Raw genomic sequence first — 72,089 nt, 5'->3', positions numbered from 1 at the left:
AGTCAATTGATTTTAGAACACTCATCTCATTGTCCTTCAAACATGCCATGCTCATGTGTCAGTTTATGTCTGACTCTTGCACACTAGCCCTCATACATCTTTTTATCATCATAAGAAACTCATGCACTGATTGTTATCATCCCAAATTTATAGATGAAGAGCGAAGTTTAGATATAAGTATCGCCAAGGTTGCACAGCAAGGTGGCACCATGGAGTCCAGCATTCAGCATCCAATCTGGAGTCTCTGTTAACTGCAAATTCCATAGGCTTTTTACTATAGCTCACCATCATTCATTGGAGAGAGAGAAGGGAGAACAGCAGAGGAAAAATGAGAGTGAAAGACTGTCTAATACAAGGAACGAGCAATTGCCAGCAAAGTTAATGGCTGCCGAAAAGAGCACCCAACTGGGCAGTGATGCAGGGTGCCATTTCTGTTACTCAAAGATGTAGCAACTGAAGCCAAATGGTAAGGTGAGTCTGGAAGGTGCCAGTGTCGACCTGGGTGAGGTCCCAAACCAGGAAGGATCTGGCCAAAGCCTAGGTATGAAACCCAAAAGGTGGTGCCACTGGGACAATGGCAATAGAAGAAATGGAAAGACTCTTGAGGAGAAGATTGGGAAGGCAAGGTACTGGATGAAAAAGAAAGGTACCTACAAAAAGGGACACAATGTGACAGAGACACCTTGGTAGTAGTTGTTTGGTTTTTGTTTTTGGTTTTTTTTTGTTGTTTTTTTTGACAGAGAGAAATCACAAGTACACTGAGAGGCAGGCAGAGAGAGAGAGAGAGGGAAGCAGGCTCCCTGCTGAGCAGAGAGCCCGATGCGGGACTCGATCCCAGGACCCTGAGACCATGACCCGAGCCGAAGGCAGCGGCTTAACCCACTGAGCCACCCAGGCGCCCCTGGTAGTAGTTTTTGAATAGAACTCTGAAGGAAAGGCAGAACCTCTGTGAGAGTCTTGGACCAATTGCCAGCTTCGTGTAAGGAATAGAATGATATGAATAACAATAGGTCATCAGTTGGTGGAAAATCCATGTGAAGGTGAATTTTTCCCTTTGTTCATATTGGGATTCAGATTATCTCCTCCACAGACCCATGGGAAGGTCCTGAGGTGTCTAGCATCTGAGATCTAAGATATCTGAGATACTATTCTGTAGGGTGCTTGACCACACTTTAGGTCATTTTTAAATTCATCCACTGCCAAAATTACAGGACCCTTACAAAGAGCTTGATTGAAGGGTGCCTGGGTGGCTCAGTGGGTTAAAGCTTCTGCCGCTGGCTCGGGTCATGATCTCAGGGTCCTGGGATCGAGCCCCAGGGAGCCTGCTTCTTCCTCTCTCTCTGCCTGCCTCTCTGCCTACTTGTGATCTCTGTCTGTCAAATAAGTAAATAAACTCTTAAAAAAAAAAAAGACTTTGATTGATTAAGCATCTTTTCCCAGTGCCAATATTATACCAAAAAGGATTCTGGAATTTTAGATGAAATCTTATAATATTTTAGATGAAAACTTATAATATTTTAGATGAAAACTTAGAATATTTTTATTTGAGTCATTTTCTTGAACATTGGATTTCATGACGTTAGAACATAAATAAATTTCTTTAACTTCTACATTTTTTCATGGAGGATTTTGAGGATATATGAGGAGCAGTGTGCCTGATTCTTGTAAATGCATATTTCTTGGTTTGAAACCTCAATATTATCTGGATTATATCTCCTTCAGTCCCAAAGATTAAAATTTTTCAGTTATCTACCTTATTTTCCCATAATCAAACTCATGCAAGATTTTGAAGTCTGAATAATGCTGTTCAGCAAAAACTTCATAGTAAGTACAGATTATATTCATTATCAGTACAGTTTACATCTCAGACTCTCCCTGTCCTTTGCCAACACCTCACTGCTGCCATTATTCCTTGTGATCATGTGGCAACCCTGTGGACTAGGCAGGGCAGATGAGCAAATGTGAGGCAAAGTGAGTCTGGTGAAAGTCAATCATTTTTCCTCCATCAAAATTGTGTAAGTACTCATCTCTGATCTCTGATTCAAACAGCAATATAATATGGGCTGAGGTTAGGAATAGCCCCCCTCCTCTAGTCAGGCAGATAAACTTCTCAAAGGAGAAAATTAAATAAAAAGTGAACGTACATTGAAATTTCAGTTTCTGGAAACAAGAGGACAAAGCATGGCTTGATGGATTGGTAGCATATTTGTCTTTAATGACTCTTAGCCTACATTCCTATCTTATTACATGCAGCTGCAGAAGAACCAGCCATCGTGATTGTACCTTAAAGGGCACAGGAGGGTTAAATAATGCATCAAGGATTTCCTGACAGTTTTGTCAGCCTTAAATTCTGGAACAGGCGAAACATGGTTCAGAGTCCCCAGAGTGATAGGTCTGATGAGTGATATGACTGACATTCCGGACTTAATTTTTTTAAAAAAAGAAAAATCTATTTCAGGCTTGAAAACTTTTATTTTCATTTTGCCATATTTTACAGTCTAGAGTTGCTCTGTCCAAAATGAAAGCCACTCAGTGGCTACTGAGCATTTGAAATGTTGCTAGTACAAATTGAGATGTACTATAAGTATTAAAAACACCCCAGATTTTAAAGTCTTTGTACTAAAGAAAGAATGAAAATAGCTTATTAATAATTTTTTATTGATTACATGTTGAGATGATAATATTTCAGATTTATTGAGTTAAATAAAACATATTATTAAAATTCATTTTACCTACTTCTATCTTTTTAATGTGGCTTCTGTAAAATTGAAAATGATGTATGTGGCTCACATGAGTAACTTACACTGCATTTCTATTGTATAGCAGCAATCTAGAGAGTACCTTACTCTCAAGAGCTATGAAGAATTTGAGATATTACTCCACTTGCAACCTAAGAAGTCACTTGGTCCCAGTTTCACGGACCCTGGTAGAAGATACGAAACTCCCGGGTCAAAGACAAAAGATAGTTTATTAATCATAGTGACAGCAGTAGTCAGAGTATCAGCATTCCGACATAAGCCCTAGTTACCACTTTCTTTTTTTCCAAATGTCTTTTAATTATTCTAATACCATAAAAGTAATTTAAGGAAAAAATAGTTTAATGTGAGAGATTTTTACAATTTACTAGTAATAGGAAATTTATTTTGCCCAGTGTGTTTTCTATAGGAAGAGGAGGGTGTGAGTGTAGCTTTTCTCACCCAACTCATTATTAGTAATAAGTACTGGTCCTCGAGGGTTAGGGCAAAACTGGCCTATTTATTTACTAATCAAGGTATGTGAGCACTCGGAAGGAAGATACTAGGAGACCCAAACCCCAGTTACCATGAGTGATGTGAAAAGAATTAGATATACTGCCTTGCCCCACAGGAAAGAACGTGGAATTTAGAGAACTTCGATCTTTGATAAAATACAGTCGGCAAACCTGTCTTTGCTCTGGAAGAAAACACTATTTCTGTCTTCCAAGGCTGTTAATTCCGAAAACATCTGTGAAAAGATACTCCAGACAGAAGGATAGTTGGTGCATTGTTTGCAAGATGAGCAGAAGTGTGAAAGATCCAGGGAGATCTACCAACATTCTCATTTCCATTTGTTTTCTTTTCCTAAACTATACATTTCTGCTTGTGGATGTTATATTTTTATAGATTCATTTAATATTGTTAAAAAGCCAACATCAGCCCCTAACTCAGGGTAATTTTCTAAAGGGCTTACAATTTCCTTATTGAATTATACACTGTGATGTCTTAGGCCTCACTTCCCTTCTCCAAAAAGAACTCATTTTCCTGAAATCATAATATTCAAAATGTTCTCACTGGACCATTGGCAGGGTTTGCAGAAAACTCAACTGAAAGAAGCTAATTCTCTGGGCACACACATTTAAGAAATATCTAGAAGCACCGGCACTTTAAAAACATTTGTGTACCTAAATGGTGATTGGAAGTCTCCTCAAAGCCTTGACTCCAGTGTCCGTTCCCATGACAGCACACAGGTCCCAACAGGCTCTGCCTTGAACCATGGAATGCTGCACCTTCAAAGCATTTCACCAACATCGAGTAGTTGGTTTTTACCATGCAGAGGTGAGGTTGATCATTAAGTACTATTATCCAGATTTGACTGGCTTAATCCTCTTGCCTCAGGCACCAGCAAAGTCAAAAACAAAAGGTGAATCCAGAATATTTGGCTTCTATGCTCTATTACCATCCTGGACCACATCTGTTTTTTGCCCATAAAACCACTCTTTCCTATTTTTTTCAATATAGTCAGTAAGGAGCAGCTCATGCTGTAATACTATTATTTTTCCATACCGTTGCTTATAGACTATTTTATTTCTTTTAAAATTATCACTACTTCACGTTTAATTTTTTTTCCATTCATTTAAATAGGTAACAGATGCACACATGAAAACAAAAAGAAAAGGTAGGAGGGGTGGAATATAATGAAAAGTGCTCTTCATGTCTCCTTTTTCAGCCAGCCACCTAGTTCTTCTGTCTTGGGAGGCAAACCTCCTTGTGAATTTCTCATGAATAGCTCCAGAGATGGACCACACTTTTACAAATATGTCCCTTATCTTAATGTAATTGATACGCATGTTATCCATACTTTTCTGCATCTTGCTTTTCTCAGTAATCAATCTCGGAGATTATTCCCTATGGATGCACTCAGTGGCTCATTCTTTTAACTGCACCGTATTTATTTAATCCATTTCCTCCTGGGGCATGTAGATTGTTGCCCATCTTTGCTATTATGAGCAGCACTTATTTACTTAACGAGCTAATGCTTACCCAGTGCTTGCCTTGTGCTATGCTCTGCAGTCAATATCACTTTCTGCACATGCAAAAATGTGAGAAGCACAGCGGTTTTGCTGCTTTTTAGCTGTCTTTGAGCAAACTGCCGAAGCTCGGTTTCTTTTCTTTTTTTTTTAAGATTTTTATTTATTTATATGACAGAGATCACAAGTAGGCAGAGAGGCAGGCAGAGAGAAAGGAGAGAAGCAGGCTCCCTGCTGAGCAGACAGCCCAATGGGGAGCTCGATCCAGGACCCTGGGATCGTGACCTGAGCCGAAGGCCAAGGATTAACCCACCGAACCACCCAGGCGCCCCGCCTCAGTTTCTTTATATACAATATGGGAATAATAATAGTACCTAGTTCATAAAATTGTTGAGAGGAGTAAATGAGTTAAATATTTGTAATACATAAACACATGTTTGTATATAATCCATGCAAAGTCTGATGTCTAGCACAAAGTATGTGTATTCGTTGTAGCTGTAATTCCCATTTCTTTGAGTGAATTTGAGCAACTTTCCAATTGTCTGTTTATACCCTTTGCCTGTTTTGTTATTAGGTTATTATTGATGTTTTACTTATTGATTGGTCAAGTGTTTTTTTTTTTTTAAAGATTTTATTTATTTATTTGACAGAGAGAGATCACAAGTAGGCAAAGAGGCAGGCAGAGAGAGTGAGAGGGAAGCAGGCTCCCTGCCGAGCACAGAGCCCGATGCTAGACTCGATCCCAGGACCCTGAGATCATGACCTGAGCCGAAGGCAGAGGCTTTAACCCACTGAGCCACCCAGGCGCCCCTGATTTGTCAAGTGTTTTAAAAGTATAAATTATATATATTGCATATCCTTTGTCTAAGACATAAGTTGAAAATATTTTCCTAGTTTGTAATTTTTTTTTAAGATTTTATTGATTTTATTTGACAGACAGATATTACAAGTAGGCAGAGAGGCAGGCAGAGAGAGAGGAGGAAGTAGGCTCCCTGCTGAGCAGAGAGCCCGATGTGGGGCTTGATCCCAGGACCCGGGGATCATGACCTGAGCCGAAGGCAGAGGCTTTAACCCACTGGCTGCCGAGACGCCCCCCCCTTAGTTTGTAATTTGTCATTTCATTTTGTTCATTATTTTTCTCACCCTGTAGACATTTTTACTATTATAGAATAAAATTTACCCATCTTTTTTTTATGAGTTTTGGATTTTGTACTCTGTTTGGAGAGGTCTTTCTTCCTATTGTGAGATGATAAGAAAAATTATTTCCTTTTTTTCCCCTGGTACTTTGTACTTTATACTTTCTTTTCTTTACAGTTAAATCATTGATCCATCTGTAAATTATTTTGGACTCAGGTGAGGCAAGAATTCCACTTTCTCTCTCCAGATGTCTGTTAATTATTCTAATACCATAGAGGTAATTTAAGGAAAAAATAGTTTAACGTCGGAGAGTTTTATAATTTACTAATAATACAAAATTTATTTTGCCTTGTGAGTCTTCTATAGGAAGAGGAGAGTGTGTGTGGCCTTTCTCAGCCAGCTCATTATTAAAAGTAAGTACTTGTCCTCAGGGTTGGGGGCACAGCTGGCCTATTTATTTACTGATCAATGTATGTGACCACTCCAAAGGAGGCTACTAGGAGACCCACAGTCAGAGGACTCAACTAAGCCATGCCTGGGTTCCTGACCCATAGGAACTGAGAGATCATAAATGACGTTATTTAAGACACTAAGTTTCAGTGTGATTTGTTACCTAGCAATGGACAACACAATGAGCAAAGATGAACATGGCAGAAGTGAGAGCCAATGGTGTACCTTTTCAGATTGTTTCTGTTCTCTCAGTGAAGAAGCAAACAGGGTCATCTGCTGAGAGCAAGGATGCAGCAAGAGGTCATAGAGATTTGAGGTCATAGAGATTTGAGGGGAAGGTATAAGACAGAAGCATGGAAGAATTAATAGACAAGAGAAGTACAGTATGATTGCAAGGCTGAGGTGAGGGGTATGAACGTAAAGTGAGAGCAGCCAGCCCGGCCGTAAAGTTGTCTGCAACCGTGTTCTCCTGGGTGGGTGCATGGACAGAGATATGGCCATGGTCAGAGCTAGGGTTTTGCTAGATGAGCATGACAAAGAAAGGGGAGCCATAGGAACTGAGGGTGTATATGAAGGAATGACTATTACTACAGACCACAGACTAAATATAGGCTGTGTAAAAAGAAATTGAAGGAAGCAATTGTTAGAGGTCCTGGGGATGGCAAATTTTTAAAATCAGGATTTAGTGGAATAATAGGAAGTGATGAACAATTACTTTAGGAAGAAAAAAAAATAGCATCATGTTAAAGTTGAACCCATCGATTCTGCTCCTAGAAAAACTTTAGCAAATATGCAACAGAAGATACACACAAACTACTTATAGTAGCAGAATCAATAATATCAAGAAGCTGGAAATAGCCTTGGGATGAATGAATGAATAAATTTTATTGTATTCACACCACAAAATATAAATAAATAAATATATAAACATATATATATATATATATGTATATATATAAAAGCTGGAAATAGCCTTGGGAGGAATGAATGAATAAATTTTATTGTATTCACACCACAGAATATATATATATATATATATATATATATATACAATAAAACCAAACCATAGCCATTGCACACAACTTGGAGACATTTTGTGTATAAATAGCATATAAAAAGTGCAAAGTCCAAATCACTATTTGCAGTATAACATCATTTCTATAAAGTTCCAAAACAAAAAAAACCAGCTAAACAATATACTGTTTAGGAATACATGCATATGTGATAAAGCCATTTTAAATATCAGGGGAATTAAAAGTGCAAAATTAGGGATAGTGTTTACTCATGAAGACGAAGCAAGGAAATGGAATAGAGAAGGAAGACATAGGTAGAAGCAAATAAAATAGAATAGGAAGTGGTGCCCAGAGAATGGGATGCTTGAAATTCAGATAGTGGAGGGGATAAGATTCTTGGTAAGAACAGGGTCATGGGGTATGTCCATGCAAGCGAATGGCTGAGGTAGGATGGAGTAGGAGATGTTTGGAAGGGAGGAGATGAAGGAGTCAAAAGGCCCATGAACTGGAAGATTTGTCTAAAACGGGTACTGGATCCACCAAGAACATAGTAGACATGATGTCAGAGAAAGTGACAGTGAGCCAGGAACAAAGAGGGAGTGACACTGGAGACAGTAAATGGTCGTCAAAAGGAAGGTGGCAGATGACAAATTCCAATATTAAGAATTTCAGTGCTGCCTGTTTCTATGGAAGAGGGTGGCTTGAAAGCACCAATAGGAAGCAAAGAGGACACCTGTCTTGTTGTAGGCCCACCGATCCGAGATGTGGAAGAGAATCCAGCTACCTTCACAGGGGGCTAAAGCGGGAGCAGTGTGGTTAGGGAAGAGCCAGTTAGGACTAGAAGGTAAAAGGAACGCCCAGAAGAAGAGTTTTCTGTCTATCCATTGAATTTCAGAGGCACAGAGAAAGAATTTTGAGTTCTGGAAAAGGATGAGAGATGGAGCCAGGTAAGGAGCTATTCGGATCTTTCAGAAGTGAGAATCTGGGAGATGGGAAACGAGAAGGCAGTCTTGGGAGTCTCGTGGTAACTGAGTTATACAGAGGAAGATAATGCCACTGAGATGGGTGTTGGTGGGGAGAGGAGAGGGAAGGCCTTGCCAGAAGCACGCAAGAGTGTCTGAAGTCTGGGAACATCTTCACTCCTGTGAGAGAGGCAGGGAGCCCAGGGGAGAGGGACTCTGTGCCATCCTGCTTTAGCCTCCTGCTGAAATATTGATATCCCAAAGAAAGTTAGGATGGATCCATTCAAACGTCACCTTTTTGTGTAACCATATCCCTCCCTCTTCTTTTCCAGAATCACAGCCAAAACCATTCAGAGTCTGCCAGCTGTTGCATAATACTCATCATTCCTTTTATTTGTCGTATCCATCAAATCCATTGAAATTACACCCCCTGGCCAAAGACACTGGGCCTATTTTCAAAACCAAAATCACAAGGATAAAACAAGCAAAAGACCACTCATATTAAAGCTGTTTCTGAGTGTGGGGAGCCCTTCTTATGGGACAAGGAAGGGGGCCAGGAAAAGGATTACTCCACTCAGGCATGAATTCAAGCTGGGGGTACGAGGTGAAGGAGACCACTGTAGGGTCCAGCAGATCCCTTTGTCTGTTCCCAGCATTTCTCATGAAGTGTTTTGCACAAGGCCTTTAGCAGGTCACACAACACTGAAGGGCCCCAAGTAACTGAATCATTCTTCAGTGTGTGCCCACAATGAGCCACAACCTCCTGAATGGCTGATATTTTAGAAAGTAATAATACATAGACAAAGGTTAGAAAATTCAGTCACGTAATTGGAGGCTCAGGATGTATATAAGACACCAACATGACTAGTCCCTATGAGGGACACCCAGCTTATGAAACAGCAGCAAGAAAGGGTCTAGCACTCCCTAATGTCAGAGAAGATGGAAATTGTGTTACCTGTGTCTTTGGCAGCTTTGCTGCCTACCCTGGACCCATCCTGCAGAGTAGCCTTCAAGTCTATGTGCTGCTCCTTCCAAAGGTTCTGTGAAATATTACCCAAGCTCTACCTAAGGTCTCACCAATTATGGGAAAACAGAGCCTGCTACCATTTGCTGCATCCTGTAAGTCTTCTCATAATGAGTTTGGGCAATGAAGGTTCAACTGCTCACAGTTTCTGTGAAAGAATACCCAATATTCTTCGTAAAGTACTTATCTGCTAAAGTAAACTAGCATGGTTTCTGATGTTTGCAGTAAAAACCTTGGTGTGATTTTTCTTTTTCTTTTCTTTTTCTTTCTTTTTTTTTTTTTTTTAAGATTTGTACAGGCAGAGAATTATGTGCAAGGAATTCCAAGATCAGGGAACAGCACAAACACGGGCAGGCAAGTGTGAAAACTCAGAGTGTGTTGTTAGAAATATGTGCTGATTGGTGTGGCTGAGGAAGAAAGGAACTTTGAACTAACGGTTGGATGGCTCGTTCAGCTTCCTGGCAGAAAGGAACACTGTAAACCTGAAGTCATACTTTGAGGAACAGAGGTGTGTGTCAGAACTTGGATACTAGCTATGAGGAGGAAGAGAAACGTGGCATGAGTGGATTATGTGGCTTCACAGTGGGTGGGGTTGTTACACAAATGTAGAGGGTCCGCCTGGTATAGTGGGAAAGGATGGGGCTTCACTCATCACTTCAGATCTTGGTTTGAATTCTGTGACCACTTATTATCTATGTCCTCATTTATATTTTATTTAACCTTCTTGAGCTTCAGTTCCCTTATCTGGAAAAACAGGAATAATGAAACCTACAGCCCTAGCCTAATCAGCTTAAGCGTTTCCAGGACAAACCCACAGGCCAACTGAAGCAAACTTATTGATCCACTGGAAAGAGGGAAACCACACATCAAAGAATTATGAGATATAGCACCAGACAAAGGAAAAGATAGGTTATTTTAGGGTTTGGGGGAAAGATAGAATTAAGTATAATTTAACTGAAGTGGTACAGTGATAAACACAAAGAAGTCAACATCAAGTGTGGGCTGCCAAGTGAAAGCAGGGTCCGGTTTCCTTGGAAACTATAAGGTTAAGATGGATAGGAAATGCTGAGTCCAGAGACCTCTTATCTCAAGCTCTGCCCCTGGGTTGGAAACTAAGACTGTTCCTCTGTGTCAAAGTGACTTAAATCCTCTGGACAAGAGGGAGATGTTTTATTCTAAACCAGTCTCAGTTCAAACAGCAAAGTTTCTCAGTAAATAAGAAAGCAGTGGTCACTCAAAGAAAGGAGTTACTGTGACACTTTGAAGCATGTCCTCGAAGGCAATAATGTTTTCCATTAATTCTGCGACTAGCTTTATCTTGGTTTTTGTATTCTAGTCAGATGAAAAACAGGGCAGATTTTTTACCATCTAAGCTAATTTTTATTTCTCAGTCTTCCCTACTGGCCAAGGAAAGACAAAGTCAGTGAGAATAATTTCACATTATTCTATGAAATCCAGATCTTCACCATTGTCCAGGTCCCACTAATTATGTAGCTGTTAGAGAGGTGGATTTAAGGACATCCTTTATGTTGTTTTCTTTGTTAGATGAGCTGTTGAGTCATTTGATATGGCAATGGCTTCGTAGTAGCACTTAAGACTGTAGATCATATATTCGAGCAGTATAACACAGACAAATATGGAGAGAACTCTTCGATCAAAATTTATAATATACTCAATCTCAAGATCATCTAGGCTAACATCACATAGAATTAGCATAACGATGTCAATCATACAAACAAAATTTGTCATGAGGAATGTTGCTAGTATCTGAATATTTGCTTTCCTTTTTTTTTTTTTAAGATTTTATTTATTTATTTGACAGAGAGAGACACAGAGAATGAGGGAAAACAAGCAGGGGGAGTGGGAGAGGGAGAAGCAGGCTTCCCGCCAAGCAGGGAGCCCAACACAGGGCTCTATTCCAGGACCCCGGGATCATAACCTGAGCCAAAGGCAGATGTTTAATGACTGAGCCACGCAGGTGCCCCTGCATATTCGCTTTCATTTACAGTCAAGTATTCTAGATGAAACTTGGAATACCACTCTCTTCTCATGCTTTGCATATTTAACCACCAACAGCTGAAGTTTAAATGTATATTTATCTTTCCAAGAGCAAAATACAACAATAATTAATGTGATTATGTGAGTATATACAACAACTCACCAAGTTGTGCAATGAAGATTGATACACTTCATGTTTGCTACAACTCAATTAAAAAGTTTTTGTTTAAAGAAAGAGTGTCATTGAGGATAAGTGCCTTGCCCAAGATTATACAGCATTGTATTACAAGAATAAAATTATTTACTTACTGTGAGACCAGTGGGGTAAGTTTACTTGCCTTTGAAAGTGCTTAACTGCTTGTATACAGGGAAGCGATAACACAAGCAGTCAAGCACTTTCAAAGATAAATAAATAAAGAAATGGTTTGGCAGTATATTCAGATTTTAAGAGAGTATAATAGTTGGCTAAGTAGTTGAGTTATAATTTGGACCTATGTTGTCTGATTCCACAGCTTGCATGTTCAGCTTCTAAGTTACATCAAGTGAATACAAAATAAGTAATTAACTCCTAGTTGACCCAGAATATCTTCCACACAGATCGCCTTTTGTAAAAGTTGACTTACCTTTATGATGGGCATTAGATGATAGCCCAAATGTATTAGATAGCTAAAAAAAAAAAAAAAGCTTGACATTTCCCAAGGATTTTCTGATCCCTGAAGGAAGAAATAACTGAGAGGAGGGACGGGTGCCCTTAAATATTTGAAGGTTCCCCAAATGCCAAATCAGGAAATATTTTACCCCAGCGTGCATTTGGTAGATGACAAAACAACACGGCTCCTGTGGGGACACATTCTTGTGGGCAGGAAGAGGCAACAGTTTGATCTTTTGAGTGTCATTTTTTTTTTGCTGAATCTGAAAATGAGGAAGTCCATTTTTCCCTCATGGCATTCTTTACAAACTACTAAAAGTTTAGAGTCTGTCAGGATAAATTAGATAGCTTCAGATTCACCTCCTCACCCTCCCCTACTAGGAGAGGCCGATCAGTGTCCATCACAGGCCAGCCTTCTCCAATGCCCTGCTTCCAGGATTTCAGGATCCTAAAGCTGAACTCTTGGCCAATGAGAAACTCTACACAAGGTCTCACAGTGATGGGAAAAATAGAATACGCTACTGTTTGTTATATCCCACAAGGCTTCTCGTGGTGACCGTTTGGGGAATGAAGGCTCAGCTGCTCAAAGACTGTTCATGGTATCACTCGCCATTCCATCAGGTGGCCCATGGAGCCTTGCTAGGTCTCTTACAAAGAAAGCTACCTAAATTCAGGTCCTGTCTTCTAGACCAGGGGCTGGCACCCTCTTAGAGTGGCATGTTGACCGCCACTAAAGCTACAGTTCCTGCTTTGTGTGTACGAAAATTTTCATAGATACTTGTAACCTTGTACAAACATTTAATTTTAATATTCTTTCAATTGTCATATTACTTAACTACAGATCTGCACTACTTCACATCTCAAAAATATGACCTAAAACCATTTAACCAGTTTTAGTTGTTTGTATCACAATGATAAGGAATTAGATTTCTTTTTTTCAAATACTTCCCTGTTTCAAAGTCTGGTTTGCATAAAATATTACTGGTAGATAAACTGTATGTGACTAAATGACAAATATTATGTCCAAGTTTATGCACAGCCTCCCAGAGGGGCATGCTGACTATCCTTTCAGCCCTCATCAAGAAGGGGCAGTGCGGGCAGAGAGGACAAGTTGAATCCTGAAGTCTCCACCTCCACTAGAGGGTGCTGCAGAGCGAGGTGGTAGCTGGGTCTCAGATCCCAAAGCAACACACCTCCTCAAAGAGTCAACTTTGGAGCAGAAGGAAAGGATATAGTGAGGAAAGTCTCACCACTACTATCATTTGTGGGCCCTGGGCAAGAGAACAAATGGAAGCTGGCACATATTCTTATCATTTTAACCAGTAGTAAGAAATGGCAAGATTTTATCTAACCTATTCGAGTTGTGTTGTTGATGAGAATAATTTTTTTGTTCAATTTAACTGTTTTAATCAGTAATTAGAGAATGGTCCTCCTATTAAAAGTGGCTAAGTTAAAAGAAAGAAACTAACAAACCACCTAGTAATACAAAGAGCACAGTAAGGGGAACTCTCACACACTGCTGGTGGGAGGCAAAATAGACAGCCACTTTGAAAAATACCTTGGCAGTTTCTCACACAATTAAACATACACTTACCATATGACCTAGCAAGACACTCCGAGGTATTTACCCAAGAGAAATGAGTAATTTACCTTCAAATAAATTTGGGTTATCTTCTAATGCCCATCACGCTGGCAAGTCAACTTTTCCAGAAGACAGTCTGTGTATAAGATATTCTCAGTCAACTCGGAGTTAATTACAGATTTTGTACTCACTTAATATAACTTAGAAATTGAACACACAAGCTGTGGAATCAGACAACCTGGGTTCAAGTTGTAACTCAACTAGTTAGCTAACTATAGCCACACAAAGATATGTATAGTAGGCTTATAGCTGCTTTATTTGTAATCCTCCCCAGCTGGAAGGAACCCAGATGCCCATCAACTGGTGAATGGCTAAACAAATTGTAGTTCCACCACCTAATGGAATAATACTCAGCCATAAAAGAGAATGATCTATCAATACTTGCAACAACATGAATGGCTGTCAAAAGGATTATGCTAAGAAGCCAGATACAAAAGATTACATACTGTATGAATTCCATTTACATGACTTTCTGAAAAAGACAAAAGTACAGGGACAGACATCAGATCAAAGGTTGCCAGGAGCTGGGAACTGGGAGAGGTGGGTGAGGGGAGTGACTAGAAAAGGACATGGGGGATCTTTCTGGGTTGATGGAAAACATTGACCCCTTGATTGGGGTCGCAGTTACATAATAGTATATACAATTTGTCAAAACACATAAAACTGAACACCTAAAAAGGGTGACTGTTCCTACATGTAAATTATACCTCAAAAACCTGACTTAAGTTGTAATGTCCTATTTGCAAATTTCGTGTGGGTCATACCTGGTGGAAGCCTGCTCACTTCAATTTTCAACAGTTTCTAAAAATTTAAGCAGGTGGCTTCTTTGAAGATTTACTAACTTTTCCTTTATAGCCTTTTCTCTTCTCTGAACTCCACTTTGTGGAGTTTTATATTTTTAATTTCCATCACAATTACCATTTATACTCATTCTCAATAATCTAAAAGATTAAAAATTTTTTAAATTAAAATTTCAAGTTTAGAAAACTTAAATAGGTTTTCATCAAATTCAGTAATTTATAGTAAATTCAAAATACTTGGAAAAGTAAAAATTACTTTGGGGCACCTAGGTGGCTCAGTTGGTTAAGCATCTGTTTTTGGCTCAGGACATGATCCCAGGGTCCTGGGATGGAGCCCCACATGGAGCTCTCTGCTCAGCAGGGAGTCTGCTTCTCCCTCTCTGCCCCTCCCCCACTCGTGTTCTTTTTGTCTCTCTCAAATAAATAAATAAAATCTTTAAAAGAAAAAGAAAATTTAAAACTATTTTATAAGTTTTCCAAAGAAGTCAGTTTTCTTCCAAGTACTCAGAATTGTCAATTAAAATTAAAGGCAAAATATAAATTACAACTCAAATATCAACATGTGAAATTCAAATTATTCAAGGAAAGCTGAAATCCAAATTTCATTTGTGAGAATTTAAATACATTTTATTAAACATTTTTTATAAAAATAAAGCTTTGCTTTTCCAGAGTTCAGGGTTCATCTAGTAGCCAACAAAAAGGATCACCACCATACTTCATGCATGTTATATCTGTTCTGACATAAATATGACTTTAAGGGTTACATGAATTATTTGCTGAACTACCATTTGCAAGTGTTAAAAGTATCGTGCTAATTCATGGGTACCTCCAGAACCACTCACTGCAGCCTGAAGTCGCAAGAAAATGGATGTTGAGCACTATTGGAAAATGACCCATCTCTTAAATTCATGGTTTGTGAGAGGAGAGATTTGAAAAATCGACTTTGTCATACTTCAGTTCTTTCATTGCTCAAATCCTTCCTCTATACTAAAGTAGCATCTATCTCTGACTTCAATAGTAAAATAACCCACACAGCATTAGACCTAGCCACCGGTACTGCAGGAGCACAGGGTGAAAGATGTGGAAAAGAATTTCCCTCGGGCCTGAAGGTGTCAGTCACGAGAATGGGAGTTTAGAGGTATGGATCACACTGTGCCAATAGTAGGCACAGAAACCCAAGGGACAGACACCAATGTATGACTTAATAAATGTATTTTGTGTGGGTGCTTCTAATATGGGGAACCCTCTAAGAGCACCCAGATCAGGAGTTCCTCTTGCCCCACCTATTCACCCTATGGTTCTTCTCTCTACACCCGAGGTGCCAAGGCTGCCCTAAAGAATTATCTTCAAAATGAAAATGCTTCTGGTCAGGATCACACTTCAACATACTTTATTTGACACGATTATTACCTACGAACGCTTTAACACGGATTTCTGCATGAACTAGGCTCAAGAACGGGTGGGATGGAGATCAGAGGAATACTTGAGGGCTTGGAAGAAAGAAAGGTCATGATGTGGGGGTAGGCCCCCAAAGCAAGCTCCAGGACTGTAGAAGGGAGACTTTGACCTCAAAATCCTCACATATGCCTCAAGCAACTCGTGTTCTCCAAAGCAGAGTGGCGGAGAGTGCCTAGCTGTGAAAACTCATGTAGAAAACACGATGTAGAATAACATCTCACCAAGACCCAGTGGTTCACATAGGATTGGAAGATATTGTATGTTTGGAATAGAGAGAAGGAGAAATATATAATCTGCCTTTTTAGGTAGTTAAAGGCACTCTAAAATGTCCATTGTTCACTTAACAAAAACTTTAGTACATTGAGATATATTCTGCTTTGAGGAAGTTTCCTTGAAATATAAATTTGAGCATATTGCTTTCTCAAGGTCCAATCCATGACCTCAAAAGCCCCGAGTGATTTGTGCGTACCCATTGAATGCCACCCTTCTCCCCATCTCATGACTCTCATGAACAATGGTCCAACCATGTGATCTTCTTTTAATTCTTAGCAAGTTTCTTCCTGTGGCTGAGCCATTAGTCATGCCAGTCCCTCTGCCTTAAAGAAATGTCCTTCTTCCCACCTTGTCATGGCCAGCTCCTTCTGACCTTTATACCTCAACTCAAATGTCCTTACCTCAGAGCATCCTTCTCTCCTGGTTGCCTCATCTTGAATAGGAAACACCCTCACACATACCTTACTGTGCCTCACTTCCTCCTCTCTTCCTTTAAAACCCTTGGCTCAACATTTGATTGTTGGTTCGTTTACCTGTTGTCTTTGCCTAGCTACACCAGAAGACAAACTCCATGATCTTGTCCTGTCTTGTTCCCTGGAAGCTTCACGGTGTCTAACAGGATTCCTGGCATTAAGTAAGGAGCAGGGCTTCATAAGTTCTTCACTGATAAGAAATCAAAAGAGAACTGCAGTCCCACAGAGAATATATTATTAACATCATGGATACTCCACTCACAGATTTCCTTCCTTAAGGAAGTTTGCAGAGTACTGAACAGGACTTAGCAGCAAAATAAAACATATACAAGATGCAGGGAGGGCGCCTGGGTGGCTCAGTGGGTTAAAGCCTCTGTCTTCCGCTTGGGTCATGATCTCAGGGTCCTGGGATCAAGTCCTGCATCGGGCTTTCTGCTCGGCAGGGAGCCTACTTCCTCCCTCTCTCTCTGCCTGCTTCGCTGCCTATTTGTGATCTCTGTCTGTCGAATAAATAAATAATATCTTAAAAAAAACAAAAACAAAAGGATGCAGTGAGATCTATGGGAAATGAGAGTTGGAAAGGTCTGGATCATGGCCACAAAATAGGTAGTGTCTTTCAAAATCACTCTGTTATTTCAAATGAATGAATGTACTGGAGCAGAATTCAAAACTGCCTAGATTTTAAAAATAATCTGGCATGGTGTCCTGGACTTGGTGCATACATGTTATTTTAGTGCCTGGTCTTTTACAAGATATTAAATAAAACTCCATAAATGTTAGTACTTATTTATATTCTCTGGGAGAGGGGTAAGGTATTAATAGCTGTAGAGTGAAAAAAATTTTCCCTAGTTCAATAAATTAATAACTATTAAGCAGGCCTCCCACCCTTTTTTTATATTAAGCAATGTAACTCCCCAGAACCTTAAAGATGCAAATATGTATAGTGAATCAGAACTATGGGGCCCTCATTCTTTTTGAGCACAGTAAGCATTTCCTAGAGCTTGTGTGCCCTGGCACACAGTTTGGGGAATGCTATGGGCTCATCATTCTACCTTTTAAGAAGCTGCAAGACCAAATTACATGCTACTGAAGGAAATACTACAAATCTGGTTGGGGAAATAGTAACATACAGTGGATCAGTGCATTGGGTCAAATTTGCCTTGCATGGTTCAAGTTCTATTTTTCCAAAGAACACCTTCACTGCATTTACTGCCTCTCCACAGGTCTTTGGAACAAAAACAGCATTCCTCAACTTCAAAGCATGCAGAGATTATACAATTATCTTCCAGGTGGTCAAGATCCTGGGGAAAGATACGAAATCCACACAGAATTTTCATTAGGGCTCATTTTCACTAGTGATATCTGGAAAAGTATCCAAAAAGCCAGTTATATCTTTTGTCCAATTGTGAGCCTGAAACTGTCTTCATTCATTTATTAGACAAATAGTCACTGAAGGCCTACTATGTGTCAGGCTGTGCTCTGGGTGTTAGGGATCCATCAGTTAATAAAACAGTCACAAATTCTTTCTCTTGTGGAGCTTAGGTCTTGTAGGGAAAGACAAATCATAATCAAGATTAAGAAGTCACTGACAGTATATTAGAGGCTTATAAGCGATGTCAAAATATAAAGCAGGAAGGTGGGTTAGGGAGAGCTGGGGTTGCAACTATAGCACAATGGCCAAAAAAGACCTCATTGAAAAGCAAAGACTTGAAGGAAGTGAAAAAGTGTGCCACTTGGATGTCTGGGAGAAAAGCATTTCCGGGGGAGTCAATTGCAAAGGTTCAGAGGCAGGACGGAATTGGAGGTTTGGAGAAACATCCAGAAAACCCAGCGGGTTGGGAGACAACAAGCCAGAGAGGCAAGGGTAGAAATTGAAGTCAGGGGTGCCTGGGTGGCTCAGTGGGTTAAAGCCTCTACCTTCGGCTCTGGTCATGATCCCAGGGTCCTGGGATGGAGCCCCACATCGGGCTCTCTGCTCAGCAGGGAGCCTGCTTCTCTCCTTTCTCTCTGCCTGCCTCTCTGCCTACTTGGGATCTCTGTGTGTCAAATAAATAAATAAAATCTTTAAAAAAAAAAAAAAAGAAAAGAAAGAAAGAAAGAAAGAAATTGAAGTCAGAGAGGCAGTGAGGAGCCCAGAGGGCTAAGAGAGAAACGGGACCACTGGAACCTAGGAGAGACACAGTGCATTCAGAAGCTCCTTCTGGCTGCTAGATGGAAAAGAAGTGTGGGCAGCCCAGGGCAGACCCCAGGAAGTCAGATGATAACATGACAGACCAGAAAAAAATAATAGGAAGATATAAAACTTAATTGTAATTCTTTTTTGCTGTTTCCTATTGTTAATGAAGCATTTTTTATATTTATATTTTAATATATGAAGTGTATATATATATACTTTATGTATATATATACTTTATATATGAGGCAATTTTTATATCCCTTATCATATCCGATCTTCATAACAGCACGCTTCATGGCAGTCCACATTATACCGTAGCTGAGAGAATGGAGCCCTAACAAGGTCCAGAGTCTTGCCTGACCATGGGCAACTCCTGAGTGAAAAAAACCCAGATGAAGTTCTGGAGACAGGAATGCTGACCTCGAACTGAGAGCTCTTGGCACTACACTAGAGTTGGTCAATTCCAGAGTCCAAGTAAAGGCTTCGTAAGCACTGAGTGGGGAAATCCTGACGGTAAAGAGTGATGGGTATGTTAGGTTTATCCTAGAGAAAGTAAGACTGAAGCCAAGTTTTTGTCTTTCTTTCTTTCTTTCTTTCTTTCTTTCTTTCTAACATTTTCTTTGACATGTAACACACATATAGAGAAGTATACATGCCCCAGGTAGAGGTTTTTAAAGGGAATTTTGAAGTTTTCAATCTGACCACCAATTTGAAGGGTTTCAAGAGAACATACAACAACAAGAGTAATACATTCTTGGTAAGACGTTCTTTTAGGGGCCCATGGAATCTCTCACTAATTCTGTGCCCGGGCTTTCAGAGGTCGAGGTCACACACTGCTCTGCACACCACAAAAATGACTGCCTTGAGACACTCCTTGCAGTTCAAAAGTTTAACCCAAACCTCGCTATTACTGCTGGGACTGAACAGCCAGCAGACTGGAATGTTCATGGGTGGGGGGAGGCATGTTAAGGAAATCTCAAGTGTTAATTTTCCAAAAAGTTCCTTTTTAGAGATACGCAGCTCAGGACTTTACTGGCGGTTTTTTGTTTGTTTGTTTGTTCGTTTTTTAGTAGTGACTCTGCTCGGAAATGTCCATATTGTGTACAGAGAGGCATGGCGCCCATTTGCAGAAACAAAAAAATTTCTTCTACAGCCAAGAAACTGAGAAGAAGCTGAAATTTCTCCTCTTTCTCCTCCTCTCCCTCCTTTCTTCTCCTCCTCCTTCTTCCCCTGCTTTACCTCCTTCTCCTCCCTTTTTCCCCTCTTGCCTTTCCTCCCAGGAGGAAAGCTCTTGAACAACCTTTATTCTAACTCTGATGCATCACAAAACCACAGAATGGAAGAAAGCCAAGGGCTTGTCAATTCCAATGACAGATGATGGTGTCCCAGTTTTCAGAGCAGATTTTCCTGTCCTCTGGCCAATGTGAAATAAGTCATCCTGTAAAATACACAGACCAGAGAGCAGAGAGAGAATTAAGCTCCTCTCTCCAGCTCCCTCTTTATACAGATAACATCAGGAGAGTTTCATGACTACTCCAGGATTACCCAAGTGCTTAGAAGTGAATCAGGGACTAGAATCCACATCTCAGGGCTCCAAGCCTGGTGCTTTTTTCTGTAAACCACACTGTCCCCCTTAAAAGTTCTGCTCATCTTCACACAGCCCAGGGCTAGTAGTAAGCAGATAAGAATACATATGTGAAGGTTATAATAGTCATAATAAATCGACAATTATATTATAATTGTTATTCTTATGATAGCTAAGAGTTATTGAGTACTTAAAATACATTAGGCACTATTCTGGGAGCTGTACATATATCAACTCATTAAATCTCCACAACAACCCTATTGGTCAGTACCATTATTATCCTCATTTTATAGATGGGAAACCTGAAGCACAGAGGGGTTAAGTGGCCTTCATTGCTCAATGTCACCCACTAGAAAAGAAAACAAATGAAACAAATGATTCTCATCATACTGACTCCTAGGGCAGAGAAATGAGACATCAAAGTTGATCCGCAAAGAGTGAGCCAACTACGGTCCATCCATATAATGGAGTACTAAGCAGCCATGTAAAAGAGTGAAGATGACCTCTGTGTAGCGATATAGAGTGGTGTCCAGGATATACTGTCTTTCAATCAGGCAGAAAATATAAATTTGAGCAGTAAAAAAAAAAACAAAAGAAAGAAAGAAAAGAAAAACTATAATTGGTTATAAAATCTTCAGTAAATAATACCCATAGGTCTATATGTTATAGGTGTATATATAGAACATTCAAATTATGGAGTAAAATAAAAAGAGAAAGAGGGGGGAAAAAATCTCAGTTTTCATCTTTGGAGGCGACTATTACATTAACCCGTTACTCCAAGAGCTGGTTGTTACAGGGAAATAATTGAATATCTTATTCTACCTTTTTATGAAGCAGGAGACATGAGTTTATCCACAGTCAAGGAAGAAAAGCTCTGCTTTATAGAACTGCTCCAGCTAATAAGTGTAGAAAGGATCATAGCTGTAGAATATCACAATTCTACAGCTGCCAATAAGATCGTTTATTCCAACAAGAATCCCTGACAGATGCTAACATTATTAAGGGAGAGGTTATTGGAGACCAGGATGTGCAAGGGCACCGAAGTATCATCCCCACATATTTCTTGTTAATTTGCAAAAGGTAAACTATACTTTTATGATGCAAAGATCTGGTAGGCATCATTTTAACCAAGAGATCAAATTTAACACTATAGTCAAACAACTGACTATTTTTGAAATTATGAGCTGCTTGATGGGATGTGATATTAAGCATGATCTATAAGTATAATCACCCATGAACTTCGCTTGCCAGAAGCTGAGCAAGTCTCTAGATCCAACTTCCAGATGACAAGAGATTCACAGTATAAAGGAACAAATGCAACTCCTGGAGAAAACTCTCAGACAAATCCAGAATTGAGGACATTCTGCAGGATGAGGTATAGGCGTGGGCATGCCCACTCAAACTTACACTATGTTTGCATGTGGTTGTAATTAAAAGCTCAGGAAAACCCACGCGGACCAAGCACGATATAATTTATGAGAACAAATACATACAGACGAAGAAGAAAGGGAGTAGAGAATGAGGCTAGAAGGAGAAAACAAACACCAAATAGACAAAAGGACCATGTACTGATAATGATAAAAGTGTGCAACGTGCTGAACATTATAGTCGACTCAACTCTCCACACCTGAAATTGGAAAGACTTTCATCAAGTCAGCCAAGTGAATCCTTTCTATCATAGCTGGGAGAGGAGAGCCACCTAAAGGAGAGGACTCTGAAGCCAGCAGACCCACAAACATGGGGCACCAGGCTGACTAGCTGGAGCCCCTTGCTTTGCGAGTTGAGCCTGGATGTTTTCAAATCCATTTGGTAATGCAGAGTTATCTCCCTCGTGTCATGAAGGCCTTCTGTTCTTTGATTTATAGCTGCTCTCATGGAAGATTTGTTCGATAATCCTCAGGATTGTAGCAAAACATCCAAGGACATATTTATCTACTCAGCTGTAGTCAGACACCTCCATCTCCCCCAGGTATGAAACTATGATTTCTTTTCTTTATGTAGGGTGCTTCATCAGCTTCCAAGCATTCCAGGAGAACTCTTCTTCTGTGACCTCCCACTGTGAGTCAGGGTAAAGAGCCTGTAAGGAAGCCTCTAGCCTCTTCCCTGGTGAAGAAAGGAAAGGGCCAAAGGGCATTGCCTCCGGTCCTTGGAAAAATAGCCAGGATAAAAAAGGAGAGGCCAAGAAGTGTCCCCACCAGTCCTTGATGATAGAGAAGCAAGAGAATGTCATCTCCCCAGAGATCCTAAGAGAATTCCAGTGGAATGCGAGCTTCCGGAGCGTAGGAGACACATTTGCCCTTATCCTCAGCCTCGTCCATTTCTGATTGGTGCTGCATACCCATTTGTCAACTGAATAAATGAATGCGTGATCTAACAAGGCAAAAGTGATTCAGACTGACGGGTCAAATAGGTAAGAAAACAATGAATGTCCTTAAATGAGACAGGGAATGATTTGAATAGCAAACAAGAAAAATAAAACATTGCAGCAGTTATCTATGTCTACCTATTTGCTTTGGTGGCTTAAAACAATTCTTAAGTCAATATAATAAATGGAAAGAATGTTGCCTATGCAAGTGAGATATCAAAAAAGAAAGAAAAAAGACTAGAAACAAAATTGTTTATGTGTGCTAGAAACCAAAGTATTACCTGACAAAGGTCCAAGGTTGAAGACTCTCAGACCCTCAGAGACCACTCTCAGATATTTCTAGTTGAAGAGTAGCAATTCTCATTTCTGGTTCTATTGGCCACAAGGGTTTCCATTTCACTCCCAGAAGCATCACAAAATTCTTCCCTGATTTCCCAAAATAAACTCTTTTAATTCGCCAGATTATTATAAAAACAAGGTGGTAATAGAGAAGAGAGTGTTGTGAAATCAAAGAAGCAAAGATAAGTCTCCAAAAAACTTTAAAACTCCTCCATAGTCCAGACAGATAGTTGTTTCTAAGAATTCCACCCTCCCCAAAGTTGGACTTATACGAGAGAATTTTTTTTTTTTTAATTCCTCCAGTTATTTTATTCCATTCTTGTAGGGCTCCTCCTGGGATTGAATTTTCCCTTCTCAATAGCACAAAGAGGTGAGTCTTCTGTGCTACAAGAAGGAAGCCAAGCTTGTTGGGTCTGGCACAAAGCAAACATTTTTACATTGCCTGAATTATTTTAAATAATTGAAAACATCATTCTGATGGTCCATGCCACAAGGCACCAGGTAGTCAACTTAGGAAAAATGAAGGGTTGTGGCTTGCATTTCAACCTGGCCTAAGTAGATGTTCAGGGAATTTGAACATTCTAACTCAGAGACAGTTGCTGAATTTTAAAAGTAGAAAATTGGAGAAAGATCCTGAGTTTGTCCCACTCCATTTTACTAGACTCTTGAGGTAAACCCCTTTCAATGCCATCAAAGGGATCCATCTGCCCAGCTCTGTTCCTCATGGGGCCTTTCTTTCAGGCTCCCTCCCAGAATCAGCTGGCTTTGAATCTGACCCTGCTAAGTACAGACCCCAAAGCACCCGGTTCTTTCCTAAACTTCCCCTGAACAGAGCACCCATTCTTGGCCTCTGCTTATAATTGTGTTGGTCTAGTTCAACTCTGATTCAACCCCAGGACTGGGATGGCATCCAACTCTGCGTTAGGTACAGCGCTGGAAACCATCTGCTCTTTTGTCAGTGTTACACATTGGTCCAATGTCATGGTCCTAAGAATCAGATTAGAAGACAGCTTGCTTTGTGATTTTCCTGTTCCTCTTTTTTTTTTTTTTTTAAATGCATTTTATCTTGCTCTGAACATTATTCTTTTCTTCCCGCTCTTTCAGGTTAAAGCCAAGAAGTCCCCAGTATCTGCTAGCTGTCCAAGAACAAAGCAGGCTGAAATCCATTTGGATCCACGTCTCCATTTGCTAGTGTTTTAAATCCAAACCCTCAACCTCAAGTTCCCGTCCTAAGGAAGGAAACTTTGGCTGGACAAAAGGAGTTGAGGCAAAAAAGTAAACCTTACACCGAAGAGTTAATCATATGGAATCCCATGTCACACCCCCCAGGGATGCCAATACAATAGGTCTGTTGTGAGACCAAAATCCCTGCATTTTAATGGGCACTCCAGGTGATTCTAGACAGGTGGACCACATTTTTGGAGAAAGAGAAGGTCCCTGTAGTAAGAGCTGAAAACAGCTGCAGTGAGGGAAGGAAGTCCCAGGAAACTTTAGGGATAAGCAGCCACCCGGCGGCTGGAGGCCCCTGGTGGAGGAGAGGCTTCCAAGCGGGAGAAGGCTGAGGTCTGCAGCTTTAGGCTACTATTCACCCCTTGACCCCAGGCAGAAAGGAAGGACGAAGAAGTAGGTATTGGGCTAAACAGCCAGCAGTAACCTGACTTCTCCCGGACTCTGCCCTCTCACACCCCTCATGCAGAGGGCCATTTCCCACCTCACGTTTAAGCTCGGGCTCACTCTCAGTTTCTAGAATAAGCAACTAGAACAGGGATGGAGACAACCTCTGCTCCTGTCTTGGTCGCTTGGTATCATCACCAGAGTTGCTGGTCAGACTCAAATCTTATATAACAGGATGTAATCCTCAATCTGTTTTGCTTGGCATCCCTCAAAATAAACTTCAAAGCAAGCTCACTCATTTCTAAGTAGACATGTAACATTTTTCATCATGAGTTTAAATCATTGCAAAGTATGTAATTTCTGGCATATTGTATACTTTGACATTTTTAAGTGAAATGTTACATGACTCTTTAAATGTACCAAAGGGAATATAGAAGCTATTATAATTTGGCATTCACCATCATCCATTCATTTATATAAACTGTACATAAACAAGTCTTTTCTTTTGGACTGGTACTTCCATCTGACTTCCTGCATACAATTTTATCCTATTATATTTTTATTCTCATAGTCTTTTATTGACTATTCCAACATACTTACCTTCTCTACTATATATATATATAGATAGATAGATAGAAATATGTTTAGATGTACAGATATACAGATATATGTAAAGTCTAGTATGTAACTTCTCTTCATAATTCCCAATGACCAAAAGGATCTAAGAGTTTAAAGATATCTTATGAATTTAGTTAACACTGTAATTTAGGTAAAACCAATATAAATATATTACAAATCATTAAATATAAAAAGTGAATTTTATCAGAAGTAAAGCTCTAAATGAATAGGAGTTATTCTAATTATTTCTGTTGATAGACAATACTTAACATTAGAATGAGTCAACATTCAGCCCCATTATATTAACATATTCCATTTTCATATGTGAAAGTCCTGATAAATCTTATTTATATAAATAATTATGTAGAAATGGAAGGGGTTTTGTTATGGCAGAGTCATTCAATCCTTTAAACTCCTTCTGAACTAATAATAGTTTATCAGCTAACAACTTGCTACCTTCTTGAATTTTTTTTGAAGCAAAAATCAGAAATTATACAAGTTGCAGAAGATTCCATGTGCAGTTTTGATTTAAATCTCCCTGATGGCTAATGATGATGAACATTTTTTCATGTGTCTGTTAGCCATTTGCATGTCTTCTTTGAAGAAGTGTCTGCTTATGTCTTCTGCCCATTTTTTGACTTGATTATCTGGTTTTTGGGTATTGAGTTTGAAAAGTGCTTTATAGATCTTGGATATCAGCGTTTTGTCTATAGTGTCATTCGTGAATATCTTCTCCCATTCTGTGGGTTGTCTCTGTTTTTCTGTTTCCTTTGCTATCCAAAATTTTTTATCTTGGTGAAGTCCCAATAGTTCATTTTTGCTTTTGTTTCCCTTGCCTTTGGAGAAGTGTCTAGCAAGAAGTTGCTGTGGCCAAGGTCATAAAGGTTGCTGCCTGTGTTCTCCTCTAGGATTTTGATGGATTCCTGCCTCACATTTAGGTCTTTCATCCATTTGAGTCTATTTTTGTGATGGTGTAAGGAAATGATTCAGTTTCATTCTTCTGCATGTGTCTGTTCAGTTTTCCCAATACCATTGGAATCCACATGAATCTTAAGATTACATTATATGGAAGGTGCCAAAGAAATGCAAATAAGCACAAGAGCTATAACTGCCTTTGAGTTCTAAAAGGCTATGGTGAGCCCTAAAATGAGCTAAATGTGTGATGTAATGTTAGTTGATTAGAAATCTGTGTAGACATATGTTATCACTCTTGCCAGTTAGAAGAAGAGTCTGATCCTTATGGCTGTATTTGCATCTAAGCAGAGGTAAATAATGACCAGGCAAAGGGATAGTTTAGATTCAAATGATAGTAAGAAAAAAAATTAATCAAAAAAATTTAGTAAAAAAAATTTACTAGTTGATAGAAAATAGTGTATATATATGTACATACATATATACACACACAGAGTATGTGTATATATATGTATACACACATACACTAATATGTATAATATACATACATACATATAAAAATAGTGTATTTATTTATATATACATACACATATACGTACATAAACATACATATGTGTCTGGATGGGTTAGATTATGCTACAAAAACAACCCTAAAATCTTAACAATATCAACACTAACAGAACAGGAATATTTTTGAAAAGCTCTATTGACGGTCACATGAAAGTATAGGAGACTCGCTTGATTCATGTGTTCGAAACTCTAGAATACAAACATCTAAACAAAAATGTCTGTGCTAAAATTAACAAAACAGGAAACAACATGTGTTGGAGAGGATGTGGAGAAAGGGGAACCCTCTTACACTGTTGGTGAGAATGCAAGTTGGTGCAGCCTCTTTGGAGAACAGTGTGGAGATTCCTCAAGAAATTAAAAATAGAGCTTCCCGGGGCGCCTGGGTGGCTCAGTGGGTTAAGCCACTGCCTTCGGCTCAGGTCATGATCTCAGGGTCCTGGGATCGAGTCCCGCGTCGGGCTCTCTGCTCAGCGGGGAGCCTGCTTCCTCCTCTCTCTCTCTGCCTGCCTCTCTGCCTACTTGTGATCTCTCTCTGTCAAATAAATAAATAAAATCTTTAAAAAAAAAAAAAACAGTTTAAAAAAAAAAAAAAATAGAGCTTCCCTATGACCCTGCAATTGCACTCCTGGGTATTTACCCCAAAGACACAGATGTCGTGAAAAGAAGGGCCATCTGTACCCCAATGTTTATAGCAGCAATGGCCACGGTCGCCAAACTATGGAAAGAACCAAGATGCCCTTCAACGGATGAATGGATAAGGAAGATGTGGTCCATATACACTATGGAGTATTATGCCTCCATCAGAAAGGATGAATACCCAACTTTTGTAGCAACATGGACGGGACTGGAAGAGATTATGCTGAGTGAAATAAGTCAAGCAGAGAGAGTCAATTATCATATGGTTTCACTTATTTGTGGAGCATAACAAATAGCATGGAGGACAAGGGGCGTTAGAGAGGAGTAGGGAATTTGGGTAAATTGGAAGGGGAGGTGAACCATGAGAGACTATGGACTCTGAAAAACAGTCTGATGGGTTTGAAGTGGTGGGGGGGTGGGAGGTTGGGGTACCAGGTGGTGGGTATTATAGAGAGCACGGCTTGCATGGAGCACTGGGTGTGGTGAAAAAATAATGAATAATGTTTTTCTGAAAATAAATAAATTGAAGAAAAAAAAATTAAAAAAAAAAAAAAAAGTCTGTGCTCCCTCTGCCGGGACAGACAGGGAGTAGAGAAGGGAAGTGCCGCCCTTAGTACAGCAGGGTTTCCCAGCAGAGATGGAATGAGGGCTCTGACCCAGAAGCCTCGTCTTCTCTGGGCTAAGCCCAGGCAGCAGCCTAGTATCTGCAGAAGGCAAGGCCTGGTAAGCAGGGCAGCATCATGCCCTCACTTAGACATTGAGAGATAATACAGGCCAACCTCATTAGTAAATTATTCATGGAGTTATTTAGTCAGTCATTCAAAAATATTTTTTGACTACCTCTCATGTGGTAGGCACGGCAATGCTATGGCAGGAAGATAACTAAGAATTACACCAGATGGAATTATCCTGATCCTGGAAGAAGAGGACGAAGGATGCTGATCAGTTATGCCATGATCCAGTGCCTAGACAGTGGCTGACACAAAATACAAGCTTGATATGTATTTGTCATTATCGGTCGATGCTAGGGATTTTTCCTTTAGCTAACTGGCCTGCTTCCTTCTCTTTCATTTCCACTTTGATGGGCAAAAGCTACAATGTCACTCTGCTGTGACACTTTCATGCTCTTGGATTTATTCCTGTCTACAATTGTCTTTTTTAGTATTGTTTTTTTTTTAAGTGTATCTACTTTTGTTTCCATGTTATTATGGGAGCAATGGTCTGTCCCAACTATCTGTGTCCTAACAGGAAGGATCACCTTGTGAAAGTAGATTTTTGTCCTCCTTGGTTGCACTAGCTACATTTCAAGTACTAATCGCCACACGGAGCTATTGCCTACCCACTGGGTAGTCAGATTATAGAACGTAAGTTCTCTTCGACGATTTTGACCAGATGCAGCCAGTCACCTGTAGTCGCAATATCCAGTCGTATGTTCCAGCTGCTTTTAACTGGGATTCCCACCTTCTCCCTTTCTTCCCGTCAGGATTACCAGTCTCTGAGAACCTGCCCATTGAAATGGCATTGGCGGAGTTCTGATAAGGGGCCCATGAAAAGTTGCTGCAACTTTGCAGTTTTTGAAATGGCTGCTCAGCACCCAAGCTTCACCCCAGACTCACTTCTTTGGAACTGCTAAGGGCGTGCAGAGCACAAATATGTCCTGACAGCTTGGGTCATTTTCTGTGGCACTCTACTGCTCAGAGGAGCCTGAACACTTTTCTCAACCATGTCCCGCTGAGCAGTACAAACCACCTTCTATCTAAAAAAAAATAATAAAAAATAAAAAAATTCTGACTTACTGGAATTACTCCAAATCATTTTCTTTCTTGGAATTCACGATTTCTTTTGATGTTTATCAATGCATCACCATCTGGTGAGCTTGCCAAGATCATGTCTCGGTTTTAGTGATGTATCATCTCCCCAGAGTTTATTGCAAGGTCTTCCCACTTCTTCTAGGGATCCAAAAGATCCACGAGCAGCATAAAATGGCAAGATGCCAGGAAACAAGGACTCAGCTCTCAGCTAGATATCTTATTCCTTAGTACAGGGCTGCCTTTGAGAGTCAGGGTACTGGGGAAGGATTCCAGGAAGATGTGTGAATTTAGAATAATTACAGAGGTCAGCTAAGTAAGTTAAATAAGTCTGAAAATCATAATTACACCAACCCTAGACAAGGCGATGAAGTTGAGAAATTTATCTTTGGCTTCCCTCCAAACTTCCCTGAGAACCCTCCTCTTTGATTTTTCTCCTTTGTCCCCTTCCCTCGAGCTTGCCCAGGGCTCTATCTTGGCTTCTCACTCCTTCAGGGAAGCTCTTTTTGGGCTCTTTTCTCCCATGGAAACTTAGTTCCATGCCCATTAGGCTCTGCTCGTTAAGACCAGCCAGCTATTAGGACAAGCTAATTTACTTAAAAAACAGGAGTCCTTCACCTGGTTCCCAGGACAGGCTTCAGAGAGCAGCGAAGACGGTAAGATATAACAGCTTCGCTTGTGCATTTTCTGGAGAAAAGAGCCATAGATTTCAATAGATTCTGAAATACGTCTATGACCCCCACAAAAGGTTGAAACCACTGATGGTGAATATTAATAGCTGATAATTATAGGAAGTTTTCTTTCCAGGTCATGTTTACATTTTAAACACCATGTGAAGGAGAAACCACCATCTGTTAAATATCTTTATTTCATGGGGCACCTGGGGGCTCAGTGGGTTAAAGCCTCTGCCTTCAGCTCAGGTCATGATCCCAGGGTCCTAGGATCAAACCCCACATTGGGCTCTCTGCTCAGCAGGGAGCCTTGCTTTCCTCTCTCTCTCTGCCTGCCTCTCTGCCTACTTGTGATCTCTGTCTGTCAAATAAATAAACAACATTTTTTTAAAAAAATGTTTTAAATATCTTTGCTTCAGAAAATAATAATGGGAGAGTCCTCAGGCCAATGGCAAGAGAGGTAGGAAAGATTCTGGAGCAGGGAATGTCCTGTTACTACCTTTCAGATCATAGCCAACAGCCTCTACATAAGATCAGGGCAGCTTCGCTGGGTTGCACTATTTCTCTTTGAACACAAAAACCTTGCCACTCATATAAAATGTAGGTTTTTAAAAAAAAATTTTCAAAGAAACTGATCAGGCTTAGGTTGCCACCCATTTTTCTTCATTACAGATATATCCTGAGACGAAATGGCAGTATGCTATGCCCCAGGATCAGGAGATTAGTTCCCCTGCTATACCATGAATGCTGAGCAACTTTCTGAGAATGGCTTGGCCTCTCTGGGCCTCCGGATTTTCATTTCTAAAAAATATGGGCAGTCCTCTCCTGCCTTGTGATTCTAAGAAAGCTGCCTAAAGTCCCCCATAAATGAATTTTCTGTACTATTCTTTTATTGATAAGGAGAGGTGGTTTTCATATTTGGGGGGAAGATATCCAACCAAACACTGAGTTGTTTTCCTCCTTTTTACTATGTTAGCATCTTGTCTGAAGCAGCAAAACCTGCTCTTGAAAAGCTTCAGAACAGTTTGTGGTGGATTGCAATTCTTGTCTCAGAAAGATTAATTGGAAACAAGCTCTAAGGAAGAAAATTCAAAGCCCATTTCTATGCTTCCTGCCTTTTAGATCTTCTAACATGTAAATTGACCGTTACAAAGAGGATCAGTGATTAGAATGGCCTGCGCGAAGACCAGCATTCAGCTCCCTGATTATTCCTTGCCAGAGTTCTGGGTGACCAGCATCTCAATTGCCTTCTTTTCAGCTTGCAGGATGATGAACCGCGCACTAGCTCCAGATCCCGCGTTCCCCAACATGAATTCAACCATGGTTTTAGCAAACTGAAGACCCTTCCCCGCCCCCAGATTGTGCTTCCAATTAGAACAAAACCTGGTCGCGAGTATCACTCCAGACATCCACATTCAGGAACTCTAATTATTTCTTCAAGTTTAATAAAGCTGCTTTTATCTCTGGCTATTGGTTGGCCTTTTCCGTACTTATTCCTGCCATATTCCTTATGTGCCTCATCTTTCTATTCTTAAGTATTATTATTATTTTTTTTAATTCTGGCAAAATTCCCTGGATGAGTGTTGTTTTCTGATTGCTTCATTCACCCCCATCCCTGGTCTCCCTGCATATTCTCTCTTCTTCTAATACCGAGACTCCTTGCTTACTTAGCAATCTCAGCTATTCTAACATAACTGAGAACCAGCAAGAAAGCAAGAAGCACTAGCCCATTGCCAACATGGACTCAGCACAAAAGTTGTGATGACTTAACCTTCACTCAAACCAGTTCCCTGTTGCATTACATATAATTCTACCTAGAAATGTAAAAAGTAGAAGTGCCAAACATATATGTGTGTGAAGAAAGGGAAGGACCAGGCAGGCATGGGAGAGGAGAGGCTCTAATGGCTGGACGGGCAGCCAAGGAAAATGCCAATGGACAGTCTAACAATGACATGAAAAATAAAAGGCAGTAAAAACATGACAAAAGGGGAATCCAAGAATTCTTGCAGTTTAGGGTATTTAATGATGAAATAAAGAGACCCATTCACTCCACTGGCAATGAAATGGATTGTGCCATATCTAGAGTCGTTGTGGAATGGGTTCAAAACAAGACAAAGGTAATAAATCAATTGAAAGAACTATTTCACCTAAGCTCCAAATAGCCATTCTTGCTTTTTTTATTTTAGTGTAATAGCTGAGCACATGACTGCTCAAAACAAAGACGACATTTTGCCATCTTCCCATGCAGTTGGGTATGGCCAATAAGGTGTGCATGGAAGTGATACAAACAACTTCTGGGTCATGTCCTTCTTTGAAAGAGAAGTCTGATGCTTTCCATTCTCATCATCTGCTGGCTTGGGTGTGGACACAGTGCCTGGAGCTGGGACAAGCAGCCACATATTTAGGATGACAGATAAATAAAAAGAGTCTGGATCACTGACATAATGAGCCACCATACTACCTTATACTGCTTATGCTTGTTCCGATTCTTGATAAGAATAGCAACTTGCCTTGTTTAAGGCACTGATATTTGGGGTTTTAGCTGCAGAACCTACATCCTAACTAATCAACTAGTGAAACTTTTAACTAGGGAAATAATTTGGGGGGGATCATTGAGGCCCCCAAATTCCACTTCCCCTCTATCCTTTGGCAGTGGCCCTGTGGCAAAATGGAAAAAAGTGGGATCTGGAGTCCAACCTTGGCTCTACTCATTACTAAGTTTTCTTTCTAAAATGAGAATCATAAAGGTCAATAGTTAGTAAATGCGTCTGTGCCATGCTTTCTTATGAGCATGATCTCATTTAATCCTTACAACTGAAGCGCAAGGCACTATTATTATTCTAATCTTAGAGATGCAGTTAGGCATCTTTCCTAAGACATTGCGGCTAGTGAAAGGCAAAGCTGGGATTTGGACCGAGAGCATTTCTCTGGAGCCCGTAGATCTTAACCACTTCCCTCTGGACTTAACTCTCTGCACTGGTGGGAGATGCAAGGCAAATTCAGTGCCTAGAGTACAATCAACGTTCTTCAAACCGGGATCCTTCTGTATGATGCCGACTGCATTCTGACAGTCTGTCTCTTTGAGATGAGCTGCTGTGTTACCTACTGACCACCTGCTCTCGGGTGAAAGTCTCTTGTTGGTGAAGGGTGGTAGTCTCTGATTAAACTAGAGTAAATTCTGCTTAGTGAAGCAGGGAACTTTTCTTTCTCCTCCTGTTATAAATTGATTTTTCAGTCAAAATCTCAAAATCCTAGGTCTCTTCAAAGCCACAGTCCACAATGATAATTCTGCACCACCAAAAACGGTTTACATTCTGTCCAAAATGTTTTGGAAGGCAGGATGTGCACCGCAGAGACAAACCCACACATTGCGAGAGGGCTCCCCCAGATGAGGGGACCAAACAAACCCTGGCCCTCTAGGCTTTCCTTTCTCACACAAGCAGGGAAAAGAAATAAACACTGCTTGGTGCCAAAAAAGGAGGCTCTGGAACTTGAGGCCTGTCACTGCTAACGGAAGGAAAAAAATTAAAAAGAAATGCAAGTGTGAGGGGTGCCTGGGTGGCCCCGTGGATTAAATGCCGGACTCTTGATTTTGGCTCAGGTCATGATCTCGGGGTTCTGGGATGGAGCCCCGCGTCAGGCTCCACGCTCAGCAGGGAGGGTACGTGAGATTCTCTCTCCCTCTGCCTCCGCCCCTCATCCTGCTCATGCTCTCCCTCCCTTTCTCAAAAATTAATTAATTAGTTAATTAATCTTAAAAAAGAAATGCAAGTGCGAGAAGACAGAAAAAGACAGAAGAGGAAAAAAGTGTATAATCTATGAAGATTTTTCTCCTAAAATGGATAAAGGGGAAAAGTAAGGGTGCCTTAGAAGGTAAGTTCTGTTTTTCTAGGAAATGAGTCCGCTGCCTCCTCACACCGTATCAGTGCGGTCAACTGGCTGAGGGCGGGTGAAGTCCAGTGCATGCGGAAGCTGCCTGGAAACTGCCGGGGGCACCAGGGCAGAACCTTCTCTATGTGGCCCAGGCAAGAACAATCTCATGATGCTGGAGAAACGCATTATCCCCGTTTCACAGATGAGGAGCTGGAATCTTGAAGATGACAGACAACTGTATCTCAGATCGCATGGGTAGTCAGTGGTAGAGCTATGACTTGAAACCCAAGACTGCCGGATGCCAAAACAGACTAAAAACACTATTTATTCAACATGTTGCTCTCTAGTTTCCTTAGATTACTTCTTACATCAGCTAGCTATTGTGCAAGTGTCTTTCTTTCCTTTTTTTTTTTCATTCAACATTTATTAATCACAACAATGTGCAGTCACTAAGGTGTAAAAACGTGCTTTCTCCTGACATGAGATTTGCAGACTGATAGAAAAGTCCAGGTCAAACCACATGAAGGTAATAGAGTGTTAAATTGTTACAAGGACTATGGCAGAATACAGTGATAACAAAAATGATTGACAGTGCTAGACATAATGCTGAGATCTTGGCCTATCAGAGAAGGGAGATAAGAGAAGAAGCCATCCGTGTTACCGAGGTGTAAACCTTCCTCCACTTGCCAGATTTAGCACATAAAAATACAGGATCCCCAGTTAAATTTGAATTTTGGCTAAACAAAAAAATGCTCTTTTAGTATAAGTCCCAGGCAGTGTTTGAGACATACTTTTACTAAAACATTATTCATCATTTATCTGAAATTCAAATTTAACTGGACTCCTGTATTCCATCTGGCAATTCTAGATGAGGAGAGAGAGGAAGTAGTGGGATATGATTCATAGTGAAGGTGAGTCCTGAAGATGAGTACTTTTTCTTCAGATTAGGGTTAATGGGAAGGGAAGAAAGAGAGGGAAGCAAGGACTAGTAAACCTTTGACCTCAGATGAGCCACAACCACAAGAAACTATCAACTTTCTAAAGACCAATGGAATTTTTTTCATAGGGATGTATCAAGCCACCTCAAAATACTTCCTTTTTGGAAGTAAATGGGAAATAAATTAAAACATGTTTTGGTCATTTTGTAAAAATAGAAGGTCTCCCGTGGAGTTAGGTAGAGGTAGAAATAAATATCAGTAAAGAGCTCTTGGTTCCCAAGCAAACACTCAGGATGTAGGCTTCTCCTCTGTGTGTGAAATGGAGGTGTAGTGCTTTAAATGACTCAAAGAAAAGATCTCAAAGAGATCTCCTCAAAGAAAAGATCAGAAGAAAAGAGAGGAGGTAGTGTGGTAGACATAGCAACTACCTCATTCTCCCATGACCAGCCAGAGGACTTGAGTTAAGCTATTTCCCTTCTGCCAGTTTCAGCTGCTTCTTCTGGGTACTCACATGGTCTCCCTCCAGCCTTTACAATGACCCAGTTTTCAGTAGTAAATCTAAGTCATGTCAACTCTCAGACAACCACAGGAGGAGGCAGCGTGGTTCTCCAGCCTTCCTGACAATTCTATAAGTTTCCAGTATTCCTCCAGAACATTAGCTTTTCATCTTCTTAGCTAGAGTTGGCATCTGCTGCTTTCAGCCAAAGAATCAAAGAACTCCAGATTACTGCAGAGGGTGAGGAAGGCAGGTACCAAAGTCAGTTATGCTTGTGAAACTCAGATATAGCCATCTTGTATTTAACGCAGGACTTCTCAGATCCTTTAACATGGTCACTTCTTTATGACTCCTTAGGAGAGAATTTAGTATTTGGAGCTTCACAGACTCTCTTTATCTCAGATCCTTTTTGTTACTGTTTTGTTAGAGCAATTTGGAGGACCTCTAGCCGGGAGTTCCTTATTCCCATCACTTACTATCTTTAAGTGTTGTAGCGTGAAGTGCTGACCTACCATCCGACTTTAGGATCTTAGATGAAGAAACAAAATCTTTCATCTCTTCTTCACCCCCACAGAGCATGAGGCAGAGTAAAGCAAAACTGTACTGTGAACTCATTGCAACCAGCCTTCCCATAACCACAGAGCAGTTGAATGTGATTAAAGCCACAACAGATCTCAGAGTCCTCTTCTTGAGGCCAGGAGAGCTGACCCATGTCACCTTGCCAAAAAGCCATTTTCCTGATTACTTTCTGCCTGCCCAGGATTCCTGTGGTTTCCACTTGTAAGGGGATCCTTCACTTCCTGACATCGTTGCTCTCTTACTTCTGTGGCAGTGGTTGTAGCTCAGGACCCCTGGAAGGGTTCCTGCCTCAGAGACGGAGGATGCATTCTCCAGGCCCTGCCAAATGCTGATTGCCCCCAGGTGGCTCAGCTGCAGATCCATCAGCAAATTGTAGTTATTAATGACTCGATTGCTGGCACTAGGGACACACTCCTCAACCCAAAGTTTTACTTAATTTAAAGTGTTTATGCAATACGTAGCAAACCTATACCATGTGCCAGACTTTTTCATGTCATCTCATACTTTCTGTTTAATTCTTACCCTCTATGATTGTGTTTTAATTCTTTATGGATTTCAGGATGTAAGCGCCTCTAGTATATTGTCTCGAAAGCAGGAAGATGGGCCAGAAAGAACTGCAGATTGCTGCTCATCATAGTGTCCTCTGGGTATCATTGGCAGGAATTCTTTGGCTTTGAGTGTCTGAACAGCAAAAAGAGTTGCATAAAAAATGCAGGCCACAAAGGTTTAAACTTGGAAGGCAAAGTGAAAAAAAAAACTTTATAATAAAAGCAATAGTTTTTAAACAATTCATTTTTTTAGTGTTTTTTTTTAAGATTTTATTTATTTATTTATTTGTCAGAGGGATAGAGATTACAAGTAAGCAGATGGAGGGAGAGGAAGAAGCAGGCTCCTTGCTGAGCTAGGAGCCCGATGTGGGGCTCGAACCCAGGACCCTGAGACCATGACCTGAGCCGAAGGCAGAGGCTTAATCCAGGCGCCCCTAAACAATTTAGTTTTTAAACTGAAGTTCAAAGGGCTAGAAGTTATTACTTCCTGGAGTAATAAAATTCATTTAATGCAAAAGCACCATTGACTTAAAAGAGAAGGAGAATGTATTCTACTTAGGATTAATAACCACACACCTCAGTAAGGGCAGTACAAGCATATATCACATGCACATTTTTATATGAAAATAGACACTATAAGATAGGTGCTTTTATTATTATCCTCATTCTACAGAGGAGGTTTAAAAGTTTGCCAAGGTTGTATCATTAGCAAGAAGCAAAGCTAGGATTTAAATACGGGACTGTCTGACTCCCACGTTTACTTGTGCATCACATTTATGCTCTCATCCTAATAGTTTTGCTGAGACATTGATCCCATCAGACCTCCTGAAGCCCAGTTGCCTCCAAACAGGAGCAGTCACATCTGTTCAATCCTCTTCTGTCCACTTCCCCCCAACGGTCCTGAGCTGTACAAACTACTATCGTTTTCCAAATGTGCCATGTCATAGAATGTGTTGGGAAGCATTAATTTAGCCACCTAGGAAATCACTTTCTGATGAAAAAGCCAAAGTCTTTTGGGTGCATGGAAACCCAGTCAATGAATGACTCAATGCACATTCCTCCTCTTTCCCTTAGACAAGGATAACTAGGCTAAAAAACCAGCAGCTGGTGCAGTGGAGGACCAAGGAAGGCAGAGGACGAAGGAGGGTTGCACAAACTTGACAGAGTATTTACGCTAAGTGCCCCTATGCTCTGAGTGAGGTTTCCTGAAGTCAAGAGGGTCTTCATGGACTTGGTCAGGAGGCTTTGTCTGTCCAGAATAGGCTTCCACAAACTATGGCCAGACTCGTATGTGGGCCAAACCCAGCCCATGGCCTTCTTTTGAATAGTCCACAAGGCAAGAACGCCTTTTGTGTGCCTGAAAGGTTGAAAACAAAACAAAGAAGAGTGTGTGACAAAGACCAATTGTGGCCCTCAAAGCCTAAAATATTCGCTATCTGGCCCTTTACAGAATAAGTTTGCCAACAACCCCTGCCTATAATCTGCTCTGTGATCACCATAAGAAAGCCAGGGGCCAATGAATAAGAAATCAGAAAAAAAATCATTTTAAGGCTGCAATGGCTTCACTTACAGTTGTGTAGCCTATATGTAACTCTTAAAGGCAGATATACAGTAGCCTTTCGAAACAAAGTTTCAGGAGTTGGGAAAAAAAAGAGAAATGGAAATAACCTCCTCTTTCCCAATTTTACACCTTCCAGTTTCGTAAGTCTCCAGGTTATTTGTGAGTTTTTTCCAGGCGGATTCTGTGAGAATAAACAGCTACAAAGAGATGTTTCTAAGAGGGAGAGGGGCATCTTAATCATAAGGAAGGAAGAAACCAATTACTTAATGCTTACTATGTACTGAGACCTTTCACAACTGCTGAATCAAAAATCCCATGCATTCTGCCCCCATTATATCCAAAAGATAACACACTGGGTCCCAAAGGGCTAAGTGACTTATCTAAGAGCCTATAGCTGTCAGGTACAAACCTGGGCTGCATATCTTGGTTTTTCCTATTCCAAGTCCAGTGCCCCCTTTTTCTATACTCAGCTCCAGATAGTGAATGTGAAGGTCTATCAGACATAGAATCCAAAATTCAGCTAGGTCCTGCTTCCTCCTCTGAATATTGAGCATATCAGACTAGAGGATTGCAAAGTCCCTCCCAGTTCCATCCTCGTCTGATTGTTTCTGAGAAATAATGCAAACGAAATGGAAAAGGAAAACTCGAGTAGGCCATTTTATGTTCCTGGCTTGTCCAACTTCTTTGGGGTGTGAGATCAGTGAGGGTCAGGGGAACATGTCCAGATTCATTTAAATGAGAAAAGCATAACCAAAACATGAGTACAGAAGGCTTACAACGCTGGTAATACGGCAGCCTGATTTAACAAAGACTCTTCCCCATCACAAATACATGTAATGCTAGATAAATATTTTAAAACTTTAAAATGCATAACCTGAAAAAAGGCCAAGACAGTTCCCAGGTGCCAGAAACAAAAGGAAATTCAAAACCAGAGATGTAGGGCTCCAGCTACATGTAAGAGACCAAGAAAGAATCAGGCCTGGACACAGATCCCAAGTAAATTTGGTCTGGAAGCTGTTCAGGCTGGACCTGAGATCTCTGCTTAAAACTAAGACTCTGAAAATCCTCCCAGGACTTGAAAGGAACACTCAAAGAACTTCGTCTACAGCCCAAAGAAGCCACGAGGAAGCAAGCTATCTCTTCTGGGCTCTAACTGAAATAGAATAGGTGTCCTGCGGAAAGTCCCAAACCCAATCTAAGTATGGGGTATGAATTTAAGCTATCTCCGTGTCATAGGACTCCCAAGCAAAAAGTTAACAAAATTATTGGTTCATGACCAGTATAAACTATGGGAAAAAAGCACCATTGCTTCTCTCTGGGTTGGTGGAGAGAAGCTGCTCTGCAGGGAATTATCCACAGTCCAGGGTGAATGGGACTCTTACCAAAAGAAAAAGTAATAGTGTAGTGCAAAAATGTACTAACTATATGATGAGAAAGTATCAGCTAATACAACACATGGAAGAATAAGGAACCCAAGAACTAAAAAACAAAAACACGAGAATAATTTAAAAGACACTGCGAAATAAGTATGCTTAAATTGGGAGGATTTAAAAAAAAAAAAAGACCCAGGAGTACCTGGATGGCTCAGTCAGTTAAGCATCTGACTTCAGGTCAGGTCATGATCTCAGGATCCTGGGATGGAGCCCTGCATCAAACTCCACATCAGGCTCTGTGCTCAGCAGAGAGTCTGCTTGTCCCTCTCCCCCTCTCCCACCCACTCATGCTCTCTCTCAAATAAATAAAATCTTTTTTTTAAAAAAAAGATAGGACTCAAAAATTTAAGTGAGCAATTTGAATAATAACCAAATAGAACTTCTAGAACTAAGAAGTGTAATCATTAAAATTTTTAAATCAAATTAAACAGCAGATGAGATGCACTTAAAAAGAACTAGTGAACTATTAGATTGGTTTGAGAAAATCACCCAGACTAAAATGAAGAAAAATAAGAACATAGAATATATCAAAAAGTTTAATATTACTAGTATTGTGTAGTCCATTTCATTTTAATGCTTGCTTTGATATAATGAAAAAATCAACATAATGTTACATAAAAAATCATTTTTGTATTTAAATTTCCTTGCTCTCATACAAGAGCCATTAGGAATAAGGCAAATGGAATTGGAATTTTGGAATTGGAATTCCTTATTAGGAATAAGGCAAATGGAATTGGAATTTTAATTAACCTACAAAAATGATGTGCCTTGGTTTTCGGAGACTGTTACAGATTCCAAACCACGACAGCACCTCCGTTTGGTCTAGTGGCACAGGGTGAAATATCTAAACAGTTGTACTTGAGAATGCCTGGACTGAGCAATAATGCTAAGTTAGGAAACTAACCCCAGAGTTTATGAGGCTCCTCAGTACTCAGCTTGACTCTGTAATGGCTCAGAAAAAAATTTTGCACACATCCATTTTCTTTTCATCTGGAGTTCCCTCATCTGATTCTCTTGAGAAGGTATGTGGATACTCCCTCTGCCAGAGCAAATAATTTTGGACACTGTAGGGAGAACAAGTTACATTTGACCCTTGAATGTCAAGGCTTTCAACTGCATGGGTCTTCTTCTACATGGATTTTTTTTTTTTTTTTTTTTTTTGAGAGAGAGAGAGAGAGGGCACAAGTGGGGGCCGGGGGTGGTGGGCAGAGAGGAGTGTGGCAGAAAGAGAGGGAGAAGCTGACTCCCCGCTGAGCAGGGAGCCCTATTCAAGGCTCCATTCCAGGACCCTGAGATCTATACAATAATAGTAATATAAATATTTTCCCCTAAGTGCATTTATATCTTTTTTTAAAAGATTTTATTTATTTATTTGACAGAGAGAGAGTAAGAGAGACAGCACAAGGAGGGGGAGTTAGAGGGGGAGAAGAGGGCTTCCCACGGAGCAAGGAGCCCAATGCAGTGCTCGATCCCAGGACCCTGGGATCATGGCCTGGGCTGAAAGCAGATGCTTAACCAACTGAGCCACCCAGGCACCTCTTCTAATGTCTTTTTTTATACTTCATTAGCCTCTATACTATAACATATTTCAAATAAAAAACAATAACGGGGTGGTGAGGAGAGGAAATTCTACTTCTTGGCAATGTGAGAAAGATTGATTTTGAAAAATGCAAGTAAGTTAGATATCTGCTCATACACGTTTAAGTATACTTTTTTCTAAATACATTCAATTAACTAAAAAAAAAAAAAAAGAGTTTAAGAGACCATGAAGAATTGACTGATATATCTGGATTTTTAAATCTAAACCAAATATAAATTCTAGCAGAAGATGGAGGGAAGGGGGTTTAAAGAAACTTAAAGAAAGTAGCACAGAAGAAAATTAAAAAGCCACAGAGATACATACATAGGAGTCAAACGCTAAACAAACAACTCTTAAAATCTCCTGAGAAGAGGGATAACCTAAAAAAAATTAAGAAATAAAAAATAACAACTAAGTTGACCACAAAATTATCACTAGTAAGAACAGAAGAGTTTCTCTTATACCCAACTAAACTGTTGTGCCTGAACGAGGGTGGTAAAATAAAGGTATTTTCACAAATAAGGCTAAAAAAAATTTTATCACTGACATCCTTTGTTGAAAAAGCTACTAATTGGATGTGTTTCAGAGAGACACCCAAATTGAATCTCAAAAGAAAGATGAAGAAATGAGCAGAGAAATAAGCAGTGACTTCTAACGAAAGCAACAATAGGAGCTGATCTAGAACTGCCAAAAGCAAGTTAAAGTGACAGACTAAAGAACAATAACATGGAAAATGTGACAAGGTATCGTAAATCCTTGTATTTGGAGAATGAAAACAAAGATTTCATAATTAATGAGGTATGCATGATAGCATTTTCACTGTAACCAGTAAAATATTTGAAATACAAGAAACACTTTCCAGGCAATACAGAAGGTGGAGGGATAGCATAATGAAAACAAACAATATACAAGAGAAAGAAAGGATAAAAAAGAAGAAAAGAAAAGGAAGCCCATGGGCAAGATCTAAAGATCCTCTTTCCCATTCCATTCTAAAATCATGTCGGTCCCTGCTGAGGTTGGGCACCACCTGGTGGTGACTGTCTACTGGGGCTTAAGTATTGTCTCGGAGATTTCTGGGTAGAGTAACTGGCTGGGGACGCCCCTCCTGTCCCCATTGCCTGCCATTTCCCCTTTGCTCAGCCTTCTCCCACCTACACAGAGGATGAGAACTTTAATCCACCTCCTGATGAAGAATAGGGGCTGGGGCAGAAAATGGGAGCCCATCACCAAATGTGTTAGACCAAAATTCACGTTTGGGCCAGGATTTATTACATTCAAAAGAAAAAAAGCTAAAAATCATTGTTGACCCTTCAACTCAAAAAGGGAGAAAATGAACAGGGGTGCCTGGGTGGCTCAGTGGGTTAAAGCCTCTGCCTTTGGCTCAGGTCATGATCTCAGGGTCCCGGGATGGAGCCCCACATTGGGCTCTCTGCTCAGTGGGGAGCCTGCTTCCTCCTCTCTCTCTCTCTTTCTCTCTCTGCCTGCCTCTCCCCCAACTTGAGATCTCTATCTGTCAAATAAATAAATAAAATCTTTAAAAAAAGAAAAGAAAGTGAACAGAATATCCCAAAGAAAGTAGAAGGAAAGAAATGACAAAGGTAAATAAGGATTTAATGAATTAGAAAACAAACAATGGGGGCGTCTGGGTGGCTCAGTGGGTTAAGCCGCTGCCTTCGGCTCAGGTCATGATCTCAGGGTCCTGGGAGCGAGTCCCGCATCGGGCTCTCTGCTCAGCAGGGAGCCTGCTTCCCTTCCTCTCTCTCTGCCTGCCTCTCTGCCTACTTGTGATCTCTCTCTGTCAAGTAAACAAATAAAATCTTAAAAAAAAAAAAAAAAAGAAAGAAAGAAAACAAACAATGAAGAAGGTCTACAGAATCTAAGTGGGGTTTGTTTGCTTGTTTTTTTCAGGTAAGTTAAATCAACATCTGGCACAGAAAAAATATACACAACATTACAAACTTTAAAGGAAGGCATAACTAAAAATGAATTTTAAATATATAAGTAACATACCAATAAAGTTTAAAAGTAGATTAATGGACAACATTACTATTTTGATATATAATCATTTTACTGGTTTTTACATCTATCAAAACATATGCACAGCTATGCATGTAAGGATGACATATGATCATATACATGATTTTGGGGGGGGATTTTCTAAAAAAAAATTTTGTATATACAGGATTTTTCAAGTGATCTTGTATGTCCTTATCTAAGTCTTAACTTACCCCTTCCAAAGATATCTTATATGTTAGGATACACATTTACTGTGAGTAAAACAAAAGGTGTCTAGTGTTTTCTCAGTGAGTTCTAGAGATAGTCCACTGCTAGCAATTCTTTTGGCCTCTCTTTCAGGGTCTCAAATGGCTGTTGCATCTTCACACATCAAGCACATATCCTGGTCAGGAGCCAGAGGGAGGAGGGAGACATGATGACCAGCAGAATTGTTCTTACATCTCTTAAGCCAGACCTGTGCCACACGACCGTCCCTGACTGGAAAAGTGGCTATGGAATGTGGGATTGGGATGGGCTTCCATCAATAAATCAGCATTGTCTTCCATACCATGTTCACAAATTAATTTGTATCCTTCCATTATTTTCTTCCTGGTCTTATAATTGTACACAAATAAATATATACACATATTCATACATTCACAGCGATAATGAAGCAAAGAAGTATGGGGAGGTTACAAGTGTATTCCTCATTTCCTCCTTACATAAAAGCAGTCCTACCTCCTCCCGCTAATCGGGATCAGTGGGGCAGCCATAAGAATGCACCCAGCAGAGCTCCAACTCCAGGCAGTATAACTGACCAAGGGCCCCAGCTGCTGGCTCTGAAATTTAAGGCTGCCCTTCCCACAGGCTCCTCCTGGCCGGTCATCTGGCATGCAGGGATACTACGATAGCCCTTCCTGGGGGACCCAGGACTCTACTCGTGGCTGACGTTGGGTTAAGGGCTCCCAGTGAGCTTGTTGAACTTCTGAAGACAGCACAGCAGTCTAAGACTCTTCCACCCAACCTTTGCTCCCTCTCCACTTCATTCAGGATGAGACTTGCATGCAGTCTGACCACTCTCCCAGACTCACATGACTCATTTTCTCTCCTTGGCTTTTGCTCCAATAAAATCCCTACATGTTTAATCCTGTCTTGGTGTCTTCTTTTCAGAGGACCCAGACTGACCGTAAATTACCATTGTCAGGATGATGACTCTCTTCTTGCCTACTGGAACCTGGACACAACTGGAATTGTAACTGGAGCTCAGTGGCCACCCTGCTGGGCACACCAGCAAAAGTGTTCCTACACTGGGGATCAAGACCTTCATCTCCACAGAAGGACAAGAAGCATAAATTCCACCAGTGAGACCACCCTTGCCTCCACCGCTTGATTCCCAGACCTATTTCTTCTTCCTGTGGGTGACACAGCATCATATAGAGACCTACGACTGAATACGTATTCTACACACTGAAGGAAGACAGCCCAACATCACAGGGTATTAGCTCAGAGCTGAAGCATGTGCTGCATTGTTAAGAAGACTGTGCCGCCTAAGACACCAGCCACTTCTGGCTGGTACAGTAGGTGCTACAAACATGGAGTCCATTGTGATGGCCCCACTCCCACATGTCCCTCGCTGTGAAATGGGTCCCCTGGTCTGACACTGAGTTGTGTGGGTTCCCATGCCCTTGAGGATGTATTCTGTAAGCTCCTAGGGAATGGAACCTAGATAGAGGCTCTATAGGTGGAAAAGGCAACCCTATACCTAAAACAGACATTCTAATAGCCAGTCTCCATCTCCTCCTCATATTCATCCCCTTGGGGAGTCTCTTCTTTCAAAAGGGCTGATTTGGATAACCAAGAGGATATTGCAGAAATGATGTGTGACTTTGGAGGCTGTCTTAAGAGACATGTGGTTTCTACTTTGCCCTCTCTGGGGTCACTTGTTGTGGGCAAAGCCAGCCACCACCATGCATTAGGACACTCAACGAGCCCTATGGAGAAGGCTGCACGTTGAGGAGCTGGGGCTCTCTGCTGAAAGCTGGCATCTGACTGAAACCTTATGCGGCTCCCAAGCCCAAATGTCCAGTTACACAATTCCCAAATTCCTGACCTACAGAAAACCCAAGAAATGAGAAATGCTTTTCTTGTACTAAGTCATTCAGTTCTGAGGTGATTTGTTATGCAGTTGTTAAATGAATCAAATAATCCCCAAATCAGCCTAAAGATTTGGTCATCAGTACCTACCTAACTCCTGAACAAATCATTCTACTTCTTTTTCTACATGGAAGTCAGAATCATTCTATGTGTCAAGATATCCTCTATAATAAGTCTGATTTTTCTTCATGAGTCCTTCATCTCTGTAGAAATTACAGAAGTATGTAATCCAACATCCTGTATTACCGAATAAAGAATAGACATTCTTAGGCTGCCCTAAGTGATGCAGTTCATTAAGCATCTGACCCTTGGTTTTGGCTCAGGTCATGATCACAGGGTCATGAGATCAAGCCCCACATGGGGCTCCATGTTCAGTGTGGAGTCTGCTTAAACTTTTTCTCCCTCTCCCTCTGTCCCCTCCACCTCCACTTTCTCTTTTTTTCTTGCAAATAAATAACTCTTAAAAAAAAAAGAATAGACATTCTTCCCATAAGGTTTTTTAAAACATACTAGATGCAACAAAATTAACTACTAGAAAGATAATAATCAGAGAGATTTTTTAAAAAAGAAACCTGATGCCATTCATTGACATCTTCATCTTGTTTTATTGGGATAAACCTAAGAGTCTGTGGGCCACAAGAAGAATTCAAACACTATTGTCCTAGAAGATTGCCATCACTCAAAAGCCTTTATAGATGATATTGGTGGTTATTATCAATATGATATTTTGATATTGCATAATAAAATATGATAGCATTTGGAAAATCAGCATAACTTAATGAACCAGTATTTCCCAAATGACTAATTCATGATGTCACAAAATTACGCATGGGTAAAAGGTGCCTTAAAAGTACGTGTTGGAACAATAGATTTCAGTGTAAAAAAGGTGAAAAATTTATTGATATAGTTTCAGATTCCACACTGCAATTAATCTTAAAAAAACATTCAATTTTTAAGTTTTATGAAGCAAAGAAAAACGTCCACAATTATCTGAAAAGACTATGAAAATACTTCTCTTTTTTCCATTAAATAGCTGAGTGAGGACAGATTTTCTTCATGTACTTTGACCAAAACAACATAGCGTAATCATAACATAAACATTCAACAGATGAAAAACAGAAACAGAGATAAGAACTTAGCCATAAGTAAGACACAAAAGACATCTGCAAAAATGTAAAACAATGTCATGCATCTCACTAATTATTTTTGTTTTGGAAAATATGGTGATTTTCTATAACAACATGTTATGCTAACATGTTATGGTTTCATATCTAAATAAATTAACATGTTTTAATGTTCTTATATCTGATTTCCAATACTATATATAAACATTTAACTCACAAAGAAAGTCCTTTTGAAAGGTCCTCATTAATTTTTAAGAGTGGAAAGGGGTCAGAAGACTAAAGATTGGAAGGACTGCTGACATTTTGCAGCCTTGTGAATTTGGAATTACTGCTATCATCCCCATTCTACAGGTAAAGAAACTAAAGTATAGAATAGTAATTGGCTCAAGGTTATACAGAAGATCTCAAGTGGCAGAAGTAAGATTCCACCAGGCTTCCTGGCTTTGAGACCCAGGTCCTTCCCTCCTATACCACGCTGCTAAGGATCAGTCAAATAAATCAGCTGTAGTAGCCCCAAGGGTTAACTTCATCCTCACACTCAATTTCCCCCATTCCCAGCCTTGCTCTCCTAGGATTACTGGAAAAGGTAGCATAACCCCTTCCAATATAAGAGCTCCGTGAGTGGGAAGCATGTGGGTGATTGCCAAGGTCACCACGCTGGGTACAGAGAGGGTTGGGAGAAGCAGTCAATTCTCACATACCATCCAAGCTGTCCTAGGTATTTGTCCAGATTCTCTCAGCTCTTAGACTCGGTATTTTCCAGTGAGGTTGATTTTGGAAACAGTGATCTGATCCCAAACCAGGAGCCCATCAGTTTCTTCCTCCCTGACTCTAATTCTGTCCTATGCCACATGATAGACACAGGACACATGTAACTATTTATATTTAAATCAAGTAAATTAGGAAGCAATAAAATGAAATCTTCAGTTCCTCTGTCTCACAACTATATTTCAGGTGCACACACCATACAAGCATCTTGCAGGTGCTGGGGGCCCTGGAAACGTATGTGGTCTGGCAAGGAATGTGCTTGCTTTGCAGTGAGTTGAACCTGGGCCATTAGACAATAAATATTCCCCAGATGGCAGTGGTGACGGCAGTAAGGGTGACAAAAGGTGCCGAGGACCAACGTCCAGCCTTGGGATTTACAAATGCTGAGTTTCTGACAACACAGTCTGCAGATTTTCTACATCGGGTTCCCAGCTGGGCCTCAGCCCCTCTGAGCCAGAATCTCTAGGAGCAGCATTCTGGCCAAGCTGACTCCGCTTTCTCCCAGCAACATTGGGATTTTACATTTCTCAGAACCAATAACCTTGTCTCTCCATGTCGTCTGTAGAGGCACCAACACGGGGCCTCGGCCCTCTCCTAGTTTAGTAAAATTTCAGTAGTGAGGCAGCCTGTAGGGATCCAGTTGTCTGAACCTCTTCTTTCATTTACCTTCTGTTAGGTTTCCTTAGGAATTCTTGGGGTGGAAACTCCAAGCAGGCATGACTGCAACCAGGTGTACATTCTCTCTCCCTTAGGAGTTGGAGAGGAGACTGGGATGTGCTTCCGAGTGAATTAGGAATCTCATTCATCAATGTGGGTGGGGCTAGTGGGGAAAAAAAGGTTTCAACAGATGGCAAGCTTGACTCAGAACTTTCTGAAATTCTTTTCAAAGCATAGTTGGGCATTCTTGTTTCGCAGGATCTTTGCTATAACATGACTCCCCTTGGCTCAGAAAACAGGGTTACAGAGGCCTTCATTGGGCCCCAGCCAAGGAAGTCAGATTAGTGGAAGTACCAGAAGTACTGCATGAGGACACAGTATCACTGAGAACACGGGCCTGGAAAGCACATCTCAAGGGCAGTCCTAGTGCAGGGTTCCAAGCTACGCCAGATTCGGACGTTTGTGATGAGAGATGTTGAGCCTTGAGGGACCAGGTGACCACAAAGTGGGCTGAACGTTCTGGAATACAAAGCAAAGCTCACACTGGCAGAACGGCGGCTGGCCTGGTATCTCCCAGCTGCTTATTGATGCTGCCCAGGAAAACCATGAATCCTTCCTTCTTCTGACGATGTCACCAATTAGGCATATATGAAGCCCGTGGCCCTGTGCAAAGGAACATGCATAGTGCTCCAGGGTGCAGAGTAGGAAATAAGAAAAACAATACTTTCTCTGCCCATGAAAGGTATTTATGTTCAATTAGAGGTCAAAAGTGTGGCTTCAAGGGAGAAAAATAAGTAAACATGAAATTAGCTATTAATGTGGTCCAAATAACATTAGTGTGGTTTAAGGAAAGGGACTCATAAAGGGAAAAAAATGTTTTTAATGATGATCAGACTTTAAAAGGGGATGGTTAAGACGAGCAATCTAAAAATTAATTCTTGGCTAACTTGCAGGCATAAAGCTGGCAGAGAGGGATGTGTGTGTGCATGTGCGTGTGTACACATGTGTACGCACTCGTGCAAACGCCCGGAACCCAAGCCACATCCTTCTTCCCCTCTTTCCTCAGGACCAGTTTCCTTTCTACAGGTTTCCTTCTTCCACTTCCACTCTTTTTCCCACTCCACCTTCATTCTTCCCTTTCTCATGCCGGCTCAGAGGCTGGTGACTTGACTGGTGGGAAAACAAAATAGTGTTTCTTCGTGACTCTGAATTCCTTCCCTGCCCTGCAACCCTCTGCTCCTTCTACCCCTTACCTAGCCAAATCTTACTCTCACATTTTGCTCCAATGGTTTGGGATTATTTCCCAGTGTGTGGTAAGGAGAATTCTGGTGCCAGCAATGCCATGCCATTTTTGGATCCGAATACGTTGGCAGCCAAGGAAACGCAGGCCAATACAATCAAACCTTCCAGGGAGCCAGCCACTCTTGGATCACTCTGCGGCTGGCTCCGCCTCACTCTTCACCCCTCACTCTTGTTTCCCTCTTCATTACAACAGCGAGCAAATTACACTCGGATCACAAGCACGGGCCTGGCGAACGGTGTGGAGGCCCCTGTTGCTCTTTCTTCTCTAAAACCTTTGCTTCTCCCCAGGACCTCCTTGGCTGGGATGGATACGGTTGTTCTCCTGCGAATAAGAGTACGAGGCAGGGTCCAGGGTGACCCAGTCTCCACTGTGGGGATGAGAGGGTCTTCTCATCCCTTGGTCCCCTAACCCAGGACCTCACTTGGAGTCTCTGTTCCTGTCAATTAATGTTTATCTGGCCATTGTTGGGTGTGGGTTCTAATGAAGAGTCACAGGAAAAAGAAGTCCCCCTCTCCCAAACCTCGCCAAGGTCCCAGAGCATCTAACAAGTTGCGAAATGTCAGTGGTGATTATGTCACTGTTGTTACGGTCAAGGTAGGTAGATCCATCTGGCCTCGTTCACTGGTATTAACGATGTCAAGGGTTAGTCCCCAAAAGGCCAGCATCCTTTGTATAAAGAAAAATGTTCTGTGCAGCCCAGATTCCTCCTGTCCTCGGTCAAGGGCTGCAGTGTGGCCTCAATCTGATCATAGCAGAGTGTAGACTGGTTTAGGTCACATTCACCCTGGAAGACAGGGAGGTGGACAACTTCAAAGGGAACATCCCACCAAAGGCTATCAGTGACTGCAGGAGCAAATAAAAGTGAGTATATTAGCACCATAACTGTTTCCTCCTCTTCTCTGTCCAAGCCCCAGCTGGCCTTTTCACCCACAGATGAGACCCACATCAGTGTTACCCTAATCCCTTGGGCAAATGAGGCTTTGTTAATATTCTTACCTCCCTCCTTACTTAAATAGGACTAGAGACAATGAGTTGCTCCCACACATACCTACACACAAGCCGTGGAATCTTGGGCAGGTTATTCATCTTCTCTGAGCCCCAGGCTCCTCATCTGCAGAGTAACAGAATGAAAATATCTCCCCTGTAGCCCTATAATGTGACAATCAAATTAGATAAAGCACGCAAAAGTGCTACGTCAACTGTAAATTGACATGAAACCACCATCATTGTTTCTCAAGGAAACTCCCGCTCCAGAAGAGAAAAGAAGCTCTTTTCAAATGCTTCCTGCTGGTGGTAAAATCTGCCTTCTGCAATCATGGAAATCAGACCAGGTGGAAGGAGGGCATAGGTGGTGTTTCTTGCCCAGATGTGTGCATAATAATTATAATTATATGATAAGAACCTACTGAATTAGTCATGAGGAGTGGGCTACATGTTTCCCCCACTATTCAAAAGTGGAATGTTCCTATGACATCTCTGGTAAGCCAAGATAGCATAAAATGAAGAAACAATTACTGTTAATTTAGGAGGAAATTTTTTTTAGTGCCAAGATCCAAAACATAACCTCTCTTTCCGACAGCCTTTCTGATATCCTAGGACAGAGTTTGCTAACAGATGCACAAAATAAATAGAGATCAAGCACAGTTCCAAACTTCGGCCTCCTGATGCTGAGACACTAAGTATGGTTCCCAAGGAAGAAGCTTGTCAGAGACATTCTTATTGCTATGGGGGTGCTGCCCCTATAAGGACCCACCGCAAAGCAAATGCTCAGTGCTATTTTTGCTTTTCATCACAAAAAATGCAAATCATCTTTGGATTTCTTTCAGTTAACAAAAACAGGTACAGCACTAATGTAGGGCTTTCATGAAAGCAAAGTGGTGTAATGCGAACCTTCGAAAAGTAAGGGATATCTGTACATACCTTCTTAAACTCCTTGGGTAATTCTGAGAAGTAGCCTAGTAGAGAAGCCCTGGGCCAGTCCTCACTCCCCAACATCCCTCAGCCTAGGACACGGTTTCTCCAACTTTTCTGATAAGAATTACCTGGCATACCTGCTGAAAATATGAATTGCCATACTCCATTCCAGATGCTCTGGATTAAATCTTGCAGAAAGAAGACTAAAAAGTAGGTGAATCTAATGAAGTTGGGAAACAGCCTCAGTCTCAGATGTTTAACACATATAAGAACTGACTGAGGACTTGGTTTTTAAGAAATGAAGATGGCCAGGCATGACCATTTGAACTGAAGAAACTCTACTGGGAAAATATGGGATTTTCACTGTTAACTAGCAAGCTCAGTTGTTCCTCAAGTCTGATACCCCATGGAAAATGTTATCCCACATCGGTAGAATGACCTCAGAGGGTGGAGAATAAGTCCTAGGTAATGCCCCCACCACCAGCTCCTATGGACACTCTTGTTCGAACTTCTTGGTGGCTGTGGAGAAGGGCTGACTCATTCTGAGAAGGGACGATCCTAAATTCTCCGAGTCTTGGCAGTGAAATCTCTAAAGTGGACCACATGGCATGAGGCGCTAAGACAAGCCAAGGAAGGCTGGCATCCAGAGAAGCTGTGCTCCAAATGCTGCTCCTAGGGCTCCATTCCATTAAGCCATGAGCCAACTCACCTATGCCACTGCCCCAAGGAAAAGATTTTTGCCCTGGCACTATGGACATCCAGTAGGGCCCATCCACTGTCTACACAGCTGGGAAGCTAGGCAAGTTTTCCTTCAGCATCTGTATTCTTCGCTCCCTCCCTGCCACAATCTTGGACCCTATGCCAGTGGGACCTGCAGACTCACCTCCCAGAGCCCCTGATGGACTAGGACCCATCAGGGTACATGATGTAGTCCCTGCTCAAGTACATTTGTGTCCCCAAGCAAGGAGCTATCAGTTATAGAAAATGCGAAGGATAAGGGCATTTTCTTCCTTTCCCTAAATTCCTATCAGTACATGAATGAGAATTTCTGCTCTCTCCAATATACTTAAGCAAAAACTTCTCCTTTCTTGTCTCCTCTTCTTGGCTTTTCCTAAGTGGTAACAGAGAATCAGTTAACAGTGTAGGAAGAGAGGTTTGTGTTGGGCCTCTGCCCTCAGCTGGAGGCTTCTATCCAATGGATAGCTTCACCCCTGCTCTTCTACCTCCTGGAGATGCCATGGTTTGTCTCTTCAATGATATGAATCTTCAGGTATGGATCCAGAAAATCAGTAGGGGAAAGTTTGCTTCAAAGTACAAGAGAGAGAGGGGTGCCTGGTTAAGCCTCTGTCTCCAGCTCAGGTAACTATCCCAGGGTCCTGGCATTGAGCCCCGCATCGGGCTCTCTGCTCAGCGGGGAGCCTGTTTCCCTCTCTCTCTGCCTGCCTCTCTGCCTACTTGTGATCTCTGTCAAATAAATAAATAAAATCTTTGAAAGAAAAAAAAAGTGCAAGAGAGCCTAGCGATTCACTATTTGTCCCTAAAAGATGATGAGGTGATCTTATCTCTGCATACCTACCTCCCACCTGATTTAATATCTTTTGAAACCAGTATCAGCTAAAAGCATTGGGACTAACACAAAAAATGGTCCTTGGTCATTGGATAAGACACTGATGGAGAGACTGACTGACTGGCTGGCTGACCAATCAGACAGACTCCCAACTGAACCCACATCCCACCTGTATTGACTTCTACAGTTGATTTTTCATAGTCACCAAATAAAGATTTTTAAAAATGGAGATAAGTGACCTTTGACAAAATCTGCAGATGGAATAGAACTGCCTACTATCTTCCCCTCCCAAAACACCCCTAAAAATGCCAGGAGAAGGTTATTTTTTTCTTAAGACATAAATCTAAAAGGCCAGTAGTCCATGAGAGCAGGAACTAAGAGCAAAATGTTGGGGGGGGGGAAAGTAAGTAGTGTATTCCCTAAACCAGAAAGCTGAGAAACAATTTGATTTGTACCGAAGAACCCTTGAAAATTTTAGAAGTTACCCAGCAGGTACCTCTAGAAAGAGGGGCTAAACAAGGTAGCTAAAAATAAACAGGATTGGTTGAAAGTCTACATTTTAGAGTCAGACTCCCAAAGCCCCTCCCCAGACAGGCATGTTATACAATTTGCTGCTTTTCTCTTAACTAATCTTATAGACCTCTGTGTCCTTTCAAATTGTGTGCATTTCTCCCTTTTATTTTTTTTTAAATGAAAGGAGGGAGAGAAAGTAAGAAGGAGGGGTTTTCTATTAACGAGCATGTAGAGACCCAGTTTGCCGCTCTTCTCTCTTCTCTGAATCTAGCCTTTTCAAGTCCACCATACACAGTCAGCTCAAGATCCCAAATGAACTTTGACATACCTGAGGAAATTTCATGGTGAGGACAGTTGAACACCATTGTGCATGACTCAGTAGCTTGGCTTCTGTTTAAACATTTAAGCATCCAGGCTTTCCCTGTTTTCCTTCTTCCTGCGAAGCACAAGGCCTCGACCCTCCAGGCGACTGTCCTGCTAGCCAGGATACCTGACTTCCCTGCCTATGGCAAAGGATGAGGTCATTCCTCTAGCCCCTCCATGGAAAAAGTCTCTGTCCCACCCTGGCCCAGGTCTCCCTGCTGAAATTGAAATAAGCCAAGTCCTCACCACCTACATGCTAGAAGCCCATTTCTCATCATTTCTGTTTTGCTCTTATCAAGGCTCCCCTTGCCTCGGGTCCACCCAATATCTCTACATTGTCAGAAAACTCATTCCGAATTAGGTAGACACTCATTCTTTCTACGCCTTTTCCCTCTGCAAATTGGCTTCTTTCTGGCTCTGCCTTGGGCCAGCCTTAGCATAGTAGGTCCTGTTTGGGACTCTTCTGCTCCAAAGCTCTCAAGGTCTCCAATTTTAAGATAATGATCTTGATCAAGATAATAAGGGGCACCTGGGTACTCAGTCAGTTGAGTATCTGACTCTTGATCTCAAGGGTCGTGAGTTCAAGCCCTATGCTGGGTTCTACACTGGGCATGGAGCCAACTTTAAAAAAAAAAAAAAAAGATAATGACAATGATTTGGCTCTGGGAAGACTGGTGGACTAAAATTATGGCTCTTGATACTCTAAGGATCCTGTCTTGTTTACATTTTGATGCATAAACCTCTGGCAGCCTGCCTGAATCCTAGTCACCATATTTGGGAGAAGAGGAATTTCTAAACAGGTTCTAGAAACACAGTTTCTTGAAATAGGTAGTTTGTGGTCATTTTGCTTAAGGACTCTAATATAATAGGGAAATCCTGGATTTTAGTCTCACACCCAGGACTCTATACTCTTACCAGAGCACCTATAAAATGTGTTAAAGATCACTAACCTACACCTACTTTTCTTATCCTTAGCCCCAGAGATGGTCTTTTGCAGCATCGTGTGTTTATTAAGACTGCACTCTGGGGCACTGAATTCTGGCTCAGCTCTGTGACCTTAAGCATATTACTTAACTTCTCAGTTTACTCACTGGGGATATTAATAGTACTTGTGCCGTTTTATATTAGTTAATACATGTATATACTTAGAATGATGCCTGGCGTATACTAAGTGCTCAATAAATGCTGTTATCACTGACCCATGCTGCCCTTCAAGGAAGACAGAGCCCACCCCCAAGTTACCCACTGCTTCCTCTGCTGACCGCTACGACTGGTGTCACTGTCGATGTGTTCATCGCTCTACAGTGTCCCCTAGTGGTCAGTGGCTTCCTGAAGACAGGAGCTGTATCTTTTTCTTTTTTTTTTGTATCTTAATCTTTATATTCCCCAGTATCCGGTGCAGAGCTCTGCATTTTCTAATTGTGTAAAAAGTGTTTTTAAAATCTTTTTTTTTTTTCAAAGATTTATTTATTTATTTATTCATTTATTTGAGAGAGACGGAGAGCATGAGACTGGGGGAGGGGCAGGGAGAGAATCTTCAAACAAACTCCCCACAGAGCACCAAGCCAGACTCCGGGCTGGATCTCAAGACCCATGAGATCATGACCTGAGCCAAAACCAAGAAGCAGACACTTAACTGCCTGAGCCACCCAGGCGCCCCATGTGCAATGAATATCTTTTAAAGAAGAGAGAAGAGCAGACAGTTCTGAACTGCTCAACAGAATGTTTGACTCATTTTCAGAGACTTAAGAGGAGATTATCCCTCTGCCACACGTTCTGTGGCACCTAGAAAATCTCCTCATATGGTTTTAACTTCTTTCCCATCTCTATGGAAGAATAGTGAAACATCTGCTGAGAAGAGGCTGGAAGAGGAAAAGAGGGAGGGAACAGAATCAGTGTGACTGCTCCAATCAGCAAGGCAGCCAGTTCCATTGCTTTGTGCTCTATGACCTTTCCGAGATGTCATTTTTCAAGACTTTCCCAGCAAGAGTACCCTACCTTCCCCCAAACTTCCCTTAGCCTTAGCATTATAGTACCACCCCAGACTCTGTTGATCACAGTTTTGTTTACAAATACTATGGCAACCCCAGAAGCTCTGGTAAATCCAAAATATCTTGCCAGCAAATAAAGCACAAGGCGGGAGCCATCACAGCCCTCTGGACTCGCAGCCTCACTGATAGGGTTTTAAAGACATCTGTTTTATGTTCCTGAGTATGCATTGTACCACAACTTTCATGGCATTTTTCTCCTTCAAAGGGGACGTGTCCTGTGGGACATTTTAAAAAACCCATTCCTCTTGCCAAGAACTGCATTAGAGTTTAGCTCCAGAGCCCCACAGAGAGGATTATCAACTTTCTTTTTGATGTTCAAATTAGTAGTGGGACAGTATATCAAATGTGAACTTTTTTTTAATGTGTCCATATCCCTTTCCCTTTACCTGTCTGGTTTGTTTACAGATCCTGATAAAAGGAGTCAAGTACATGGAGTTTGTGGGGGAGGTGATCCCAGTAACAATGGAAAAAAAAATGGGAGATGAGACAGGAGAAAGAAGGCAACAAATAAACAGTGCCAGATAGAGCTCCCTTCTGCTGTAAATAACTGGAGCGTAACTCCATTTGGGAACACGAAGAGCCAGTTAGGACATGTGCTTTGAAGTTAACAAACCCAAGAGGGAGGGAGCTGAAGATTCATTCATACAACAGCTTTCATGGGTCATGGTTGTTGACTGCTGTGTGGATGAGATGGAACAAAGCCTCAGGCATTCTCACCTACTGAAAAAAAAAGAAGTCTTAGAGTGTTAGAAGTCTGGCACTGCAGTGACAAGGCCAGAGGGGCCAAGGTCAGCAGTAATCCCTAGAGGACCCTCCTTAGCCCTATGCCCAAGGTTGGAGATTCTCCCCCTTTATATTTGTATATTTTCATCTAAACAGAATGGCTATTGGTGATATGCACATCAGATTTCTCTTTGGCAGCAGTTCCTTTCCCACTAATTGAGGGTCACATCTGATTATATGTGCAGTACCCACATAAGATTAGAAAGAGGATTAGCTCTCACTAACTGTCCACACCACATATCTCCACCCTTCATCTCAAAGCTCTTCCCATAGTTGGTTATGGCTATATTGTCCTGCCAAGTCCTCCCTTCTCCATGCCAAATATCCTTAGATTCCTTAATAAGTATGTTAGAGTAACACCACCTGGTGTTTGAATAATGCTTTACTTATGAGCCACAGAACATGGTTGTACCATAGCTGCCACTCTTTCGGAGTCCTCTCATCCCTTCCTCATCAGCTCCACATCTGCCACTTTCTGTAAGTTTGGATCTTGTTGGTATAAAGAAACATAGTCAAATTGCCTGTAGACTAGGTATAACGTGCTCTATATGACTGTCAAAATGATAAAGAATCTGGTATGTATGGAGGTAAGCAAGCAAGCAAACAAACTGGCCTTACACAATTTCATGGATGCTGGCAGAAGATATAAGATTCCAGGGTCAGAGACAAGACTTTACAACTCATGGCACAGCAAACAGCATAAACATCAGAATATTGGTGCCAGTTCCTCAAGCCCAAATTCCCACAAGGCAATGAGAAGAGAACCAAGTGACACCCACACACATAGGGGGTGGTTTTACAGGAAAGTTTATAGAACCTGAATCTTTTATAATGGCCAAAAAGGAAACAAAGCAAAAAGCCTGACCTTGGCTCTAGTGGGAGAAATCTTTTTTATACGAGGTTTATAGGCAATCTTGTCTTTTGTTCTAGAAGATTCTATCTCTATCTTTCAAGACACTTGCTATATAAAAATCTTTGAGAAGATAGTCTAAAAGAAAGGTCAGAAATACAGAAACATGAGAATTGAATAATTGTCTCTCAATATTTACATAATAAGTGGATAAATGTAGGCGAGTACATCAATTCTTATAAAGAGTATTCTAGTTTCCAATTGACTTCCATTCTCATTTCAGAGGCACTTCATTGGCATTTTGGGAAATGGTATCTTTTATTTTACCTCTCGTGTTCTAGCCACCCAATTCTCTGTCAAATCCCTTAATGAAAGAAATACATAAACACTTAAAATATAATAGTGGAGTTCCTACTTAAATAAACACTGAGTTTTAAAAAAAAATTAAGTGAAGTGTTGCAGAACTTCTACCATGAACTGAAATGAAATATCACGAACTAAATTACTCTTCCAGCTGAAACAACTAAAAAGCCAGATAAAATGATGACACAATGGTTTTCAAGACATTGAACAGCAGGTAATAAAACACAGTGAACACTAAAAGAGGAGAAAAAAATAAAATGAACCTGCAATTGTCCCCCCTTACTGCTTAGAGAAGTTCTCAGGATGTGGAAGAAGAAGGAAAAATTAGCTGGAACCAGCATCATCCCTGAGTTGAAGAGACATAGCTGAGAGTCTGAGGAGACCAAAATGGGTAGAGTTTGCATAGGAGAGTACTGGAAAGAACAGGGCTTAATGAGGAGCCCTTGCGATCAGCAGATAACCCACCATAAGTCTTTGACTGAGTGCTGAACAACATTTGTGTATCAGGAAATTACCTGAGGCCCGCTGAGGTCAGGGTGGTGGGGATACCCAATGAGATTAGACCAAAGGTCATACATTACCAAAAAACAGTCCCTGGTTCCATAAACTAGAGAAGAAAACCTTACAGTTCAGGGCTATTAGCATATATTCAAGCTTTACCTTCATAATGGGTGAAAATTAGTCCTAGACTAAAAGCTTTCTGGTCCTGCCTAACAAAATCTAAAAGCAAGACCCAAAAGAATCATACTGTTAGATTAGTAAGCTTAGTGATACCATAACAAAAGTATTCAAAATGAAAAACAGAAGAGACTGAAGAGAAAGATGAAGAGAGCATCAGTGAGATCCAGGCCAACTTCAAGTGGTCTGTTAACATAGGTAATTGGAGTTCCTGAAGTAGGAAAAGGAGATAATAATAATAATAGAAATAATGGTCAGGAATTTAATGAAAACTATAAACTCACAGCTCTAAGACATTCAGCAAAATCCAATATTAGAAACATGAAGAAAACTGAAGTACCTCACAATGAGATTGCATTAATAGAGATTCCAGTGATAAAGAGAAAATTTTAAAAACACACAGGGAGGTCATTATGTGGCCTATTACCAAGGTTATAATATGCAAAAAAAAAAAAAAAAAAAAGAAAGAAAGATAATTTACCAGATAATTATAGCACACTCCCGGTGAAAAGAATGCAATTTAGAAGGGACTAGAGCACATATTCCAAGTACTGAAATGGAATTCTATATCCAGCAAAAATACCTTTTTTAAAAAATATGAAATAATTAGGGTGCCTGGGTAGCTCAGTCAGTTAAGTGTCTGACTTGTGATTTTGGCTGAGGTCATGATCTCATGGGTAGTGGAACTGAGCCCCCATCTGGGCTCCTCACTCAGTGCAGAGTCTGCTTAAGATTCTCTGCCTCTCTCTCCTTGCCCCTCCCCCTGCTCTTGCACTCTCTCTAAAGTAAATAAAATCTTTTTTTTTTAAATGTGAAATAATTTTTTTTTAGAGATATAAAAGCTGAAAGAAGACATTACCAGCAGACCACAACTATAAGAAACATCAAATAAAGTAACTCAGGCAGATAGAAAATTTTATCATTAGAAATCTGGATATAAAGAGTACCAGAGATTGAATTAAAAATTCAATCAAGAATTTAAAAAAGAGATTGAAGAGATTGGGATCTCTTCTGATTTGGGATAGAGAGGGAGACAAACCATAAGTGACTCTTAATCTCACGAAACAAACTGTGGGTTGCTGGGGGGAGGGGGGAGGGTTATGGACATTGGGGAGGGTATGTGCTTTTGGGTAAATTGGAAGGGGAGGTGAACCATGAGAGACTATGGACTCTGAAAAACAATCTGAGGGGTTTGAAGTGGTGGGGTGGGGTGGGAGGTTGGGGTACCAGGTGGTGGGTATTATAGAAGGCACGGCTTGCATGGAGCACTGGGTGTGGTGAAAAAATAATGAATACTGTTTTTCTGAAAATAAATAAATTGGAAAAAAAAAAAAGAGCACCAGAAAGTATAACTATGTAAATATAAATCAGATGTTTTCCTTATTGTTTAAATCTTTTGAAATGATAATTGACTTTAAAGAAAAAACATTTTGAAGCTTATAATGTATATAAAAATAGAATGTAAATAATAATAGCACAGAGGTTAAGAGGAAAAAATGAAAGTATATCATAATAAGGTTCTAATATATTTGAAATTATATATCACATGAGCATATATTATGATAAGTTAAAGATGTTTACTATTAAACACAAAGCAACCACTAAAAAATACAACAGAGTTACAGCAATTATCCAAAAACAGAGATGAAATGGAATCATCAAAAATACTTAATCCAAAAGAAGTGCATGATATGGTTTGAATTATCCCTTCATACTTCATGTTGAAATCCTAACATCCAAGTAATGGCATTGGGAGTTGGGCCTTTGAGATGCGATTAGATCATGGTGACAGAGCCTTCATGAATGGGATTGGTGCCCTTAGAAAAGAGACTTTTGAGATATCCCCATCTACCTCTATTGGGTAAGGACGCAAACAGAAGTCTGCAACCGAGAAGAGTGCTTTCACCCAATCATGCAAGTACCCTATTTTGGACTTCTAGTCTCCAGAATCACTGGAAGTAAATTTCTATTATTTTAAGCCACTCATTCTGTGTTTTTTTTGTTTTTTTTTTTTTTTTAAGATTTTATTTATTTATATATTTGACAGACAGAGATCACAAGTAGGCAGAGAGGCAAGCAGAGCGAGAGAGGCGGAAGCAAGTCCCCCACCAAGCAGGGAGCCCGATGCGGGGCTCAATTCCAGGACCCAAGCTGAAGGCAAAGGCTTTAGCCCACTGAGCCACCCAGGCACCCCAGTCTGTGGCATTTTATTATAGCAGACTAAAGGCACAAAAGAAGAAAAAGAGAACAAAGGACAGATGAGACAAAGAGCAAACACAAAGCAAAGTGAAGATTTAAATTCACCTTTATCAATAGTCATATTAAACAGGAATAGCCTAAACACTGTAACTAAGAGGATTTTTGAAAAAGAGCTTGCTTCCTACCATAAACACTTTAAATATAAGAAACTAACAGGTTAAAAGGAAAAGAATGGTTTGGTAGGCTAAAAAATAGTCCCCTGAAAAATATCCACATCCTAATCCCTGGAACCTATGAACACATTACCTTATATGGCAAAAGGGATCCCACTCATGTCATTAAGGATCTTGAGATGACAAAATTTCCATGTGGACCTACTGTAATCATGAGAGTCCTTATAAGAGAGAGACAGGAAGGTCAGAACAAGAGAAAGCCATGTGACAGTGGAAACAGAGATGAGTAAGAGGATGTAATGACACTATGCTGTTGGCTGTAAAGATGGAGGAAGAAGCCATGAGCCAAGGCTTCTAGAAACTAGAAAAGGCAAGGAAATGGATTCTTTCCTACAGCCTCCAGAAGGAACGAACCCTGATGACACCATGACTTCAACCTAAGGAGACCAATTTCGGGCTTCAAACCCAGAACTATAAAATAACAAATTGGTATTGTTTAAAGTCACTAAGTTTATAGTCATTTGTTACAGCAGCAATAGGAAACTAATATAGATGGGGAAAGATGTGCCATGTTAACTAACACTAATCAGAATAAAACTAGAGTGACTCTTTTAATATGAGACAGATTTTAGAGTAAAGAATATTGCCAGGGATAGAGAAGCTCATTATGGAATGATAAAGGAATCTGTCAATTCTTCTGGAGGACATAACAATCCCAAAAATGTTTTATCTAATAACAGAACTTCCAAAATGCATGAAACACAATTTGATGGAACTTTAGAACAAATTTTTCAAATCTATAGCTATAAATACAGATTTTAATATCTATCTTTCAATAATATCCATCTCTTAATAATTCTACTAGAAAAAGTAGACAGAAAATCAGTTAAGATACAGACATCTTGAACAACAGTCAGCTTGACCTAACATTTCTAGAACATTCCACACAACAGTATACGTATCCTTTTCATTTGCACACGGAACATAGACCACATTCTGAGCAATAAAATCTGTGTCAATTTAAGAGGATTCATGTCAGACAAAGTATTTCTCTGACCACAGTGAAATTAAATTCTAAACCAATAACAGCAAGATACTTGGAAAATGCCCAAATATTTGGAAAATGAGTAATATAGGTTTTTGACAGTTTTATTTAGGTATAATTGACACAAAACTGTGTATATTTAAGATATGTAAGTAATAAACTTTTAAATAACTTAAAGGATCAAAAAATGAATGAAGGAGAAATTAGAAAGTATTTTAAAATGAAAAAAAAAGAAAGAAAAACAATATCAAAATATGCAGGATGTAGTTATAACAGTCCATAGAGATAAATATACAGTTGTAACTACCTATATTAGAAAGAAAAAAGTTCTCAATTCAATGACTTCAACTTCAACTCTAAAAAATTTTAAAAAGAAAAGCAAATTATACCAAAGAATTAAAGTAAAGTAGAAAGAAGGAAGGAATAAATATCAAAGCAAAAATTAATGACCAAAAACCGGAAAAATAACAGAGAAATCAATAAACCAAAAGCTGCTTGTTTGAGAATATCAATAAAATTGAAGAACCTTTAAACAGAATCATTAGAGGAAAAAGACAGGGAAAACAAAAATTAATAATATTAGAAATGACAGAGGTGTCACCTCAAATTCTACAGATAGTAAAAGAATCATAAGGAACTATTATAAGCAGCTTTATGCCAATCAATTTAACAATTTTTAAATAGACCAATTCTTTGAAAGTTACAAACTAACAAGGTTCACTCCACCTGGTTCTTTTTCATGGCACCTCAGAGGTGGTCATCTGCTTCAGGGTGAAGCTGAACATCTCTTTCCCAGCTACTGGCTGCCAGAAACTCATTGAAGGGGACAATAAATGCAAACTTATGAGAAGGATATGACCACAGAAGTGGGTGCTGATGCTCTGGGCGAAGAATGGAAGGATTGTGTGGTCCCAGTCAGTGGTGGGAATGACAGACAAGGCTTCTGCGTAAAGCAGGGTGTCTTAACCCATGGCTATGTCTGCCCGCGACCATGTAAGGGACATTCCTATTACGACCAAGGAAGACTGAAGAAAGAAAGCACAAATCTGTTTCAGGTTGCACTGTGGATGTTGATCTTAGTGTTCTCAACTTGGTTATTGTTCATTTAAAAAAAAGAGAGAGAGAGAGAGAAGGATATTTCTGGACGCACTGATATTACTGTGCCCTGCGGCCTGGGACTCAAAAGAGCTAGCAGAATCTGCAAACTTTCGTACCTCTCTAAAGAAGATAATGCCCACCAGTAGGTGGTGAGAAAGCCCCTGCACAAAGACAGTAAGAAACCAAGACCCAGAGCAATCAAGATTCAAAATCGTGTTACTCCCGGAGTCACACAACACAAATGTCAGCATATTGCCCAGATGAAATAGCATATTAAGAAAAATAAGGAGGAGCCTGCAAAATATGCTATACTTTTGGCCAAGAGACTGGAGAAAGCCAAAGAAAAACACCAGGAACAGATTGCCCAGAGAAGGAGGCTGTTCATTCTGGGAGCTTCTACCTCGAGGTGTGAATCCAGTCAAAAATGAGATTTTCTAAGAGTAATGAAAGATTAACATAACATAAGATTAGTTAATCTAAGATTAGACGTAAAAAAGTCAGTCAGCATAAATAAATCTCAAAATAGAGTAAAAGGAGCCAGACAAAAAAGAGTTTACATGTGTGATTCCATTTATATAAATTTCTAGAAGGTGAAGACAACTCTAATAGGAAAGAAAGCAGATCTGTGGTTGCCTAGTGTGTGGGAGCGATGTGACCAGGGGCCAGGAAGAGGGGAGAGGGCTGGGTTAGGAAGGCGCAAGAGGAAAAGTCTTGGACGTGATGATTATGCCCACTAGCTTGATTATGGTGATGAGTTCACGGGTATATGCATATGTCTAGATTTATCAAGTTGTATACTTTAAGTATGTAAGTTTATTTTATGTCAATCAGTAAACCACATTTATTAACGAAATGGAGTTTTTGGTTTTTTTTTTTTTTTTTTTCCAATTTGAAAGATCGTTTCTATAAATCTCCATTCAGTCCGCCTGCTTTTAAAGTTTGAATTTGAAGGACCATCCAGCTATATTCAAAGGAACCCATTTGAGACACTGAGGCATGTGCCTAGTCTATGCACATTTACCCACTTGAGACACGGAGGCATGTGCCTAGTCTATGCAACATGCAGAATTCCGCTCTGAAGACAGAGCAGGGAGAGAAGCTGGTAGGGCAGAGGGTATGGGCAGCAAGGCTTGCTGGAACTACCAACAGAGCTACCAACACAAAAAAACTGCTTCATTGGCCCACCGTCTCCGCAGGCAATACACAGGGTACAAAGTTAGAAAAATCCATTTTCCTTACTTCTGGCCTGACATAAGTATTCTCTGGCCTGAAGCAGGACAGCCTGTTCCAGCTAGCTTGCTAGTTACGCCATCCTGGCAGGCCGCATGCGCAGCAAGTTCTCTTCCAAGTTACTGCCTCCTGGTTAAGCCCTCAAGGGCATTGCTTCGGACCTCGCTATAGGCAAGCCAAAGATTTGCATTTTTTTGCGCTGGGGAACTCCACTGAGGGGGATCAGTTCTGGTGCCTGGAGTACACAGTGTAGTTTTGTTTGATCTATTAAGGCAATTGAGATGTTGTAACTCATTTGCAACTGATTTGATTTTACTCCAAAAGTATTTCCCTCCAGCCTAGACTTGGCTTTGTGTCCTGGAAATCAGGAGAACCGTATGTGGGTAAAAAGTAAAGAGGTCTAATGAGCAAAGAACTCAAGGTCTCTCTGCATAAGAATATTTTAATTACTTTCGAAGCCCCGCCTCCCTCCACCCACGGGTTTCCCGGGGGCGAGGGCGGGGTGGGGGGGGGTGTTTCCTTCCACTGGGGTGGAGAACGGAGCTGCTGGGAATGCTGCTGGGGCTCCCAGAAATGCCACTACAGTTACCCTTGGCAATCCTTTATTGTGCAATGCCCTTTCTCAGGAAGATGAATACAAGCAGCACATACCGAGTGTCAGTCACACACTTAGCTACCACCGGTCTCATTAGGCAGACACTGAAAGGACCTTGAGGAAAAATAATGCCACGGAATCGGAACCCGGAATTCAGGGAAGAAGGGGGCAAGGGAAAGAAACTTCCTGCGATGGGGAAGCCACTTCCAGGCAAACAACATGACGCCCAGTACGGTCCATGTCCCTCCCTCTGAGAGCAAAGGCCATTTTAAATTCCATCCCTTTGTCACCCGTTCATCAGTACAGCCCCGCACGTGGGAGCCACAGGCACAAAGACGCAATAAGGAGAGGTCTCCTGTACTGGACAGGACAGGGCTTGTTTCTCCTAGAAGATCAGTGGAAGGAATGATGCACCAGGGTTGTTTGTTGTTGTTGTTTTTTAAGATTTTTATTTATTTGACAGACAGAGATCACAAGTAGGCAGAGAGGCAGGCAGAGAGAGGAAGGGAAGCCGACTCCCTGCTGAGCAGAGAGACCGATGCGGACTTGATCCCAGGATCCTGGGATCATGACCCTAGCTGAAAGCAGAGGCTTTAACCCACTAAGCCACCCAGTACCCCTGCTGGTTTTTTTGGTTTTGTTTTTGTTTTGTTTTTAAATCTAGACCTGCCATTTAGGAGAGAAAAACGTCATTTTTATTCTACCCTTCTGAGTTCTCAGCTGAGACACCTGTGATGAAAGAGAGATAACAGGAGAAAAACAGAAGATTAGCATCTCTGCCTTATGTAGTCACAGGAGATCCGCATGGAAAATGAGTAAACCCCAGAGGTGGCTTTAGAATTCAGGATTAAATGCCATCTTAATAGGGAAAGAGGGAGGGATGCAGCCCTCTTAGGAGAGAGTAAATGACTAGAGGGAAAGATGAATGGGTCCTTAGAAGACCAGATGGGAAGGTAGAACAGTTAGTGACAAACTCTGGGCGTGGCATTAACTTATAGTCTCCTCTCCAGTTGTAAGAGTCAATCTTCCTCCCTTGATGACATTCACAGGGAGGGAGGGGCTTGAGGACAACTGAGTTCCTTTTGTACAACGTGTCTTCTGGCAGATAGGGGAAAATCGGGGAAACACTTTTCCTGCCTTTACTGTTTTTCAAGTGCCTACAGCTCAAAATAATCAGTAGAACAAAACACACTGGGATGGCATGTCTTGAACTCCTGTCACATTTCTGCTGCCCTTGGGCCTAGAATTAGCTTTGAAATCTATGTGACTCACTTTACCTCCCTGGAACTCTATCTCTCCATCTGCAAAATGAGATTACACTCTAGTTTTCTAGCTTTAAAGCTGTATAAAAAGGAAACCACAGGTCCAAAATGGTGTCCCTTGGGTTAAGACCCCAAGTCAGTAAGCCAAGACTTCGTATTAACCTAACTCCAGTTAGCTTTAACCAGTCAGCATGGAATTTCCTGGTGAATATCAGAAAATTCGCTAATAGACCCCTCTGACTCCTCTTATGAGGACGACCTTGCCAAAGCAATGCATTCCTTGTTAATACACTCCTTTCTTCCTTCCTTTTACCTTTCCTCTGCCTCTGAAGACCTCTCTTTTGCTTTGTTCAGTGGCACTCCCTCTACTTGCTAGATGAGATGCTGCCTGGTTTATCAATCATTTAATAAAGCCAAGTAGATCTCAGATTTACTTGGTTGAATTTTGGTTTTTGACAGATTTGGTGTCAGCGATAGGATCCAAAGTGAACTTTTGCCAGCACTCAGGGACAGTAAGAAACAAACATGATGCCTTGCTAACCCTTTTGAGTTCCCTTTTGCGCCATCTCCGCCGGCTGTCGCTGACTCCCTGTTGGTTTGAGCTCTGCTCTTTTTGCTTTCAAGCTACCAACCCAATTGGCTTCCCAGTCCAAGGTTGATGGGTCAGTGTGGACTGACAGATGACTCTCACAGAGCACCTGTCCTTAGCCCTTGGTTTAGTCCACAGTTCCACACTGGAATCCCTCCCCCAGTTCCCAGCTCCCCTCCGCATTTCCTGGCATTTGCTGCTTTACTCTTTCCCCATTTCCAAACCACAGTCTCTGTGTATGGAGTCCGATGACTTTGTCTATGCTGGGAATTGCTGGGGGTGCACACAGACTTCTCTTGGCCAGTCTTATTTTGTGTAAATAAAGGCTTAGCTAATGGGATCCTTAAATTCTAAAAGAAACCTTCCAGGATACCTGCTTATCTCATTTCTAAAAACTGATGCAGAGAGCTGTGACTATCTATAAAAATGGCAAAATCTTACTAAAAACAAGCTAAAATTACAAGGACCATTATGGGAAACATTTTAATTAGATAAAATCATTTGAGAAGTACACTTGAAAAGAAAGGGTTCCCAAATTACACTGAATGGGATACCTTTTTTAACTGGCAAGTAAGCGCCTCCGAAAGGTTTCAAGATTCCAAAATAGTTCCATTGAAAGATTTCATCACAAAAGACTAATAAAATTAAAGATGTGGGGGGAACATGAGACTATAAGACTGACGTAATACCTACTGCTCCCCTCTTTCCTCCTCTGAGTACTCATTCTAATCTAAATTATTTTCCCACTCTGAAAAGACTACAGAACTGTAAACAAAATTCCTCCAAGTCAATGGCCCTACAGACACCCCCATATCTACCTTCACAGGAAGGGCTCCCAGATGGGCATCCCCCACTTTTCACACGCCTTATAGTTCAGATGATATATGTCGTCTTTGTAACTCCTTTGTAAAGGAGTTAATGATTTCTTTGGAGTCTTCCAGGACAATAGAAAACATCTAAGGAATGACCAGGCAGAGGCATCATGTACCCCTCCCCAAGACCACTGACTCCAGACACCTTGACATTAAGACCCCTGGCTCCAGGGCTTAAGTGACTTATGAAGGACATCTGAGCACTTGTTCTTGTTTTGACCAAATTCCTGGATGCTTGAGAGGACACATAGACCAGACTACTGTCTTCAATAAAACCTTCAGACCCCAAGTAAAAATAAGACTCTCTCGTTCCTTTTGTGAGTCAACCAGAAGCTCCATCTGATACGCTCTATCACTTACGCTAGTCAGTCAACTCTGCTCTCACTTCCTTTCTACCTGAGTTTGATTTCTGTCCCTCTCGAAACCAAGGACCCTTTTGACTGGTCCTGCAGAGCCCCTTCTCCGTCCTTAGACTCAGCCAGCCTGCATCACTTTCTCTCCCAGACAGAGCTATTGCTTTCTTGCTTGTCTCATTTTGCATATCTGGGCTTTGGCTTTCTGCCTGCCTGGCAAAGCCCTGGTGGTTGGTTCTCTCTTTGGGCTGTCTTTCGGAGTGACTTTGGATTTGGGGAAGGTAATAGCCTCTGCACCCTTTGGGGACCTGTCTTACACCCTAGAGGATGGGGGGGAGGTGATTCAATACTGCCAAAAATATTTAAAATTAAAATTGTGTTCCCAGAGGGAAAGAACCAAGTTGAGGATGATGCAGTAGGATAGGTAGATCAATCTCTGATGTCATTTAAGTTAACAACCCAATTCTCAGAGGAAATGAGAGCAACTGTCCTTATCTTACAAATCTTTTGTAAAAGAAAAGTCAGTTCTAGAGGCAATTTGAAATTCATCTATTTCTTACCAATCCCCAAACTTCCCCTGTTCATCAGAAAAGGTTAGTAAATTACTGGCCTTGGGAAACCTCCTTAGAGAAACCCACATTCTTTCATTGTTCCTTGAAGTTAAACATCTTATCATGTCTTTGAAATGTAAATACAGCCCACAATCACCTGTGACCAAAAGAAAAAAGGGGAGAGGCCTTTTTAAAATACAAACTGCTAAAATGTTACTTGTTCCCAAATTCTAGCACAATTCCCTTAAGATTAATTTCAAGGACAGGGGCGCCTAGGTGACTCAGTCCTTAAGCGTCTGCCTTTGACTCAGGTCCTGATCCCAGGGAGCCTAACATAAGGCTCTCTGCTGGGGGGTAGGGGGAAGCCTGCTTCTCCCTCTCCCACTCCCCTTGCTTGTGCTCCCTCTCTTGCTGTCTTTCTCTCTGTCAAATAAATAAATAAAATCTTAAAAAAAAAAAAAGATGAATTTCAAGGACAAATACAAGTCTTAAAAATCTTCTCCACAAATATTATTAACTATAAGATCTTTGCATCAGTGTGTTTATGTGTTTATTGTGAGTTATTGTTCAACCTCCAAATGGTATTGCTAAAATTAATTTGTAAAAGAGCTCTATTTAGTGGGTTTAAAGACAAGGACTTAGAAGGACTGGGCAATTTAAAGTGCTTGAAATGGAGTGCCTGGGTGGCTCAGTAGGTTAAGGATGGAGCCTGAGTTGGGTTCCATGCTCAATGGGGAGTCTGCTTCTCTCTCTGCCCTTTCCCCACACTTGCAGGAGGGTGATGCATGTGCAAAATACTCAAAAAGATGGAAACTAAACCAAATTTTTTCAAGTTCATGTGATCTGGGAAAATGGTCAATACAAAAGCAAGTTTAAGGTTGATGGTTTTATTAAAACAGATATGTCTTTACAGTTATCAGCATTAAATATAAAACTTCTTTTCTACCTGATTTCCTAGCCAATTAAGTTTATATAATCTCTTAAAAGATTTACCACTTAAAAAAATAATAGCTTGCGAGAATGGCTGAAGTTATCCAATGTTCAGTGAAGCTTTGTAGGTAATCTAAACATAATTACTGAAAACAAGTGAATTAAATAAAAGTAAGCAAGATAAGTTTATAAATGAACTTTTCAGCAATATGTATGTCTACTTAAATCACTTTCCCACATCTTTTTGGGTAACCTAAAACCTTAAAGTTTTGCTGAAGGAGGTTTAAACAATATGTTAAATTCTTTAAATATCTAGATGATTTCCAAATAAGATAAAACACTAAAACATTAACTACTAAACAGAGGTTTATCTACTTTTGGCTTCTTATTACAAAGAAACTAAAAGATATTTGGATGTGTTAGTGCTACACTAGAAAATTGAAAAAAGCAGATGCTTCAAAAAATTATGAAATATATTCATAAATATGCAAGTCTAAAGAATCCTGGTATAAAGTTCACAATGGCATACTGGTAAGCATTCGCTGGAAATTAAGGGTTATGAGTTACAACTTCTAATTAATATAATTAAGACTATTGGAAATAATAAAGGAAACAATTCTATACACCAGGAAAGTAAGATGTATGTTTTGATAAGAAAAAGCATGAAAAGAGAAAACATTTTTGTTGAGAAAGAAGAAAGTAACTTTGTCCTAAAGTAAAACTCGTTATGTAAAAGGAGAAAATTTAAGGGGTGCTTGGCTGCCTCAGTCGGTGGAGCATGGGATGCGTGATATCAGGGTTGTAAGTTTGAGCCCCATGATGGGTGTCGAAATTACTTAAAAATAAAATCTTTCTAAAATATAAATAAATAAATAAAGTTAAAAGGGAAAACTGAGGACAAAAAATCTAAATTTAAAAAGAAAGTTATAGATGTGTGGAAAAGAAATCCTTGAACAGAACTTTTAATGCGTGATCCACCTGACTCCGACACAAGGCAGTGACAACGGGTTCTAGAAAGACTGTGACTCAACACAGATGAAGTTCGTTCTGCTTCTGCAAAACATGGCCGCATGTTGCCAGACTACTGTTGTCCTCATGTCCTTATAACACGGCCAACAGCCTGCTCCTACATTGGGAAAATTAAGGTGTTAAACCGGCTGTAAGTTAAATGAAGTCAGGGTTATGAGAAAACCAAGACAGCAGCTTTGCTTTGTTCTTCCCAGTTCCCTGACAAACCCCATTTTTTGGTTTTTGCATTCCTTCACCCAGCCTAGTGTGTTTCAGATGACTCAGATTATAAATAGATGTTAGTGGGGAAACTTCTCTAAAACTGCAAATACCGTCTGCCAGCAATGTCTGATTTGTCAGGTCCATCATCCTGGAAAAACTGTTCTGGTCTCCAGAGGCCTCAGACCTTCTCCCTCCAGGCCTTTGAACACCTACAGCTGACCTTATTCATACAGTTGCCACTGTAGACGTGTTAGCGGTATGTTCTTGTTACTGTGTGTATATTTTCTGGATGGGCTGAAGCCTTTCCTGATGCTCTCATTGTGGGAAAAAGGGCGGGGGGGACTGTTTAAAAAAAAAGAGTTTTCCAGGGACACATGGGTGGCTCAGTCGGATGAGCATCTGACTCTTGATTTTGGCTCAGGTCATGATCTAGGGGTCCCAGGACCGAGCCCTGAGTCAGGTGCCACGCTGGGAGGGAATCTGCTTGAGGATTCTTTCTCCCTCTGTCCCCTCTCCCTACTCAAATTCTCTTTCTCTTTCCCTCTCAAATAATCAATCAATCAATCAATCTTTTGGAAAAAATGTGTTTCCCATTGTAATAGACCTTCTGTAATACCAGTGACCAAGGCTCCCACTTCACTGAGCAAATCACATGAGGCTTATCTAAACCTTGTGAACTTCATGATCCCTTGCTGTCTCGTGCTGGTGCAGCCACCTACAACCAGTCTCTAATGCCTTCTGCTCAAGCTTGTGATCAGCAGGCGAAATAAGTCTTCCTGGGTCCCAGTTCAAAGGATTCTGTCGATCAACAGTTTAGAACCTGGGGATTAGGTATTCTAGAACATCATCAGAGAACTCCAGCTCTTCGAGCCCCACTGAAAAGGAGCTTAGCAAGTGCTGCTGACCACTGACACTGCAATAGAGCTAGAAGGTAGCAAGCCCTGGCTTCACATCACAAAGCTAAAGAAGCCTCCACGTGGCACGTGGTTCTGTACAGAGACCTCCAAATCAAACTGATGAGGAAGAGAAGTAATTGACTTTCAGGCAGACTATTTCTGCCCAAGACGGCAGATCAAGACTTCATAGTCTAAGTGAACATGAAACACTTTCTCCATTTTCTCCTTTCCTTTACTCTGGCATGGGCCTGGAAAGATAATACCTCATCTTCCTCTCCCAAGCCATTGCTAAGAATGGGGGTAAGCTCTGAATTTAGAACATTTTATTTCAGGGTAGGGGGAAAAAATAGAACTGTGCCCCTAACTTTTCACAAGCAAAATAATACATCTCTTTGGTTGACTCCTCTGAATTCACATCGGCTATAAAAGAATATAAAAGAATGTTCCAGGGGCATCTGCGTGGTTCAGGTGGTTAAGTGTCTGCCTCTGGCTCAGGTCATGATCCCGTGGTCCTGAGATCAAGTTCCGCATCGGCCTCAGTAGGAGCCTGCTTTTCCTTTTCTTTCTCTACTTTCCTCTGCCCCTCTTCCCTGCTCATTCTCTCTCTCAAATAAATAAAATCTTAAGAAAAAAAAGAATGTTCCAGGAAGCTTTCATGTTTCAGGATTTACTTCTTTTGGCAGGTCCCTAGCTTCCCTGGCTAGGGGTAAATGTAAATAAGACTCTGATCAAGAACCTCTCCTTAATTCTTAAAGTTAGTACAGAATCTGCTGCTAAAGCAATAGTTGCCCAACAAAGACAGCTCTCTGGCCCAAGTTGTTCTTGATAATAAACAGCTCTTCATTATCTTTGAGCTGAGCAAGGAGGTGTCTGTGCTGTGGTCAACACCCCGTGCTGTACCTAGACTAACACTTGTCAAGAAATTAAAACTCAAATCCATAAAAGCAAAAACAAGTCAGTTGGCTTAAAAAGGTGATTCTTCCCACGGGACCTTTCTTTGACTTAAGGATCTTGTTTGGTTTGGGTATTGGGAACCAT

General features: G+C 40.8%; 1 pseudogene; it reads left to right on the top strand.

Moving 5' to 3' along the window:
• The first annotated feature begins 49,426 nt into the window (after positions 1–49,426).
• On the top strand, positions 49,427–62,812 carry LOC122894119 (annotated as a pseudogene).
• The last annotated feature ends 9,277 nt before the right edge of the window (positions 62,813–72,089 follow it).

The sequence above is a fragment of the Neovison vison genome, chromosome 1, assembly GCF_020171115.1.
Source record: "Neovison vison isolate M4711 chromosome 1, ASM_NN_V1, whole genome shotgun sequence".
Taxonomy (NCBI): Eukaryota; Metazoa; Chordata; class Mammalia; order Carnivora; family Mustelidae; genus Neogale; species Neogale vison.
Note: the sequence above shows the minus strand (reverse complement) of the source record. Positions and strands in the feature narration are given on the sequence as shown.